Source organism: Coregonus lavaretus (assembly GCF_964263955.1).
Source record: "Coregonus lavaretus genome assembly, contig: HAP1_SCAFFOLD_445, whole genome shotgun sequence".
In the NCBI taxonomy this organism is placed as follows: Eukaryota; Metazoa; Chordata; class Actinopteri; order Salmoniformes; family Salmonidae; genus Coregonus; species Coregonus lavaretus.
This window is the reverse complement of record NW_028159343.1, coordinates 270795-342883: the sequence shown is the minus strand read 5'-3', so window position 1 is coordinate 342883 and position 72089 is coordinate 270795. Positions and strand designations below refer to the sequence as shown.

Genomic DNA, 72089 nt, shown 5'->3' with positions numbered 1-72089 from the left:
CAACAGGAGAAGGGACTTGGTGGCCTGCAAACAAGACTCAGCTGTGGGTGCTGCCAACAGAAGATCATCAACGTATTGGAGTAGTGTCACCCCCTCAGGTAATGTTAGTTCTTCCAAGTGGCTCTTCAGGATAGCGTTGAAGATTCCCGGGGAATCGCGGTAGCCTTGTGGAAGTCGGGAATACGTAAATTGCTGCCCTCTATAGGTAAATGCAAAAAGTGGCTGGGACTCTGGATGTAATGGGATGCAGAAAAATGCATTGGCGAGATCCACTACTGTAAACCAATCTTGGGTGGGTGAAATGTTCTGTAAGGCCAGATATGGGTCTGGTACAGGTCGAACATCTGGTACAGTTACTTCGTTGATTGGTCTGAAGTCCTGCACCATCCTCCATTTCCCAGTGTCACCTTTCTTTACTGGAAGGATGGGTGTATTCCACACAGAACAGGTTGGATATATAACCTGTCCTTTTTGGAGTCAATTCCCCTCGTCTTCTCTTCACTGAGAGGGTATTGAGATTTGTGAACTGGGATAGTGAGTTCACTTTCTTCTCGAATGGAGACAACCACTGGTTCTACATCAACCAGCCCCACATCTTCAGCACTTGTTGTCCACAGTTCCTCTGGTAGTTGATTGAAAATGTTATGAGTATCCGGATGATCAGTCATCTCCCTGCCATGGTAACGTGATCTCCTCACAACCTCTGGTTTTGACACATCATCCACATTGAGTTTAATTCTCCATACTTTATTTCCCTCAAGGAATGCGCTTTCCACGTTGTAACAAGAGGTTTTGTTCCACCGTAGGCAACTTGCTGCCTTTACCGCTGGTCCCAGAGATCTTGCCTCATATCCAAATCCCACGAGAAGGGTAACATGCGGCACAGAATCACTAGGAAGAGCAAACCATTTGTCTGTGAGTACCACGTCTCCATCCATGACCATGCAGCTGGTAGCCACTCCTTCTTTGAGTATGTACATATAATTGCTGGTCACAATCGGGCGCCTATCGTCCATTTCCTCCTCCCAGGCTTCATCATATGCTTCATCCAAGTCCCTGGTATAGTTCATTGTCATGTGCGGAGGGTCCTCAGGTGGATAGTATGCATTTAAGGTCTGTATCCAGGCCTTCCATAGTTGGAACTCTCTGCATACTCGGGGAGCATCAGGGTCAGTATCCATGAGCTTCAGCCAGTAAACATATGCTTCCTCCTCATCTTCCTCGTTTAGGTGTGTTCCCACATATAGCATGTGAGGGGGGTCGGAGAGTTTTTTCATGATTACTGGCATGAGATCATCTATGGGCGTGATGGATGCATGTAGACCCTCCTGGTTACAATAGATACTACATCCCAGTTTGGAAAGCAGGTCCCTCCCCATGAGCCCCATTGAGCATTCCGGGTTGTATAGAAACTGATGGGTAACCTGTTGGTCATCCCATACAACCTCCAATGGAACTGTGTATGGCTTTCTCATAATAGCCCCAGAAACCCCAGAGAAAGCTTGTGTTTTGGTAGTGAGTTGATATGTTGCTTGTACAGAAGACCATGTACATCCTGTATCAATCAGCATATTATGTTGTCTTCCTCCAATCAAACATGTCACTACCGGCTCTGAACCTGGTGGGAAAGTGTAAATGTTGGTGGTGGGATCCTTATGGGTTTCTGGGCAGCTTCATTGGTAATTGTGTTCGTCACCCAGCCATGACATGCTGGGCAGGAAGGCAGCGTTAGGCACTGCTGGGTCTTGTTTTCGGTTCTGCTGTTGTGGTGGTTGGTGCTGCTGGACTGGCATTCCTCCTCCTTGCCAGTTTCCCCATCCTTGCTGGTATCTCGGTGCTTGTCTTCTGGACTGTCCCATGTAACCCCTCCCTCTTTGTTGTCCCTGTCTTGGGAGCTGACAATATCTTGCCTGGTGGCCATGCATCCCACAGTTAAAACACCCTTGGTCAGCGTATCTAGGGGTGTATCCCTGTTGTCGTGGTGGTACATAGGGTTGCTGGTATGCGAGTGCACCATATCCAGGAGGACCAGAAGGTGCCATCATTCCCGTCATTGCCTGTATTACAGCAGTAACTGCAGCAGCAGTATCATTTCCTGGTGCAGGAGTGGTAGGATTAGATGTTGGGGTACTGGTTACCACCATTTGTTTTCCTGGCTTGTCCTCTGTCAGTTGCTTCTTCAGAACCTTTTTCTGAAGTTGTTTGAGTTCATCCTCTTCCTTTCGCTTACCCTCTCTCCATCGTTCCACATGGTGTTGTGCTATCTCGGTAAATTCCGGAATTGATTTTGTGGTGATTGCCACAACTTTTTCACATTCAGCTCGAGCCTGATCCGGGAGTCCCCCCAGGCAGTTTGTCAGGAAGAGGTGTTTCATGGTGTCTTTTCCTGGTTCTTCATTCCACGCTTGCCTCCAGAGGCACTTAGCCCTCTTCATGTATGCTGGTATTGTTTCATCGTCATTCAATGTCAGAGTTCTCATCAGTTCGGGTCTGGCCTGGGTAGGATACTTCCTCCTTATGACATCCCATACGTCACTGCGGTGGGGGTCAAATCTTGTAGCCGACCCCACTTGCCCTCTCAGTCCCCCAGAGGTCATTATCTCTCTGCATTCCTGGTCTCCCATACACCTGTTCATTACAGTAACCATATCACCTATGGTGAGTTCATCCGCTGCTGTGAGACTCTCAAAAGACTTCACCCATCTGTGTCCAGATTCTTCAGGTTGGGGGGGACTTCAGTATTTTCTCAGAACCTAGCCATATCTCTCTGGATATGTGTCAAAGAAACAATACTCAATGGTACCAAGGTTTTAACATCACCTTCACCACAGGTTTACATGTCACAATATTGTGCTTATCTACTCATAATAGTTTCATAATTTAGTTCACTTACATCAGACAGTTGTTTCACAAAATTAATTTGAATAAAGCCAATTTGCAGATCTTTAGTTATTTAACAATAGGTATCTGCTTACCTTCTTTAAGTTGTCCGGACTTTTTGTGAAACACAGTCCAATGAAAGAGATGACCAATGGGCCGGACAGTACCCAGCGAAGTCCCTTCTACCAGATCACGTCGGGGTCGCCAATTGTCAAAGTTGCGTCAATTCAAATCTGGCATTAGGAACAAAAGAGGTCAACACGACTTCTAAGATATACTAGTTATTTTAATTAATGCAAAAACCTTCAATGGTAAATATGATGTTTCGTATATACGGGCTCTTTGAAATACCTCGCAGGGCACTTCAGAGAACTAATCCATTGTTCTAGGTTCTTGCTCAAATACTCTGACAGAGAGAATTTCCCACCTCTCTGCTGACCAATTAGAGTAGAGACTTGAGCGTGGTTTAGACTTACTCAGCCTATCCGTTGGCGCACAGGCTAGTCCCCCTCCTCTTAGCGCATCCCTGTTTCCAGGCATACGTTCATCATAACAACCTGTCATAGTGAGAAGAGCCAGCTCCCTTAGACACCATTCCTACGTCCAAGGAAGGTTCACAGATCACAAAGAACCAGTATATTCCAGTATCTGGAGACACAAATCCCTATCTCATTTTACCCCCTAAAACAGCTCTTTACATCAATCACAGCTTGCCAGGTGTCACAACCTACATTAGCACAGTCCAGAATGCATTCTTTCTAAGTTAGTCATCCCATCAATTATGAAAATAATAAATCCCCAATAATAGTCTACAGCAGTCATACACAGAGACTCTCTATGGCTCAGGTCAATATTGATCATAATAAAAAAAGAACCATCATCAACAAAAATAGGAAGGATTACTTTTATGCTATTCCAGGTATTCCTTAAAGAGGTAGGGTTTCAAGTGTCTCCGGAAGGTGGTCAGTGACTCAGCTGTCCTGGCGTCGTGGGGGAGCTTGTTCCACCATTGGGGTGCCAGAGCAGCGAATAGCTTTGAATGGGCTGAGCGGGAACTGTGCTTCCGTAGAGGTAGGGGAGCTAGCAGGCCAGAGGTGGATGAACGTAGTGCCCTCGTTTGGGTGTAGGGTCTGATCAGAGCCTGAAGGTAAGGAGGTGCCGTTCCCCTCACAGCTCCGTAGGGAAGCACCATGGTCTTGTAGTAACAACATCTCACAGCTGTTATTACAACATGTAGACCTTATTAACTTCACTCTTCCCTTTTTTTAGGATGAACATTTCTACTTTTCACACATAAAAATGACTATTTCCTCTTTATTTCACGTAGCTCAAGAGTGTGATGTCCAAACCAGCACCGCCAAGTTCCTCCCATCCCAGTGCTATGGGTTCTATGGGTGGAGCTCCCTCCTGGCTCTCTCACCGTCTCTTCTCTGCTCTGTTCATCAGTGCCCACCGTGGACACATGCCCGCTGTCCGCTCCCTGCTCCAACAAGGTACCCACCACCGCAGAGGCAAAACATCTGGATATCACCGGCGCACTGGAAAAACCTTGTATCTCACTTTGGGTGATTTTGATCAATTATTCTACATCAATTGAATGTAGACATCCCCCTCAGAGGTGTCATGCCCATAGCGGGCACATGTCAGGTGCCCCCTCAGATTTGTCATGTTAAAGACATTTGCAAAAAACATGTAATAATCTCTGTAATACTATTAGCCACTTAGCAATTTTATGAAGTTGGCTTTAGCTAGCCCAGATAGGTTCCCGATCTCCCAGCTACCAAGAAGCCATTTCAGGCTATCAATCAAGTAAGAGTAATTAGCTTGTCTAACTAGCTTAGCTGGCATGCCTGCTGGCAAGGTTGGTAGACTTTAGAAAAGCAAGCAGTAACTAAATGTACTGAATATTTTACCTAGATTTGAGGAAGAGATGCAGAGAAGCATATTTAGTTCATTTAATAAAAGAACCACCAGTCAGGATGATACAGACAGCTCAAGAGTTATGCTTAGAGATGTAGAAAAATATAGTTTTGTATTCATTTTTTACATATAATTAAGTATAGTGATAATGGCTCTAGATTGCAGGAAAAAGCTGTTTCATGTGTTTGAAAAATGCTAAACTCTTTAATTTATGGACAGAGGACCTGGCAGCTCTTCCTCTTCCACTGGCAGGAGCGGGTGCAGGGCGTGCGCCTCATGCCTCACCTGGACGAGACTGAGCTGTTCGCCCACTAGAAACATGACTCCCAGCTACGCACCTGGCACCGGGGTGCCCACGCCCAGAGATACATGGCCCACCTGCGGCGCTGTAGCCGTGGGGTGGAGGGCAGTGTGGAAGTGAGGCAGCTGGGGCCACTGCAGAACACGGCCATGAGGGCCCAGGCAAGGAGGGCGTGGATGGGGGACGCGTGACCAGAGCTGCAGTTCAAGAACAGGGCGGGTGGCCATGAGCCTGGTCCTGGAGAGCCGTGCACGCAGGATTTTATTCCAGCCCAGCACTAACACACCAGTTCCTAACTACTCTAGATTGAATCGCATGAGCAGTCGGATCATTTGAATCAGATGTGTTAGTGTTGGGTTGGAACAAAAACCTGCTAACAGACAATGTTTCCCCCTTCATAATTTAGTCAGAAGTCGGAAGTTCGCCTACCTCTCCCACATCTGACGTTGAGTAAGCGCTCGCAATGGCTCTGAGCAGTAAGACTTCCTTCATGAAATGAGCAAGAGGCAGACAAGTAGATGAACTGACAATTATAATCAAGATGAACCAGTGAAAATAAAGGTGCAGCAAAAGGGTGCAATTGCATTAGTCAGATGGTGAAATAAGACGTCTGGAGAAACCTGGACAACAGAATGTGACACTGCTTATAGGTGAATAAAATAAACCAGAGAGATACATGAGAACAATATGATAAAAAATACTAATACTGTATGATAAAAGCCAATTCAAAGGGAGTTTAAGACTGGTAAAAGGGGAAGAAAGTACCTTTAAAGCTTAAATGATTGTAGTCATGTGAACTGTTCTATCAAACAAATGCATTGCCGTTGCACCATGGCAGCATATACAGGGGAGTGATAGTAGTATTTATCTTTGATGTATCATTTGCCCTGCATAGAAATGTAGATTTATAGATTTCAATGGTGTCTATTTTGATAGTCACAATACTCTTGTATACATGTCAATATATTCTACATGTCAAATATTCTATGTCAATATATTCCACATGTCAATATATTCTACTTGTCAATACATTCTACATGTCAATACATTCTACATGTCAATATATTCTACATGTCAATACATTCTACATGTCATGTCAATATATTCTACATTACAATATATTCTACGTCAATATATTCCACATGTCAATATATTCTACATGTCAATATATTATTTTGTATTTCTTTCATTCTTATGTGTACCTTTTTTTATTTCTCATGTGTATTTATTTTATATGACTTAGTACTACTGCAACGTTGAGGAAGAACTTGCATGCAATCTTTTCACTGTACTGTTTACACCTGCTGTATCCTGTGCATGTTCCGGAGCGACCCACTAGGTGTGATCCTCCGACAACCTTAGGCACCTCCTCACTCACAGTCTGGACTAATCAGTATCCTATTGGTGTCACCTGTGTCTACCCGTTCACCTGTGTATTTATGCCCTCACTTCCCTATGTTCCCTTGCTCAGTTTTCTCTGTTAGTTTCTCTATGTCCAGCAGTACTACTCAGTGTCTGATCGGAGATCTATGTACAGGTACTTGAGAAGTGTTCTCCCTGTTTCGTTATTTGTTTCAGTCGTAGGTAGTATTTCGTATTTTGTCTGTCAACCGGTTTTTGGAGACTTTTTTTGCTCCGCCTTTCTTTTATTGTGATAAGTCCCGTTATTTTTGTATTCTGGCTTCGGGACCACCAGTAAAGATCCTTGTTTCACCATCTCTGCCTACTGCCTATTGTACAGTCATGGTCAAAAGTTTTGAGAATGACACAAATATTAATTTTCAAAAGTCTGCTGCCTCAGTTTTTATGATGGCAATTTGCATATACTCCAGAATGTTATGAAGAGTGATCAGATGAATTGCAATTAATTGCAAAGTCCCTTTTGCCATGAAAATAAACTTAATCCCCCAAAAACATTTCCACTGCATTTCAGCCCTGCCACAAAAGGACCAGCTGACATCATGTCAGTGATTCTCTCGTTAACACAGGTGAGAGTGTTGACGAGGACAAGGCTGGAGATCACTCTGTCATGCTGATTGAGTTAGAATAACAAACTGGAAGCTTTAAAAGGAAGGTGGTGCTTGAAATCATTGTTCTTCCTCTGTTAACCATGGTTACCTGCAAGGAAACATGTGCCGTCATCATTGCTTTGCACAAAAAGGGCTTCACAGGCAAGGATTTTGCTGCTAGTAAGATTGCACCTAAATCAACCATTTATCGGATCATCAAGAACTTCAAGGAGAGAGTTTAAATTGTTGTGAAGAAGGCTTCAGGGCGCCCAAGAAAGTCTAGCAAGCGCCAGGACTGTCTCCTAAAGTTGATTCAGCTGCGGGATAGGGGCACCACCAGTGCAGAGCTTGCTCAGGAATGGCAGCAGGCAGGTGTGAGTGCATCTGCACGCACAGTGAGGCGAAGACTTTTGGAGGATGGCCTGGTGTCAAGAAGGGCAGCGAGGAAGCCACTTCTCTCCAGGAAAAATATCAGGGACAGACTGATATTCTGCAAAAGGTACAGGGATTGGACTGCTGAGGACTGGGGTAAAGTCATTTTCTCTGATGAATCCCCTTTCCGATTGTTTGGGGCATCCGGAAAACACCTTATCCGGAGAAGACAAGGTGAGCGCTACCATCAGTCCTGTGTCATGCCAACAGTAAAGCATCCTGAGACCATTCATGTGTGGGGTTGCTTCTCAGCCAAGGGAGTGGGCTCACTCACAATTTTGCCTAAGAACACAGCCATAAATAAAGAATGGTACCAACACATCCTCCGAGAGCAACTTCTCCCAACCATCCAAGAACAGTTTGGTGACGAACAATGCCTTTTCCAGCATGATGGAGCACCTTGCCATAAGGCAAAAGTGATAACTAAGTAGCTCGGAGAACAAAACATCGACATTTTGGGTCCATGGCCAGGAAATTCCCCAGACCTTAATCCCATTTAGAACTTGTGGTCAATCCTCAAGAGGCGGGTGGACAAACAAAACCCCATAAATTCTATATTTGACCCCTCTGCAAAACATGACTTAGTACTTGGTGGCAAAACCCTTGTTGCCAATCACAGAGGTCAGACGTTTCTTGTAGTTCGCCACCAGGTTTGCACACATCTCAGGAGGGATTTTGTTCCACTCCTCTTTGCAGATCTTCTCCAAGTCATTAAGGTTTCGAGGCTGACGTTTTGCAACTCGAACCTTCAGCTCCCTCCACAGATTTTCTATGGGATTAAGGTCTGGAGACTGGCTAGGCCACTCCAGGACCTTAATGTGCTTCTTCTTGAGCCACTCCTTTGTTGCCTTGGCCGTGTGTTTTGGGTCATTGTCATGCTGGAAATCCCATCCACGACCCATTTTCAATGCCCTGGCTGAGGGAAGGAGGTTCTCACCCAATATTTGACGGTACATGGCCCCGTCCATCGTCCCTTTGATGCGGTGAAGTTGTCCTGTCCCCTTAGCAGAAAAACACCCCCAAAGCATAATGTTTCCACCTCCATGTTTGACGGTGGGGATGGTGTTCTTGGGGGTCATAGGCAGCATTCCTCCTCCTCCAAACACGGCGAGTTGAGTTGATGCCAAAGAGCTCGATTTTGGTCTCATCTGACCACAACACTTTCACCCAGTTCTCCTCTGAATCATTCAGATGTTCATTGGCAAACTTCAGACGGCCCTGTATATGTGCTTTCTTGAGCAGGGGGACCTTGCGGGCACTGCAGGATTTCAGTCCTTCACGGCGTAGTGTGTTACCAATTGTTTTCTTGGTGACTATGGTCCCAGCTGCCTTGAGATCATTGACAAGATCCTCCTGTGTAGTTCTGGGCTGATTCCTCACCGTTCTCATGATCATTGCAACTCCACGAGGTGAGATCTTGCATGGAGCCCCAGGCCGAGGGAGATTGACAGTTATTTTGTGTTTCTTCCATTTGCGAATAATCGCACCAACTGTTGTCACCTTCTCACCAAGCTGCTTGGCGATGGTCTTGTAGCTCATTCCAGCCTTGTGTAGGTCTACAATCTTGTCCCTGACATCCTTGGAAAGCTCTTTGGTGGAGAGTTTGGAATCTGATTGATTGATTGCTTCTGTGGAAAGGTGTCTTTTATACAGGTAACAAACTGAGATTAGGAGCACTCCCTTTAAGAGTGTGCTCCTAATCTCAGCTCGTTACCTGTATAAAAGACACCTGGGAGTCAGAAATCTTTCTGATTGAGAGGGGGTCAAATACTTATTTCCCTCATTAAAATGCAAATCAATTTATAAAATTTTTGACATGCGTTTTTCTTGATTTTGTTGTTGTTATTCTGTCTCTCAATGTTCAAATAAACCTACCATTAAAATTATAGACTGATCATTTCTTTGTCAGTGGGCAAATGTAAAAAATCAGCAGGGGATCAAATACTTTTTTCCCTCACTGTACAGTGTGTGCAAATGTAGCAAGTTATGGAGGTAAGGCAATAAATAGGCCATAGTGCAAAATAATTACAATTTAGTATTAACACTGGAATGATAGATGTGCAAGAGACGATGTGCAAATAGAGATACTGGGGTGCAAATGAGCAAAATAAATAACAATATGGGGATGAGGTAGTTGGGTGGGCTAATTTCAGATGGGCTGTGTACAGGTGCAGTGATCGGTAAGCTGCTCTGACAACTGATGCTTAGTGAGGGAGATTAGAGTCTCCAGCTTCAGATATTTTTGCAGTTCATTCCAGTCATTGGCAGCAGAGAACTGGAAGGAATGGCAGCCAAATGAGGTGTTGGCTTTGGGGATGACCAGTGAGATATACCTGCTGGAGCGCATTGTCACGTTCGTTTAAGGACGGGTCAGACCAAGGCGCAGCGTGAAATGCGTACATGTTTATTTCACCGATAAACACACGAACAAAACAACAAACCAACGAAACGTGAAGTCCTATGGCTAAACACAAAACAAGCCTACTCACGGAACAAGATCCCACAACTAACGAGTGCCAATAGGCTGCCTAAGTATGATCCCCAATCAGAGACAACGAGCGACAGCTGTCTCTGATTGGGAATCACACCCGGCCAAACATAGACATACCCCAATCAGAGACAACGAGCGACAGCTGTCTCTGATTGGGAATCACACCCGGCCAAACATAGACATACAATCCTAGAATGACAACATAGAAACCACAACATAGAACACCACACCCTGACTCAACATACCAGAGTCCCATAAGTCAGGGCGTGACAGTACCCCCCCCCCCCCCCAAAGGTGCGGACTCCGAACGCACAACATAAACATAACAGGGTAGGGGCCGGGTGGGCATTCCGCCTCGGAGGCGGATCCGGCTCCGGGCGTGACGACCACATCCTCTCCGCCTCCCTGTTGCGCCCCTGGTCAGGTCTGGACCTCGGCGCGCTGCTTCCCCTCTCCTTCCTCCCATGAAGTACCAAGCCCTGTCTGGACCCTGGTGTGGGAGACCCCGAACCTGGAGAGGGGCTGACGTCTGGGTCTGGACTGGAGCCGCTGACCGGAGCTGGACCGGGCACCGGTGGAGCGGACTGCTCAGGCTCCGGACTGGAACCGCTGACCGGAGCTGGACCGGGCACCGGTGGAGCGGACTGCTCTGGCTCCGGAGTAGAGCTGCTGACCGGAGCTGGACTTCACACCGGTGGAACGGACTGCTCTGGCTCCGGAGTGGATCCGCTGACCGGAGCTGGACTAGGCACCGGTGGAACGGACTGCTCTAGCTCTGGAGTGGAGCAGCTGACCGGAGCTGGATCTGGCACCGGTGGAGCAGACTGCTCTGGCTCCGGAGTGGAGCAGCTGCCCGGTGCCGGACCAGGCACCGGTGGAACGGTCACGGGCCGTTCCGGACTGGACACACGCACCACTGGTCTGGTGCGAGGAGCAGGGACGGGCTGGACCGGACTAGGAACACGCACCACTGCCTTGGTGCGGGGAGCAGGCACGGGCCGTACCGGGCTGGCGACACGCACCACTGGCTTGGTGCGAGGAACAGGAACGGGCCGGGCCGGACTGGGAACACGCACCACTGGTCTGGTGCAAGGAGCAGGAACGGGCCGGGCCAGACTGGGGACACACACCACTGGCTTGGTGCGGGGAGCAGGCACGGGCCGGGCCGGACTGGGGACACACACCACTGGCTTGGTGCGGGGAGCAGGCACGGGCCGGGCCGGACTGGGGACACACACCACTGGCTTGGTGTGGGGAGCAGGCACGGGCCGGGCCGGACTGGGGACACACACCACTGGCTTGGTGCGGGGAGCAGGTACGGGTCATACCGGGCTGGCAACACGCACCACTGGCTTGGTGCGGGGAACAGGAACGGGCCGGGCCGGACTGGAAACACGCACCATTGGCTTGGTGCAGGGAGCAGGAACGGGCCGAGCCAGACTGGGAACACGCACCACTGGCTTGGTGCGGGGAGCAGGAACGGGCCGGGCAGGACTGGGAACACGTACCACTGGTCTGGTGCGGGGAGCAGGCACGGGCCGGGCCGGACTGGGAACAAGCACCACTGGTCTTGTGCGAGGAGCATGAACGGGCCTGGCCGGACTGGAGACACGCACCACAGGTCTGGTGCGAGGAGCAGGAACGCGCCGGGCCGGACTGGGAGCACGCACCACTACTCTGGTGCGAGGAGCAGGAACGGGCCGGGCCGGACTGTGGAGGCGGACTGGAGGTCTGGAGCGGAGAGCTGGCACAACCCGTCCTGGCTGGCTGCCCACTTTCGCACGACACGTGCGGGGCGCTGGCACAGAACGCACTGGGCTGTGCATGCGCACTGGCGATACAGTGCGTATCTCCGCATACCTGAGTTCCTCTTTTAACCCACGCTCCTTATGTTGCCTAACCAGTTCCTCTCTCTGTGTGAAATGCGTACATGTTTATTTAAATGCTAAACACACGACAAAACAACAAACCAACGACACGTGAAGTCCTAAGGCTACACACAAAACAAGCCTACTCACCGAACAAGATCCCACGACTAACGAGTGCCAATAGGCTGCCTAAGTATGATCCCCAATCAGAGACAACGAGCGACAGCTGTCTCTGATTGGGAATCACACCCGGCCAAACATAGACATACAATCCTAGAATGACAACATAGAAAACACAACATAGAACACCACACCCTGACTCAACATACCAGAGTCCCATAAGTCAGGGCGTGACACGCATACTACGGGTGGGTGTTGCTACGGTGACCAATGAGCTAACATAAGGCAGGGATTTGCCTAGCAGTGAATTATGATAGTGGTAGTCACTGTGCTGATTAACCCCATGACAGAAAAACACATTGAACAATGTAATAAAACTCAAACCATAAAGAGAGTTCTACCTATAGCGGTTCAATCTCAATACTACACATAAACACACATTTCTGGTTTAATTTAGATGCTGATGTGGTGATGACTATGTAATGACACATTTTCCTGTGAATTAAGAAAAGGTGTGTACATCTCTGTGTGACGTTTGAGACATTCTTATGACATGGGTAGGGCTCCTTTTAAAAGGCCTGGCATCCTTTCATTACTTACAGTACTACAACAAGCAACTCGATCCACTTACCAACACAACCACGTGAGAGACAGCTTCAATGGATTTTGGTAAGTCAACTGAAACTTCTCGTTGCAAGATTTTTGATCAAATTCAGATGATGAAAAATGTAGATATTGCCTTGTCAAGGTACCCTATGTCATGTTTAGTGACAGAGGGTCATATAGTACAGTGAATGGGTAATTGGGTGACTTGACTTGTAGAATGTAACATTTGCTTACAAAGAAAGATAATTATTGTTGGTGTATGTTCATCTGTTAAATTAATATTATTGATATTCTAATTCCTACGTCTGTGGTCTTTGGCCTGTTTTTCTCTGCATATTCTTTCTGCATTATGCATGGTGATAGACTACACGTGTTTTCTCTATCCAGTGGCCTCAACTAGCCCAACTGACAGACTGTTTCTGCTACGTTGCTGTCAGACAAAAGTGACAAAACATAAGGCTAGACAACAGCAAACGTAGAAACAGACTGACGCCTCACACTAATAAAATAATAATAATAATTGTATTATCAGGACAAAATAGAAAATCAGGATTTATTTCTTTATTTCTTTATTTCTTGAAGACATTGGTAAGGTAGAGCTCCACTGTGAGAAGAACAACACAGCCCACAACACCAATGACATCTCAGTGAACAGACTGATAGTCAGGAGAGGTCAGTCCTTCCTGGTCACCTTTGACTTCCATGGCCCCTTCAGGCCCACAACAGACATGCTGGAGCTGATGGTGGAGACAGGTGAGCTATCTAGAATAGAACATAGAATCACTTTATTTATCTCTGCTATTTATTAGGGCTGTTTGTACTAGAGGTTTCCCAGACTCAGATTATGCTAGTCCTGGACTAAAACCCACTAGGATTAATCTAGGCTAGGGCAGGGAAACCGGCCCTATGTGGATCCCCTTTGACAAGACAGACACGTGCAGTAATAATGACATTAAAACAAATCCTTGTATGCGTTGTAAATAGCTGAATTGGGGTCAATTCAATCTAATCTAAAGACTAAATTGCACAATTTACAGGACTTGAGATACCTCCACTTGCACCGTATATGTAATGTTGACATCAAAGTTACTCTGACAGAAAATATAAAATCTTATTGGACAAATACACTGAGTGTACAAAACATTAGGAACACCTGCTCTTTCCATGACATAGACTGACCTGACCAGGTGAATCCAGTTGAAAGCTATGATCCCTTATTGAATCCACTTCAAATAAGGGAGGAGATGTGTATGTGTGCCATTCAGAGGGTGAATGGGCAAGACAATAGATTAGTACCCAGGCGCACTGGTTTGAGTGTGTCAAGAACTGCAATGCTCCTGGGTTTTTCACGCTCAACAGTTTCCCGTGTGTATCAAGAATGGTCCACCACCCAAAGGACATTCAGCCAACTTGACAAGCATTGGGGTTAACATGGACCAGCATCTGTGAGGAACACTTTCGACACCATGTAGAGTCCATGCCCCGACGAATTGAGTCTGTTCTGAAGGCGAAAGGGGACAACTCAATATTAGGAAGGTGTTCCTAATGTTTTGTACACTGTGTATACTACCTCACTGTTTCTGAACGTTTTCTTCCATTTCGTTCCTACTGAACACAACCCAAAACTCATCCTCCCTTCTCCATCCAGGGCCCCAGCCATCTGAGGCGTTGGGGACCAGGTCAGTGTTCGGGATACCTGAGGGCCGTGGGAAGGGTTCCTCCTGGAAGGTTGAGGTTCACCCGGACTCAGTGCTCCTGGAGGGCTCAATCACTCTGGACATCACCAGCCCAGCAGATGCCCCAGTGGGAGAGTACAGCCTGTCTGTAAAGACCAGCGCCAACGCCACAGTGGGCAGAAGCCTGGGCAAGCTCCTTCTGCTGTTTAACCCCTGGTGCCAAGGTAAACACAATTCAATTCAAAACAACTTTATTACATCTTACATCTGTACACTTCCTGTGAACGAGATTTGAGAGTACGGTAAAGCAGATTTAATACATTATAATGGAGTATAAAGAATTCATAAAAATGTTAACTAGAACTGTGATAAATTAACTATTTTAATCACACGAAGGAGAACAAATGCGGTGAATGCATCAATACAGCCATGGTAACTGTTTGATACAGTATCCGGAGGGTGTGAAATGCTGCATTCCTGAATGTTCTTATCAGTTTAAAAGCTGGAAATGGCTAATTTTACAGAGATTGTTGTAACCCATGTCTCTGTATGGGTTGGGAAGACCCCTCATAATTGTTTTGGAACATAATAGCCCATATACACAGATACAAACAATGGGCCACAACACAGCTTGGTAACATCCTGGTAGCACAGCCTGGTAGCACAGCTTGGTAACATACTGGTAACAGCCTAGTAACAGCCTGGTAACACAGCCTGGTAAGATCCTGGTAACAGCCTAGTAACAGCCTGGTAACACAGCCTGGTAAGATCCTGGTACCATCCTGGTAACACAGCCGGTTAACATCCTGGTAACACAGCCTAGTACCACAGCCTGGTAAGATCCTGGTAACAGCCTAGTAACAGCCTGGTAACACAGCCTGGTAACATCCTGGTACCATTCTGGTAACACAGCCTGCTAACATCGTGGTAACATCTTGGTAACACAGCCTGGTAACATCCTGGTAACATCTTGGTAACACAGCCTAGTAACACAGCCTGGTAAGATCCTGGTAACAGCCTAGTAACATCCTGGTAACACAGCCTGGTAACATCCTGGTACCATCCTGGTAACACAGCCTGGTAACATCCTGGTAATATCCTGGTAACACAGCCTGGTAACATCCTGGTAACATCTTGGTAACACAGCCTGGTAACATCCTGGTAACATCTTGGTAACACAGCCTGGTAACATCCTGGTAACATCTTGGTAACACAGCCTAGTAACACAGCCTGGTAAGATCCTGGTAACAGCCTAGTAACATCCTGGTAACACAGCCTGGTAACATCCTGGTACCATCCTGGTAACACAGCCTGGTAACATCCTGGTAATATCCTGGTAACACAGCCTGGTAACATCCTGGTAACACAGCCCGGTAACACAGCTTGGTAACATCCTGGTAACACTACATTCTAGCATGGGAGACAGTGGTCATAACACAGTAACAGCATGATAACATGTTAAAGTTACCCCTTCATTTCATTTTGTATAATAATGTATTTTTTATTTATCAATTATTTAACCAGCCAAGTCAGTTGAACCAATTCTTATAATTCATGTTTTGAAACTGCTGTATTTTGTGGCGGGCTGTAGAGGACTGGGTGCATCTACCTGAAGAGGAGGAGAGGCAGGAGTATGTGATGAGAGAACAAGGCCTGGTGTACAAAGGTTCTGACAAATACATCACCTCCCTGGCGTGGGACTTCGGACAGGTACACAGAACAAACAATACAGTATTGTACAGTTGAAAAGTGCTGCTTATAACATATAGGGCTGGTTTCCTGGATACAGATTAAGCCTATTCCTCGACTAAAAAGCAAACTCAATGGAGAATCTCCACCAATAATTATTTTGACTCTAGATAAATCCAGGACGAATCTGTTGCCCAGGAAACCGCCCCCAAGTGTTACACAACGATATATCAGTCGAAGTGATTGGCTAGAGTCCTGTGTGGCTCCGTTGGTAAAGCATGGCGCTTGCAACGCCAGGGTTGTGGGTTTCGATTACCGCGGGAGACCAATACGAACGATTAGTTACCGGAGTGTAACTCCAGTTCTATGAGTGGAGCGGAGCCCCATAGGGGAGCTCTGCTCCTAATGGTTTACCCTCTGCCCTAAGGCAGCAGCAGCCTGAGACAAAATTATGCACACACCAACAGCCAATAGGAGTACAGGTGTCCCTATAAGAGGGGGTGCCTCCCCTCAATCAGCCTCCCGAGATATTTTTCTTCAGCGAGACTAGAGAGGGTCGGCAGGTTCTTAAGTCCTATGGGGCTCCGCTCCACTCATAGAACTGGAGTTACACTCCGGTAACTAATCGTTCTATATCGTGGAGCTCCGCCCCATAGGGGAGCTCTGCTCCTAATGGTTTAAGGCGGAGCGTAGCGCTCCAAAATGTACTCCCTGCCGAGCCTAACACTTCCCATCGAAACGAGAAAGTCAAGCCTAGCAATGGCTGCAACCGAGTCCCGCAGTACTGCAACTAAAAAACCCTACGGGCGTCACAATATACCGCGTCATCGGTTAAAAAACCCGCCCCACCTAGTCCAATGGCAATGCCAATGACTAGTGGGCAGATCACCAGAATAGAAGCCATACTAATCTGTACTAGCAGATAGATGTGCCTCAATATCCTGTGAAAACACTACCGACCACTAATGGAATGACATCAAGTGTCACTCTACATTATGAACGCGGTAGACCGCCTCACTCACTCAATGGAATCCCAGAGATTAGTGGGCAGGAACAAAAACATGAGTCATACTAACTGAACAAGCAGATAGATGACCTCATATTCTGTTAATCAACGCATGCCTCTACTGTACTGATCCTGTCAGTCAGGATTCATGTCACAAAATATGTTTTCTTATCCAAAGCGGACCTGATGGAAACCCAGTCCATAGTCCTGCTTTTCCCTCTCTTCCTAGCTCCAGATCTCCCTTCAGCTATGCTGAGTACAGACCGAGCCAAAGAGTTAGAAAACACATCTGTCAAAAACACGTCTTCCTAACCAAAGCGGACCTGATGGAAACCTGTGTCCACAGTCCTGCTTCTCCTCTCTTTCTTGCTCAAGATCTCCCTTCAGCCACGCTGAGTACAGATCGAGCCAGAGAATTAGAAGACATATCTAAGAGATAGAAACGGATAAATGGAGACAGCGTCGACCAGGATGCTGCTCTACAGATATCCTCTACTCCTGTTCCTCTAAAAAGGGCAGTAGAAGCCGCTACTCCACGAGTGGAGTGAGCTCTGATACCCTGAGGCAATTGCCGCCCTGCTACCTCATAAGCTGTCTCAATGCCTTCACAAAACCAGTGAGACAGCCTCTGTTTTGAAAGTGGTCTACCTAGTGCAGCCGCACCGTGACACACAAACAACTGAGGCGATGACCTAATCGCTGCTGTGCGCTCGACGTAACACGCCAAAGCGCGTACCGGGCACAGGCGATGGAGCTTCTCCTCACTCCTCTCTCTATGAGGAGGAGGAGAAAAAGCCCACAGCTCCACGGTCTGTGACCTATATGAACTCTTAATAACCTTCGGCACAAATGCCGGGTTAGGACGTAACACTGCTCTGCTCAGGTCACCATTGATGGCCAGGCAGTCAGGTCTCGTCGAAAGAGCACACAAATCACTGACCCGCTTAGCTGTAGTCAAAGCGAGCAACAGTGCTGTCTTGATAGACAGCATCTTGAGGGGTATTTGATTCAATGGCTCGAACGGCGACTTACATAGCGCTTCGAGTACCAAAGCCAAATCCCACTGAGGAAGCGTGACTCTAGGTGTTGGCCTAAGTCGCCGCGTTCCTAATAGGAAGCGTTTCACTAGAGGGTGACTAAAGACATTGTCTCTGCCAAAACCCTCATGACAAGCTGAAATCGCTGCTGCAAACACTCTAATCGTGGCAGGCGATTTTTGCTTATCAAACATGAGCTGCAGAAAAGAGAGAATACTCTCCACCTGACAGCTCATGGGGTCCACACCTTGTGTGACACACCATCGTGAAAACACGTTCCATCTACTGGCATACATCTTAGAAGTGGAACTGGCACGTGAACCCTGTATAGTCCTGATCACTGCATCAGATAACCCACGGCGCTCTAGCCTGTCCCTCTCAGCAGCCAGGCCTTCAGTGGTTGGCCGATTATGGGCAATTTCCCTATCGTGCCAGCCGCCTGAGACAACGCGTCCCGTCGATGTGGAATTGGCCAAGGTGGCGCAATCAACATCTGACTCATCTCCGCAAACCACAGAGCCCCCGGGCGATCGGGCGCTATCAGTATCACTGACAGCCCCCCTGACCTCACCCTGGCTAGCAGTGGGAGAATGCAGGACAGCGGAGGGAATGCATACAGGAGAACTCTCGGCCACGGTTGGTGCGCAAAGGCGTCCCTTCCCAGTGGCGGTTCGTCCTGTTCCCTCAGAGAGAACCACAGAGGACATTGCGCGTTCACGCGTGACGCGAATAGGTCCACCTCGGCTCTCCCGAATTGTTCCCAAATCTGGAGAACAATGTCTGGATGCAGACACCACTCGTCGTCTCGAGGACCCCCTCTTGACATGAGGTCTGCTCCTACGTTCAAGTAGCCCGGAATGTGTGCTGCTCTCAATGAGCGAAGGTGCTCGTGAGCCCACAGCCACAATTCCTCTGCCGCCCGATGGAGAGCAGGAGACCTGACTCCACCCTGGCGATTTATGTGGGCTACTGTGGTCCGGTTGTCTGACCAGACCAGCACATCGCGACCCCGAAGGGTAGACGCGAAGTGGGTCAGAACCAGTCGAACCGTTTCCAACTCCAGGAGGTTGATGTGACGACCTGATTGAGGCCACACACCTCCTATCGCTTGTGTCTGACATGTCCCTCCCCATCCCGTCAGGGAAGCATTCGTGAATACTGGGATGTGAGAGGACACCTTTCCTATCGGGACTCCGTGCGTGAGAACGCGCGAGTTTCTCCAATAGTTTAGGTCTGCACTGAGCGAGAGGGGAACCACCACCAACCGATGACGTTGACGCAATGGGTCTAGTCTTAGTTGGGCGAACCATCGCTGCGTCCTGCGCATGTGCAGGAGTCCCAGCGGAACCACAGAGTGGGCTGACGACATGAGACCCAAAAGTGACATGATCGACAGCGCCATCACCGTGTGATTCGGACGACACTTCCTTAGGGCTAGCAACAAGGCTACCCTTCGGGGGTCCGAAATTCGAGCCCTCATCCTCACAGTGTCTAGCTGTATCCCCAGGTAGACAATCTGATGAGTGGGCCAGGGCGCGCTCTTTTTCCAATTCACAGCGAACCCCAGACTTGTGAGATGCATCACTGTCTGTGTTGTGTGAGTGATCGCCAGCTCTGCTGACGGGGCGAGAACCAGTAGGTCGTCCAGGTAGGCTAGTAGCCATATTTCCTGACGACGCAACGGTTCCAATGCCGCCTCCACACACTTGGAAAATGTGCGAGGTGCCAGGGCGTACCCAAATGGCATCCTCGTGTATTCGTACGCCACCCCTTGAAAGGCGAACCGCAGAAACTTCCTGTGACGCGGCTGAACCGGCACATGAAAGTACGCGTCCTTTAGGTCTATGCTCGTACAAAAGTCCCCTCTCTGGACACATTCCAGCAGACGTTTTGTCGTTAGCATTCGGAAGGGCCGTTTGGTTATGCTCTCGTTGAGAATGCGTAAATCCAAAATCGGCCTCACTCCCCCCGTCTTTTTGGGCACTAGGAAATAAGGCGAATATAGCCCTTTGTTCCTTTGCTCCCGGGGAACTACTGTCACCGCCTCCTTCGCCAAAAGTTCCGTAATCTCTGTCATCAGAGCGGCCACTTTGTCTGGCGTTTTCATCCCCGTCTCCACCACTCCCATGAACGGGGGTGGGGTCCGGTGGAATTGGAGAGCATAACCCTTCTGCAACGTCTGTTCTAGCCAGCGTGAGAGGGTGCAGCTTCTTCGCCACTGCCAATAATGCAGAGAAAGTGGCTGGGCGCGAAGCTGTGGTGCATCCAGTAGGAAGGACCTGTATTCCTCTATGGCCCTTACCGCCACTGTTCCCCAACATTGAAGTGGTGGAACAGCCCAAGGTGGGCCTCCTGTGAAAGGGAGAGGAAATGCATTCTGAGAAAGAAAGAGGAGTAGGGACGTCGGTTAAACCCGTAACCGTCGTATTCCTGCCCTCCTTGAACGCATTGCGGGTCTGAATTGCGCTGACCGAGGCCACAGCCTGCGGCAGGGCACCATCCCCAGCAAGCGATTGCGTCATCTTAGGTGACTGCAATTCGCTATCAGAGCCCTTCACTACAGTACTCCTAGAAGTCTGTAGTATGAGGTCTCTATGAGGTAAAACAAGGCGGCGCCTTGATACCTTCTTAACTTTCACCTTCTGTGTGTGTTCAACTCTGCACCCCTGGTGGGTTGATTCACGCTCAGTGTGGTGAGTACTGGCTCGTTCTGTCAGGGGAGCTGATACTTTGGTTATACCCATAACGCTAGTAATCCTGCCCTCCGTGAACGTAGCATGGGTCTGAATCGCATTAACCGAGACCTTGGTCTGCGATAATGCGCCGTCCCCAGATAGCTGCTGTGTTACAATGCCTGGGGGCGCCGATACTCTGGGCACCTTGGTGACCGCGGTAATCGGGCCCTCCGTGAACGCAGCATGGGTCTGGCTCGTACTAGTGGAGACCTTAGTCTGTACTAGTGCGCCATCCCCAAATAGCGGCTGCGTCCTCATGTCAGAATCTGACCGGGACTGCTGCCTTCTATGTAAAGCACTTCTTATACGTGAAGTGTGATGTGACGACCTGATTGAGGTCTTCTGGATACCTACTCTTAGTGCCTGTTCAGCAACGCACCCTCGGTGGGCTGAACGGCTCTTAGAGTGGTAAGGAAGAGAGGGTGAGATTTGAACGCTCTCGGACGTATTATGGAAAAGAGGCTCTTTTTTGACAAAGTCAGGTGGAGCCAACTCTTTATTAAACACATCAACAAAAGCATTTACATCAGCACCCATCCCTTCAACCGAAGGGTGGGGGGGAACAGTGGGCACGTTCGACACCATCGATGTGTCCTCCATCCTCTCCCCCGCGTCCCGTCACGTACGCCTCCTCTTGCCTCCCTTGGAGGGCCAGGTCGGCGTCCTCGTCACCTCCCTCGCCAGCTGTAGTGGGGCTACCGTAGCTGCTGAGAGGGCCGAGCCCGCTCCCTTGCTGCTCGTGGCCGCCGGATGACGCCGATTACGCCGCCTCGTCGTAGACCCAGGTCTACTTAGAGGGGCGGAGGTAGATGGCCTTTGGGGAGGAGGGGGGCCGAGTCGTCCTGCCAACGGCAGGTGCTTGGCCAACTGCTTCTTCTCCTCCTCCAACTTCGAAAAACGCTCCGTCGCCTCTTTGACTGCGACCCCAAAAAGGCCGTCGTCAGAGAGGGGGGCGTTCAAGAGAGACGTCCTGTCTGCCTCTTTCATAGATGTCAATGACAACCAGAGGTGTCGTTCCCCGACCACCGAAGTGGCCATGGATCTCCCCGCGCAGACTGCGGACGCCTGTGTAAGGTGGAGTATGGCGCCAGAAATTCTGGACGCCTCCTCCACCTCCTCCGGTGCCATCTCTGTCTTACCCGTGGTTAAACGGGACAGAGAGGCCGCCAAGAGGGCAATGTTGTTAGCTGCTGCTACAGCTTGGGCTCCCAACCCAAAAGACTTCTCTAACAGCGACGCTGTGAGTCGGTCCTTCTGGGATGGCAACGTGGCCTTCTTGGAAGAGGGCCAAGGGCTCGAACCCGGTACGAGATACTCCGCCATGGCGCTCTCTAACCTGGGGATTCCCTGACCCTGAAGCCTTCCTTCCACTCTCGTGAATGGGAGATACGCTTTTACAGGCGAACGCGCCGCTAAAGGTGCCTCCCACGAGCCTCCAACGTACCTAGCCAAAGAAGGCATGGCAGGAGCCACTGGCTCTGCCGCCTTCCTTGGCCTGGAATAAGGACCGCCCTCCATCATATCAACCTCCGGTGCGGAGGGAAGAGGGGGCAGCTTTATTGCCAGCCGTTGAGCAGCTCTCTCAATGAGACCCGGAAAATCCGCTCTCAGAGAGGCTGCAGCGAAAGAGAGAGCTTCTGATCTCTCAGAGCTCGTATCCCCTTCGCTATAGGGACTACAAGCCCTCTCGCTCTCCAAAGGAAAGGGGGGCTTGAAAGTATGAGGGACGGGGTCCGACTGTTCCATTGGAATGCCAGACCCTTCCTCAAAGTCCCTATCTTCCCCCGAGTCTGCGCCGTCGGACGACGCCTCTGAAGCAGAGGCTAGTATCGACAACACATCCTCAAGGGGGATGTCCTCCCTGAAAAACGCCCAACGCTGCTTCCTCTCCTTTAAAGAAAGGAGGGCGCAGGAGGCGCAATTCGGGGGACTGCAGACGCCTTCCTTGGCATGCTGGGATCCCAAACACACGAAACACAAGTCGTGGTGGTCACCGGCCTGAGCTCTGAAAATAGCTTTTGGGGGTGGAAAATCTCCCGGTGTGCTCATTTAGACGACGTTGATGACTGGAATATCAACGGCGTTTTCGTCCTGAGTCTTCGTGCTTCGTCTCTTCTTGGCTCTTCAGTCTAGTCATCCAGTCGCTGAAGAAAAAGGGAGGCTGATTGAGGGGAGGCACCCCCTCTTATAGGGACACCTGTACTCCTATTGGCTGTAGGTGTGTGCATAATTTTGTCTCAGGCTGCTGCTGCCTTAGGACAGAGGGTAAACCATTAGGAGCAGAGCTCCCCTATGGGGCGGAGCTCCACGATATAGAACTTTTATCCATTCAATACTGTAAATCGCTCTGGATAAGAGCGTCTGCTAAATTACTAAAATGTATGTAAGTATAGACAAGACATTTTAGAAATTGTTGTAGGCTACCTAGCTAACGTGCCCAAATGTATTGTTTCTCCAGTTTGAAGACGATATAGTGGACATTTGCCTGAAGATGCTTGACGTGAACCCCAAGTGTCTGAGAGACCCCGCCAAGGACTTCTCTGCTCGTTGCAACCCCATCTATGTCAGTAGGGTGGTCAGTGCCATGGTAAGACTGGAGATCTGACCCCCACTAGTAACAGCGACAACATTATTGAACCCCACTAGTAACAGCGACAACATTATTGAACCCCACTAGTAACAGCGACAACATTATTGAACCCCACTAGTAACAGCGACAACATTATTGAACCCCACTAGTAACAGCGACAATATTATTGAACCCCACTAGTAACAGCGACAACATTATTGAACCCCACTAGTAACAGCGACAACATTATTGAACCCCACTAGTAACAGTAAACAGGGTTCCATCCAATCTTGTTATGCGAGTAAAGTACATGTCAGTTAAAACATTTCATGACAGTGCTGATGGAAAATGTGTCGGTAAACTTTCCAAATGTTGACAAAACAAAATACACTAGACAAGGTGGGATCTTTTTGTGTCGGTAAAATTAACTATGAGAGAAATGTTGGTGGAAATGCTTTTATGCGCAAATATTGATTTAATAACCATCATTTCGGAGTAAACATGGAGTCACGTAATGACATGTTGTGTGGTCCTCCCACTACGACTCATCGGGAAAGCGTGGAGTTTATTAGGCTACAGATGAAGAAATGAATGATGAACTTCACAGGGTGGTGAATGTGCAAGGTGATAAGCTTGATATTTCTTTATAATAAATATCGAGGGCCTTATTCTGGTAACATGATCCTCGATGCTTGGCTGTCCTCGTTTGACAAATAAAAAATAATCTCATCATGTAGGCTAAAGTGCATTCGGAAAGTTTTCAGACCCCTGGACTTTTTCCCACATTTTGTTACATTACAGCCTTATTCTAAAATTGATTAAATAGTTTTTCCCCTTATCAATCTACACACAATATCCCATATGACAAAGCAAAAACACGTTTTTAGAAATTTGAGCAAATGTATTTATAAAAAAAAAAAACGGAAATATCACATTTACATAAATATTCAGACCCTTTACTCAGTACTTTGTTAAAGCACCTTTGGGAGCGATTACAGCCTGGAGTCTTCTTGCGTATGATGCTACAAGCTTGGCACACCTGTATTAGGCGAGTTTCTCCCATTCTTCTCTGCAGATCCTCTCAAGCTCTGTCAGATTGGATGGGGAGTGTCGCTCCTCAGCTATTTTCAGGTCTCTCCAGAGAACCTTTGCCCCAGTCTGAGGTCCTGAGCGCTCTGGAGCAGGTTTTCATCAAGGATCTTCTATGTACTTTGCTCCTTTCATCATTCCCTCGATCCTGACTAGTCTCCCAGTCCCTGCCGCTGAAAAACATTCCCACAGCATGATGCTGCCACCACCATGCCAGGTTTCCTCCAGACGTGACGCTTGGCATTCAGGCCAAAGAGTTCAATCTTGGTTTCATCAGACCAGAGAATCTTGTTTCTCATGGTCTGAGAGTCCTTTTGGTGCCTTTTGGCAAACTCCAAGCGGGCTGTCATGTGCCTTTTACTGAGGACGGGCTTCCGTCTGGCCACTTTACCATAAAGGCCTGATTGGTGGAGTGCTGCAGACATGGTTGTCCTTCTGGAAGGTTCTCACATCTCCACAGAGGAACTCTGGAGCTCTGTCAGAGTGACCATCAGGTTCTCGGTCACCTCCCTGACCAAGGCCCTTCTCCCCCGATTGCTAAGTTTGGCCGGGCGACCAGCTCTAGGAAGAGTCTTGGTGGTTCCAAACTACTTCCATTTAAGAATGATGGAGGCCACTGTGATCTTGGGGACCTTCAATGCTGCAGACATTTTTTGTTACCTTTCCCCAAATCTGTGCCTTGACACAATCCTGTCTTGGAGCTCTATGGACAATTCCTTCAACCTCATGGCTTGGTTTTTGCTCTGACATGCACTGTCAACTGTGGGACCTTATATAGACAGGTGTGTGCCTTTCCAAATCATGTCCAATCAATCGAATTTACCACAGATGGACTCCCGTCAAGTTGTATAAACATCTCAAGGATCATCAATGGAAACAGGATGCATCTGAGCTCAATTTCAAGTCTCATAGCTAAGGGTCTGAATACTTATGTAAATAAGGTATTTCTGTTTTTTATTTGTAATACATTTGCAAAAAATTATCTAAAACCCTGTTTTCACTTCGTCATTATGGGGTATTGTGTGTAGATTGATTAAGATTTTAATTTATTTAATCCATTTTAGAATAAGGCTGTAACTTAACAAAATGTGGAAAAAGTAATTGGGTCTGAATACTTTCCGAATGCACTGTATACCCGCAATGTATCTGCGAGCTGTGCCAATACCAGAGTGGGAACATTCGCTACATAAAGAATTTAACCGCAAAAGGTATTTTTATGTCCACTATGTCATCACCCCACAGCCTTTTATCCGAAAAAAAAAAAAAAAAAAGTCAATTTAATGGAAACACATCTCTGGTGGGAAAATGCACATATTGTTTTTATGCAGATTTTTGAATATTCGCATGAAAATCTGTCACCAATTGGATGGAAATTCTAGCTAGTGACAACATTATTGAACCCCACTAGTAACAGTGACAACATTATTGAACCCCACTAGTAACACTGACAACATTATTGAACCCCACTAGTAACAGTGATAACATTATTGAACCCCACTAGTAACACTGACAACATTATTGAACCCCACTAGTAACACTGACAACATTATTGAACCCCACTAGTAACACTGACAACATTATTGAACCCCACTAGTAACACTGACAACATTATTGAACCCCACTAGTAACAGTGACAACATTATTGAACCCAACTAGTAACAGTGACAACATTATTGAACCCCACTAGTAACAGTGACAACATTATTGAACCCCACTAGTAACAGTGACATTCTTTAATCATCATAAGCTCATAGTACTGTATGAACAGCATAAGAAAATACATTGGTTCATTTCCGGAACGTCATCTAGCCCTGTTCACTATAAATGGGTCCAGTGCAACTAAGTAAGGTGTTGTTGCACATATAGGACTGGTTTCCCGGACCCAGATTAAACCTAGTCCTGGACTAAAAATAACTTTCCACACTGAGCTTTTTAGTCCAAGGCTCAATCTAGATCCACGAAACCAACTACATTTGAGATATTACAAAAACACATTCACTCAGCCAAATGACAGTTCTGAAATTTATAATTTAAACATTATTTTCCTTGCCCAGATCAACGCTAATGATGACGGAGGTGTCCTGTTGGGGCGGTGGGATGGTCAATACAATGGTGGCGTGTCCCCCTCTCACTGGAACGGCAGTGTGGAGGTACTAAGGAGGTGGCTCAACTATGGAGGCTATCCAGTCAAGTATGGCCAGTGTTGGGTGTTCGCCGCTGTAATGTGCACAGGTAGCCTATCACTGTCCAATCTCTCTTAAATTATTATTTTAGTCAATCAATCAATACAACAGTATTTAAATAGCGCTGACTGTACTGCAAGCGCTCAGACCCAGGGTTGTGATTGGTTTTGAGAGGGATGGCAAGAATACCCACCATCTGTGTCCGATTCACCTCTGACCAGAGGAGAGAGGCTGGGTGTCAATGCCTTGGATGTTTTTATTTAGTTAACCACTATGCCTTCTATGTGTTGTTTTTGTTAACCAGTATGCCTGAAATGTATTTCCATGTCAGTACTGAGGTGTTTGGGAATCCCATGTCGAGTGGTTACCAACTTCCAGTCAGCCCACGACACCGACAAAAACCTGACAATTGACGACTTCTTCTCCGACTATGGAGTCAGACCCAAACAGAGCCAAGACAGTGTATGGTAAATGCAACATCAGGTCATTGTGGCTACAGTATGAAGAGTGATGCCAATAGCATGATGTTTTAAAGACTGGTGTTTCTGCTCAGGAACTACCATGTGTGGGTGGAGGCCTGGATGAGACGGCCCGATCTCTCAGGAGACTCCTTATATGACGGCTGGCAGGCTGTGGACCCTACCCCTCAGGAGAAAAGCACTGGTATGGTCTAACTTCCATCTCATCTCTGTACTGTATGTTGTGTTATTGTGCAGATGGTGCTGAGTTTGTGTCCTGGGTCTGGGAGACATGAAGGGAACTCCCTGTTATACACTCATGTTGTTTTCCCTTCCTCTCCCCCAGGTGTTTACTGCTGCGGCCCTGCTCCAGTCAAGGCCATACTGCAGGGTCACATTGACCTCAAATACGATGTGCCCTTTGTCTTCGCCGAAGTCAACGCCGACCGTGTAACCTGGATGGTGTTCGCTGACGGCTCCAAGAAAAAGATCTTGACGGACACTGGGTCCGTAGGCCAGAACATCAGCACAAAGGCAGTGGGCAGCGACAAGAGAGTGGACATCACGGCCAACTATAAATATGCAGAGGGTTGGTATTGAATGAACTGAGAGAGTCTGACAATATCTACAAAGGTTGACTTGTCAGATGTTTTCTTTAAAAAACTTCCTGGAGGTTAAATGTCAAAAGTCAGCCACTAGCTTTTTAGGACCAGTTCTGTATGGAGTAACGCTAAGGCTGTCCAATCTCCACCCTTTTATACATTTTGGCTGTTGAACTGTTATCAATTGATTTCCGAAATAATGCAGCGTTACAAGGGTTATGCCTATCATAAGGGTAGAAGCGTATTTTATGTCTTTGAGAGCTAGGGTTGGTCTGGGAAATAGTTCTGTACTTTGTTAAGAGATGAGTTAGAAAGGGGCTGTGTCCACCTGTCGCAAGACATAATTCTCCTAGGTGAGTGAGGGCAACTGCTTGAGTCACCAGCTACTCATCCAAAATGTCACACATTTAAAACAGGCACGGAAAAGGAGAGGACTGTGTACAATAACGCAGCGAACAGAGTCAACAATCTCGAAGAGAAAGAGAATTCAAACGGAATCCTTGACCGCAAACCTTCTGATGTTTCCATGAAAATCGTGGAGCTGACCAAGCCGCTCAGCGGCAAAGACATCGACCTCAAGCTTGTACTGAACAGCGACGACCGTGAGACTCGGACACTAGTGATCCATGTCAACGTTCAGGCCATGAGATACACCGGCATTCCATCCTCCAAGATACAGACCGAACTGAAAGAACAGAAGCTCCGTCCCAACCAAGGTAGAGTGAAAATGTTTCAAACTCTTTCCATGAGTAGGCCTACAAGGCTGAACTAACAAAGGGGGGCATTTACATCACAGAACAAAGAGAACTGAAACACTTCTCAAAACCAAGAACACATTGCAGCTATTTACTTTCATCATTCTTTGTCAACATCCTTGGTTTGACGCATGCATCAATCTCAATGATTGATTATGTCACAAAGGTGGTGTATTTCAGGAGTGCATATAGATAGCATTTACAGTTGAAGTCGGAAGTTTGCATACACCTTAGCCAAATACATTTAAACTCAGTTTTTCACAATTCCTGACATTTAATCCTAGTAAAAATTCCCTGTCTTAGGTCAGTTAGGATCACCACTTTATTTCAAGAATGTGAAATGTCAGAATAATAGTAGAGAGAATGATTTATTTCAGCTTTTATTTATTTCATCACATTCCCAGTGGGTCAGAAGTTTACATACACTCAATTAGTATTTGGTAGCATTGCCTTTAAATTGCTTAACTTGGGTCAAACATTTCGGGTAGTCTTCCACAAGCTTCCCACAATAAGTTGGGTGAATGTTGTCCCATTCCTGCTGACAGAGCTGGTGTAACTGAGTCAGGTTTGTAGGCCTCCTTGCTCGCACACGCTTTTTCAGTTCTGCCCACAAATGTTCTATAGGATTGAGGTCAGGGCTTTGTGATGGCCACTCCAATACCTTGACTTTGTTGTCCTTAAGCCATTTTGCCACAACTTTGGAAGTATGCTTGGGGTCATTGTCCATTTGGAAGACCCATTTGCGACCAAGCTTTAACTTCCTGACTGATGTCTTGAGATATTGCTTCAATATATTCACATCATTTTCCTTCCTCATGATGCCATTTATTTTGTGAAGTGCACCAGGCCCTCCTGCAGCAAAGCACCCCCACAGCATGATGCTGCCACCCCCGTGCTTCACGGTTGGGATGGTGTTCTTCGGCTTGCAAGTGTCCCCCTTTTTCCTCCAAACATAACGATGGTCATTATGGCCAAACCGTTCTATTTTTGTTTAATCAGACCAGAGGACATTTCTCCAAAAAGTACGATCTTTGTCCCCATGTGCAGTTGCAAACCGTAGTCTGGCTTTTTTATGGCGGTTTTGGAGCAGTGGCTTCTTCCTTGCTGAGCGGCCTTTCAGGTTATGTCGATATAGGACTCGTTTTACTGTGGATATAGATACTTTTGCACCTGTTTCCTCCAGCATCTTCACAAGGTCCTTTGCTGTTGTTCTGGGATTGATTTGCACTTTTCGCACCAAAGTATGTTCATCTCTAGGAGACAGAACGCGTCTCCTTCCTGAGCGGTATGATGGCTGCGTGGTCCCATGGTGTTTATACTTGTGTACTATTGTTTGTAAAGATGAACGTGGTACCTTCAGGCGTTTGGAAATTGCTCCCAAGGATGAACCAGACTTTTGGAGGTCTACAATTGTTTTTCTGAGGTCTTGGCTGATTTCTTTTGATTTTCCCATGATGTCAAGCAAAGAGGCACTGAGTTTGAAGGTAGGCCTTGAAATACATCCACAGGTACACCTCCAATTGACTCAAATTATGTCAATTAGCCTATCAGAAGCTTCTAAAGCCATGACATCATTTTCTGGAATTTTCCAAGCTGTTTAAAGGCACAGTCAACTGAGTGTATGTAAACTTCTGACCCAATGGCATTGTGATACCGTGAATTATAAGTGAAATAATCTGTCTGTAAACAATTGTTGGAAAGATTACTTGTGTCATACACAAAGTAGATGTCCTAACCGACTTGCCAAAACTATAGTTTGTTAACAAGAAATTTGTGGAGTGGTTGAAAAACGAGTTTTAATGACTCCAACCTAAGTGTATGTAAACTTCCGACTTCAACTGTAACTGGTAAATTTAACAAAGCTGTAAAGTCTCATGTATAGCTGTGTAGCAAATCAACTGACACTAACTCTTATGGCTGTCAGGTTGCTAACGTTGTACTGAGGACACTACAGAATGTTAGGGTTTCTAACGTTGTACTGAGGACACTACAGAATGTTAGGGTTGCTAACGTTGTACTGAGGACACTACAGAATGTTAGGGTTGCTAACGTTGTACTGAGGACAACACAGAATGTTTGGGTTGCTAACGTTGTACTGAGGACACCACAGAATGTTAGCCTTTGTGATACATTGACAATCAAATGCATTGTCTGTGTTGGCAGATCTGATTATACCCATCCACATCCCCTTCTCTGTGTACGGTGAGAACATGCGGGAGAGCAACAGCATCAAGGTTTCGGCTGTGGTCACAGACAAGGACAACAGTGATGCAGTGTACATCACAGAGAAAGACATTGTGCCAGAGAGCCCTTCACTCACCATCAAAGTGAGTACTGTATATTCCCCAAATTGTAATTTCGCGCATCTGTCAGATCCTTAAGCCACTCCAATAACCCACTTAGAACAGCTCAACTTTCTCTGCGTGACATTCATTGGGGTCATTATGGAACAAGCCCCAAGGCTCTTTACGTGCTCTTGGGTTACCATTTCAAATGTGTAGGTGGCAAACATACTAGTAGCGAGAATAGCAATTTGCAAGGAAAATAACGGTTGGCCTGTGAATAAAGGTGATGTGAAGATGAAAATCTAAAGTGTTAGACTGTCATCTGAACAATTGATCTATTCAATACAATGCCAATATCAGTAACACCCACTCAACTGGAGATGGGGTTTATTCAGTGTGATAGTTCTAATATAATATACTATCTAGCAGATGCTTTTATTCTGATGTTTTTTCTCTTTTAGGCCATTGGATCTGAATTGCAGTATAGTGACATGATGGCAGAGGTTGTGTTTGAGAACCCTCTATCCGAGGGTCTAAGAGACTGCTCCATCACAGTGACTGGCAGTGGCTTGCTGACAGAGACAATGGAAGCCAGGTAGGCCTATGTGACATTTCTCTGCCGTCTTTACGAGCAAGGTTTCGGTTTGTCATTAAACCTGAATCCATCCCACTTGGCAAAAACAGGTTGAATCAACGTTGTTTCCATGTAACTTCAACCAAAACAATCAATGTGATGACGTTGAATCAACATGGAAAACTGATTGGATTTGCAAAAAGTAAACTTTTTAGCCTGTAATCGAACCCACAATTGCTGATGCTCCAGATAGTCAACTAGTCTCAAGAAGGCCAGTTTTATTGCTTCTTTAATCAGCACAACAGTTTTCAGCTGTGCTAACATAATTGCAAAAGGGTTTTCTAATGAACCATTAGCCTTTTAAAATGATAAACTTGGATTAGCAAACACAACGTGCCATTGGAACACAGGACTGATGGTTGCTGATAATGGGCCTCTGTACGCCTATGTAGATATTCCATAAAAAATCTGCCATTTTCAGCTACAATAGCCATTTACAACATTAACAATGTCTACACTGTATTTCTGATCAATTTGATGTTATTTTAATGGACAAAAAAAATGCTTTTCTTTCTAAAACAAGGACATTTCTAAGTGACCCCAAACTTTTCAACGGTAGTGTAAATCAGAACTAGACGTTGAACTGACGTCTGTGCCCAGTGAGATGTGTCCAGACTTGAATCCTGGATGTGGATGGGGACCTATGTGGAACCATTTTTTTCCCAGTGGGATGGATTCAGGTTTTATGACAAACCGAAACCTTGCTCGTAAAGACGGCAATTTAGCTCTTAATCTCGGAAACCCAGAACAAAAATTATTCCGGTAATTGTGTCATATGCTTGATTAGTTTCTGATGGAAGACTAGCGAAGTCACCACCCCCCTAAACAGAAACTCTCAGACCCCCTTCTGAAAACGTTCTGCTTGAAATCCCCGCCCTAAGTAATTTCTTGAAATCCCCGCCCACACTTTCAGCACCACCTTCACCTAATCCTGATATGTCCAGATATCTAGTGAGAAAACCAAAGCACCGGAACTATGGTTCCTTTTTAGTTGTGGCATCACAGTCTTTTGACAGATGATTCAATACAATTTATGTTACGTAGTCTGTCCACAAGAGATAATTTAGCTCTTGGCTAAACTACAGTGAGGGAAAAAAGTATTTGATCCCCTGCTGATTTTGGACGTTTGCCCACTGACAAAGAAATGATCAGTCTATAATTTTATTGGTAGGTTTATTTGAACAGTGAGAGACAGAATAACAACAAAAAAATCCAGAAAAACGCATGTCAGAAATGTTATAAATTGATTTGCATTTTAATGAGGGAAATAAGTATTTGACCCCCTCTCAATCCGAAAGATTTCTGGCTCCCAGATGGCTTTTATACAGGTAACGAGCTGAGATTAGGAGCACACTCTTAAAGGGAGTGCTCCTAATCTCAGTTTGTTACCTGTATAAAAGATATCTGTTCACAGAAGCAATCAATCAATCAGATTCCAAACTCTCCACCATGGCCAAGACCAAAGAGCTCTCCAAGGATGTCAGGGACAAGATTGTAGACCTACACAAGGCTGGAATGGGCTACAAGACCATCGCCAAGCAGCTTGGTGAGAAGGTGACAACAGTTGGAGCGATTATTCGCAAATGGAAGAAACATAAAAGAACTGTCAATCTCCCTCGGCCTGGGGCTCCATGCAAGATCTCACCTCGTGGAGTTGCAATGATCATGAGAACGGTGAGGAATCAGCCCAGAACTACACGGAAGGATCTTGTCAATGATCTCAAGGCAGCTGGGACCATAGTCACCAAGAAAACAATTGGTAACACACTACGCTGTGAAGGACTGAAATCCTGCAGCAACCGCAAAGGTCCTCCTGCTCAAGAAAGCACATATACAGGGCCGTCTGAAGTTTGCCAATGAACATCTGAATGATTCAGAGGAGAACTGTGTGAAAGTGTTGTGGTCAGATGAGACCAAAATTGAGCTCTTTGGCATCAACTCAACTCGCCGTGTTTGGAGGAGGAGGAATGCTGCCTTTGACCCCAAGAACACCATCCCCACCGTCAAACATGGAGGTGGAAACATTATGCTTTGGGGGTGTTTTTCTGCTAAGGGGACAGGACAACTTCACCGCATCAAAGGGACCATGGACGGGGCCATGTACCGTCAAATCTTGGGTGAGAACCTCCTTCCCTCAGCCAGGGCATTGAAAATGGGTCGTGGATGGGTATTCCAGCATGACAATGACCCAAAACACACGGCCAAGGCAACAAAGGAGTGGCTCAAGAAGAAGCACATTAAGGTCCTGGAGTGGTCTCCAGACCTTAATCCCATAGAAAATCTGTGGAGAGGGCTGAAGGTTCGAGTTGCCAAACGTCAGGCTCGAAACCTTAATGACTTGGAGAAGATCTGCAAAGAGGAGTGGGAGAAAATCCCTCCTGAGATGTGTGCAAACCTGGTGGCCAACTACAAGAAACGTCTGACCTCTGTGATTGCCAACAAGGGTTTTGCCACCAAGTACTAAGTCATGTTTTGCAGAGGGGTCAAATACTTATTTCCCTCATTAAAATGCAAATCAATTTATAACATTTTTGACATGCGTTTTTCAGGATTTTTTTGTTGTTATTCTGTCTCTCACTGTTCAAATAAACCTACCATTAAAAAGTATAGACTGATCATGTCTTTGTCAGTGGGCAAACGTACAAAATCAGCAGGGCATCAAATACTTTTTTCCCTCACTGTAGAAAGGACATGCATTTATGGGCTGTTCATGTGGTTAAAGCTGAGTTTTTCCATCTAAAATATTTTACACTACCTTGTGTGTTGAAGTTTAGAGATCTAAAGATGCTTTGAGGTATAATTTTTTTCATGTGTCTCCTCAGATTTCCTTTCCTAAAACAAGGGCAACGGCTGCGTGTGAAGATGCCCTTTACTCCATACAGACCCGGTCCTAAGAAGCTAGTGGCCAACTTCAACTGTGACCAATTCAGGAACATTAAGGCAAGCTGCAATGTGGACATCCTACCTGTCACCAGTGCTGTCCCCCCACTGCCGTAGACAGTAAAGCCCTCGTGAGAATAACTATAATAACTCAAATAAGTTCTGCAATTTATACCGTATTATCCTGTTATATCGTATATCGGCCTTTGTTGAAGTATGGGTCGCGCCCTGACCTGTTAATGGTGGGTCGCGATGTGTCAGAGTAAATGTATAATTATTTAATAAATGTCGCGCGTCACTACTTCACAGGAGAGGGATTTGAACGTAAACTTTTTTTAAAAATCAAAATGTGTTTTTTTTTGGCAGAAATGCCTTAAGGACATGCAAACTTTCATGTGCCTTTATAATAAACTTGTATGCCATCTGTATTTACAAATACAATTGTTAAATTACGAGCCTAGTTGGTTTAGCCACGGAAAAAGACAGGAACCTTCCCGCTAGCCATGATTGGCTGAGATAATAGATGGGCTGGACATGCCGAGAGATGAGTTCGGATTGGTCTGCCATGTAGCACGCTTCTGTCTATAACATGAGTTGGTCAGTATGTGTAGGTCATTATATATATATATATATATATATATATATATATATATATATATATATATATATATATATATATATTTATTTATTTATTTATTTATTTGGGGGGGGGGGGGGGTGGATCAGCTTAATATTGCAGATAGATTGTATCTTCTATCAATGTAATTGTCTGCATCACTTCCAATCCCCCATGTTTTTTATATATATACTCCCCTTTATTACATTTCAACCCCGCCATCCTTTCCCTACTTGGAGTAAATTAGTGAACAACAATGCCCAGGCCTCTACTTCCGGTCTATACTTACTATCTATACCTTATGGACACAGTTAATTTTACAATAATTCAATTATATATATATATATATATATATATATATATATATATATTATTATTATTTTTTGCTCCTGAACTTCTTCTACTCTCAACCTCTCCGATCATTTTCATGATGTCCATCCGGTTTGCTTCTATATGCCATATCTTTCTAACTGTGCTCTTTCCCAAAAGCTCCCAACATACAACCTATATACTTATTATGGACACAGTATGCTTACATTATTAGCTATCTTTGTTATTATTTGTTGTTATTTGTTATTAGTCCCATCCTTCAACTCTATTCAATACCTCCCATCTATCTCTTAACACCATCCAAATAGGATTTCTATTTGGCATATATATTTCAACCGTACTGTGATGTTTTACAAAAGTTCTGAACCTTTCTATTATCATTGCTTCTACAGATTGTGAATAAAAAATAAACATTTTTGCTAAAAGTATTATTATATTATTGATTGATTGACTATGACTTTTCAGATCACCCAGTAATGCTATCTGCAAGGTTAGTTCCAGGTAAATATTGCAATCCTTTAGCCATTCCTGTGTCCAAAAACAAGCTACAAATGGACAGAACCAAAACAAATTATCTAATGATTCTGTCTCTTCACAGCAAAATCTGCAGAGCTGGGAAGATTGTATACCCCATATAAATAACATTCTATTGGTAGCAAGAATTTTATATAATAATTTAAATTGAAAGATTCAAATTTTTAATCCGGTGTCCTTTTGCGTGTCAGTTCATAAACACTATACCATGGGATCGGTACGTCAAAGATCTCTTCCCAACTATTTTGCAATCTATATGGGACGGCTGTCAATCATTTGGTCCTTAAGTGAAACTGATATACTTTTTTATTTATCACAGTTTTCCTTAACCAATTACGTTCTTTAATGCAAGGCCGACAGACAAGTTCCTTACTTTCTTCCCCTTCCACTTTCCTCTTCCACTTTTGCGGTAAGGCTGCAATTATTTGGTTGTAATTTTGGGTAGAGCAGACATTTCCATATGTTTTTGTTAGCTGCATGTGCGACGTAACTCCACCAGTCCTACCGATGATATCATTTACGAAGATTATACCTTTTTTAAACATTCTGTCAAAAAATAAAGTTTTTTTGTCAATTAGTATATTTGAATTTAACCACAATATTTGTTGCATTATTTGTTCTGTCGTTTCTGGAGGATTAAATTGAAATTGCAACCAACTTTCTATGGCTTGTTTTAGAAATAGTGACATTTGGGAGATTATTTCCTTTTCAAATAACTGAAAGTGAGAGGTTGTAATCTGAATAAAGGGAAAAAGGCCTTTCTTGAACATTGGGTGTGTGACACTCTGGCTCTAGGACTTTTGTATGTGAGCTAGAGTGTATGTTGTTTTGTTGGGGATTTGGGTGTTTTTCTATGTTGGTAGTTCTGTTGGGTGTGTTTCTATGTTTGCAGGTCTATGGGTTATATTTCTAGGTTGTGTGTTGTAGTCAATGACTCCCAATCGGAGGTAACGAGTGTCAGCTGTCGGCTCGTTATCTCTGATTGGGAGCCATATTTAAACTGTCAGTTTTCACCTTGTGTTTGTGGGTTTTTGTTTCCGTTTCAGTCAGGTTGACTGAGGACTTCATGATCGTGGTTTATTGTTTTTATCGTGGTTTCTTTAATAATAAAGTCTACGATGTTCGCTCAACACGCTGCGCTTTGGTCTGCTCCTTTCTACGATCGTCGACAGAAAAACCCACCATCAAAGGACCAAGCAGCGTGTCCAGGAGCCGAGGGTCTGGACATGGGAAGAGCTTTTGGACGGTAAAGGGTCCTGGACGTGGGAAGAAATCCTGGATGGCATGGATCGCCGTCCATGGAGCGAGACAGAGGAGAGGCGACGGAGAGAGGAGCAACGGCGTCGGCAGAGCCAACGTCGGAAGGACGAGAGGCAACCCCAAGAAATTTTTGGGGGGGGGCACATGGCTTGGGCGACTGAGCAGCAGGAGGCTGCCACAAGGCAGAGTCAGAAGGCTGCCAGGTTAAGGGGGCTGACGGAGGCAGAGAAGGGACGGATTCAGTGGGCTACCAGGTCAAGGGGGCTACTGGGTAAAGCAGGGAAGGAAAGTGTTGAGGCACGGCGTGAGGTACTGGGGTGTGTAACCAGTTCGGTCCGGCCCGTTCCTAGTCCCGAGGTGCAGCCAGTAGTGTGTGTTCCCCGTACGGTACGGCCTGTTCCGGTCCCTCGCACTAAGTGTACGGTGCGCGTCGCCAGCCCGGTTCGACCTGATCCTGCCTCCCGCACCAAGTGTACGGTGCGCGTCGCCAGCCCAGCCCGGCCTGTTCCGGCCCCTCGCACTAAGCCTACGGTGTGCGTCGCCAGCCCAGCCCGGCCTGTCCCTGCGCCACGTAGGATGCCTACGGTGTGCGTCGCCAGCCCAGCCCGGCCTGTTCCTGTGCCACGTAGGAAGCCTACGGTGTGCGTCGTCAGCCCAGCCCGGCCTGTCCCTGCGCCACGTACTAAGCCTCCTGTGTGTCCCCAGAGTCCTGTGCGTCCTGTTGCTTCTCCCCGCACTAGCCCTGAGATGCGTGTCCTCAGCCCGGGACCTCCAGTTCCGGTACCACGCATCAGGCCTATGGTGCGCCTCAGATGGCCAGAGTCTGCCATCTGCCCAACGGCGCCTGTACTGCCCGTCTGCCCAACGGCACCTGAACTGCCCGTCTACCCAACGGCGCCTGAACTGCCCGTCTGCCCAACGCCGTCTGAACTGCCCGTCTGCCCAACGCCGTCTGAACTGTCCGTCTGCCCAACGCCGTCTGAACTGCCCGTCTGTACTGAGCCTGCAAAGCCGCCCGTCTGCCATGAGCCTTCAGAGCCGTCCGCCAGACCGGAGCCGCTAGAGCTCTCCGCCAGACAGGATCAGCCAGAGCCTTCCGCCAGACAGGATCAGCCAGAGCCTTCCGCCAGACAGGATCAGCCAGAGCCTTCCGCCAGACAGGATCAGCCAGAGCCTTCCGCCAGACAGGATCAGCCAGAGCCTTCCGCCAGACAGGATCAGCCAGTGCCTTCCGCCAGACAGGAGCAGCCAGAGCCTTCCGTCAGACCGGATCAGCCAGAGCCTTCCGCCAGACAGGAGCAGCCAGAGCCTTCCGCCAGACGGGATCAGCCAGAGCCTTCCGCCAGCCATGAGTGGCCAGATCCGTCAGCCAGCCATGAGCAGCCAGATCCGTCAGCCAGCCATGAGCAGCCAGATCCGTCAGCCAGCCATGAGCAGCCAGATCCGTCAGCCAGCCATGAGCCGTCCAGCCAGGATCCGCCAGAGCCGTCCAGCCAGGATCCGCCAGAGCCGTCCAGCCAGGATCCGCCAGAGCCAGCCAGCCAGGATCCGCCATTTAGTCAGGTGCTGCCCCTTAGTCCAGTGCTGCCCCTTAGTCCAGTGCTGCCCCTTAGTCCAGTGCTGCCCCTTAGTCCGGTGCTGTCCCTTATCCTGGTGCTGCTCCTTAGCCTGGTACTGCCCCTTAGCCTGGTACTGCCCCTTAGGCCGGGACTGCCCCTTAGTCCGGTACTGCCCCTTAGTCCGGTGCTGCCCCTTAGTCCGGTGCCGCCCCTTAACCCAGTGGGGTTTAGTGGGGGGGTGGTAATGTGGAGGAGGCTAGGGAGGCTGGTGACTAAGGTGGGGTGGGGACCACGACCAGGGGCAGAACCGCCACCGTGGACAGACGCCCACCCAGACCCTCCCCTAGACTGTGGGTTGGTGCGCCCGGAGTTCGCACCTTTAGGGGGGGGTACTGTGACACTCTGGCTCTAGGACTTTTGTATGTGAGCTAGAGTGTATGTTGTTTTGTTGGGGATTTGGGTGTTTTTCTATGTTGGTAGTTCTGTTGGGTGTGTTTCTATGTTTGCAGGTCTATGGGTTATATTTCTAGGTTGTGTGTTGTAGTCAATGACTCCCAATCGGAGGTAACGAGTGTCAGCTGTCGGCTCGTTATCTCTGATTGGGAGCCATATTTAAACTGTCAGTTTTCACCTTGTGTTTGTGGGTTTTTGTTTCCGTTTCAGTCAGGTTGACTGAGGACTTCATGATCGTGGTTTATTGTTTTTATCGTGGTTTCTTTAATAATAAAGTCTACGATGTTCGCTCAACACGCTGCGCTTTGGTCTGCTCCTTTCTACGATCGTGACAGGGTGAGACAATCTTGTCACGCCCTGGCTCTGGGGACTCTAGTATGTTGAGCCAGGGTGTGAGTTTTCATGTGTGTTGGTTCTAGATGTTGTATATCTATGTTGGCCAGGGTGGCTCCCAATCGGAGACGGCTGTAGCTCGTTGTCTCTGATTGGGAGTCATACTTAGGTAGCCGTTAGGCATTCATTCATTGTGGTTTCTTGTTCCGTGTTGGTTCGTGTATGTAACCAGGGACGTCACGTTTTCGTTTTGTTGGTGTGATCATTATATAAATAAATATGTTCGCATTCAACGCTGAGCCTTGGTCCTCCTCTCTCACCGACGATCGTGACAGAAGAAACCACCAAGACTGGACCAAGCAGCGTGTCCAGGAGCCATCGCCAGGGAGATCTCTAGCAGATCTCCTTCGCCTCCTCGACTGGGTCAAGCCGGGTGAGGAAGAGAAGGGCTTGACATGGAAGCAGAAGGGCGAAAGGCTGGCGAGGGACATGGAGACCTGGTCCACGGGTAGGAGAGACGGCCAGAAAATGTTTAGGGGGGGGGCTAACGCCGTGGACGACGGGCCAGCAGGAGACCGCGGCAGAGCGGCCCAGCGGGTTGGCAGAGGAGGCCGCCAGGTTACGGGGGCCACTGGTCGAAGAGGGGATGGAAGGTGTAGAGGCACGGCGAGAGGTACTGGGGTGTGTTACCAGTCCGGTCCGGCCCATTCCAGATCCCTGCGTAGGACCAGTGGTGTGTGTCCCCAGTACGGTCCGGCCTGTTCCTGCTCCCCGTACCAGGCCAATGGTGCGCGTCGTCAGCCCGGCTCGGCCCGTTCCTGCTCCCCGCACCAAGTCAGTGGTGCGCTTCGTCAGCCCGGCTCGGCCCGTTCCTGCTCCCCGCACCAAGTCAGTGGTGCGCTCCGTCAGCCCGGCTCGGCCCGTTCCTGCTCCCCGCACCAAGTCAGTGGTGCGCTTCGTCAGCCCGGCTCGGCCCGTTCCTGCTCCCCGCACCAAGTCAGTGGTGCGCTTTGTCAGCCCGGTTCGGCCCGCTCCTGCTCCCCGCACCAAGTCAGGGGTGCGTTTCGTCAGCCCGGCTCGGGCCGTTCATGCTCCCCACACCAAGCCAGTGGTGTGCGTCATCAGTCCGGCACAGCCCGTGCCTGTTCCACTGGTGCCTGGTTCAGCACGGGTCAGCTGCTTCACGCCGGAGCTAGAGCAATCCGCTCCACCAGTGTGCAGTCCAGCTCCGGTCAGCAGGGCCAGACCAGACCAGGGGTACTTTGAGGGGTTAGAGAGCGAGTGGGGATCATGCCCGGAGCCGGATCCGCCGCCAAGGCGGAGTGCCCACCCGGTCCCTCCCCTGTGGTATTTGGTTGGCGCGGTCGGAGTCCGCGCCTTTAGGGGGGGGTACTGTCACGCCCTGGCTCTGGGGACTCTAGTATGTTGAGCCAGGGTGTGTGTTTTCATGTGTGTTGGTTCTAGATGTTGTATATCTATGTTGGCCAGGGTGGTTCCCAATCGGAGACGGCTGTAGCTCATTGTCTCTGATTGGGAGTCATACTTAGGTAGCCGTTAGGCATTCATTCATTGTGGTTTCTTGTTCCGTGTTGGTTCGTGTATGTAACCAGGGACGTCACGTTTTCGTTTTGTTGGTGTGATCATTATATAAATAAATATGTTCGCATTCAACACTGCGCCTTGGTCCTCCTCTCTCACCGACGATCGTGACAAATCTTACTAATTTGCTTGAGAACCAGTTCGGATTTAAGTATAACTTTTGTATGACTGAAGCTTTTAGTGATAGGTCTAATGCTTTAATATTTAATCATTTCTGTCCTCCGAATTCATATTCATTATATAAATATGCTCTTTTAATTTTGTCTGGCTTGCCGTTCCAAATAAAATTGAATATTTTTTTCTCATATAATTTAAAAAACTGTTCACTAGGCGTAGGCAAGACCATAAGCAAATAGGTCAACTGGGATAATACTAAAGAGTTAATCAGGGTGATTTTTCCACAAATTGACAGGTATTTTCCTTTCCATGGTAGTAAGATCTTATCTATTTTTGCTAACTTTCTATTAAAATGTATTGAAGTGAGATCATTTATTTCCTTTGGGATATGTATTCCGAGTATATCCACATCACCATCAGACCATTTTATTGGTAAACTACATGGTAATATAAAAATTGTATTTTTTAGTGATCCAATACGTAATATAGTGCATTTGTCATAATTTGGTTGTAATCCAGAGAGGTTAGAAAATGTATCTAGATCCTCTATGAGGCTGTGGAGGGATTCTAGTTGTGGATTTAAAAGAAAACATGAATCATCTGCGTACAATGACACCTTTGTTTTTAAGCCCTGTATTTCTAATCCTCTGATATTATTATTGGATCTGATTTTAATAGCTAACATCTCGATGGCCACAATAAATAGATATGCCGATAGTGGACAACCTTGTTTCACTCCTCTTGACAGTTAAAAACTTTCTGAGAAATAGCCATTATTTACAATTTTACACCTAGGGTTACTATACATGATTTTGACCCATTTTATAAGAGATTCTCCAAAATTGAAATGCTCCAGGCATTTATATATAAACCCCAGTCGAACTTTATCAAATGCCTTTTCGAAGTCTGCTATGAATAGCAGGCCTGGTTTCCCATATTTTCCATAGTGTTCTATTGTTTCCAATACTTGCCTTATATTATCTCCAATGTATCTTCCATGTAAAAAACCTGTCTGATTAGAATGAATAATATCCGACAATACCTTTTTAATTCTATGCGCTATACATTTTGCTAGGATTTTTGCATCACAACACTGAAGTGTAAGGGGCCTCCAATTTTGTAAATGGACTGGATCTTTATATTTTCCACTTGTATCCTGTTTCAGTAATAATGAGATCAGACCTTCTTCTTGAGTGTCAGATAATCTATCATTTACATAGGAGTGGTTAAAACATGCTAATAACGGTCCTCTTAGTATATCAAAAAAGGTTTGGTATACCTCGACTGGTATGCCATCCAACCCTGGAGTTTTCCCGGACTTAAAGTCTTTAATTGCATCCAGAAGTTCCTCCTCTGTAATTTCACCTTCACATGAGTCTTTCTGTGTGGCTGTTAATTTGACATTATCAATAGAAAAAAAATCTCTACAATTAACTTAAGTTAGAGGAGATGGAGGCGACTGAAAAGAAAACATATGGTTAAAGTACTTTGTTTCTTCCTTCAAAATATCATTTGGTGAATTATGGGTGACTCCGTCAATTGTAACCAGTTTCATTAAGTTATTTTTGGTAGCATTCCTACGTTGAAGATTAAAAAAGAATTTTGTGCATTTTTCCCCATATTCCATCCAGTTTGCTTTATTTTTATAATATATTACACTTGATCTTTCTTGAATAAGTTTCTCCATTTCTTTTTGTTTTTCCTCTAATTTATTCTGAGCCTCTATGTTACAGTTTTTATTGCCATCTATCTGTTCTGTTAGACTTTCTATTTCCTTTCTTAGTATAAACTCTTTTGACCTAAATTGCTTTTGTTTTCGAGATGAGTACTGAATTGCATGGCCTCTAAAGGCACATTTAAAGGTGTCCCATACAATAAGGGGATTCGCTGTACCTATGTTATGTTGGAAAAAGTCAGTTATAAATTCCTTTGTTCTAATTATAAATAAATTATCATCCAATAGGCTTTGATTACATTTCCAATATCCTCGCCTACGTGGAAATTCAGTAGGAGTAATGTATATGCCTATTATATGATGGTCCGACCGCATTCTGTCCCCTATCAACACTTTTTTAACTTTTGGTGCCAACGAGAATGAGATAAGAAAGAAGTCAAGACGACTAGCTTGATTCAGTCTCCGCCATGTATATCTCACTAGATCAGTATATTTAAGCCTCCATATACAGTGGGGAGAACAAGTATTTGATACACTGCCGATTTTGCAGGTTTTCCTACTTACAAAGCATGTAGAGGTCTGTAGTTTTTATCATAGGTACACTTCAACTGTGAGAGACGGAATCTAAAACAAAAATCCAGAAAATCACATTGTATGATTTTTAAGTAATTAATTTGCATTTTATTGCATGACATAAGTATTTGATCACCTACCAACCAGTAAGAATTCCGGCTCTCACAGACCTGTTCGTTTTTCTTTAAGAAGCCCTCCTGTTCTCCATTCATTATCTGTATTAACTGTACCTGTTTGAACTTGTTACCTGTATAAAAGACACCTGTCCACACACTCAATCAAACAGACTCCAACCTCTCCACAATGGCCAAGACCAGAGAGCTGTGTAAGGACATCAGGGATAAAATTGTAGACCTGCACAAGGCTGGGATGGGCTACAGGACAATAGGCAAGCAGCTTGGTGAGAAGGCAACAACTGTTGGCGCAATTATTAGAAAATGGAAGAAGTTCAAGATGACGGTCAATCACCCTCGGTCTGGGGCTCCATGCAAGATCTCACCTCGTGGGGCATCAATGATCATGAGGAAGGTGAGGGATCAGCCCAGAACTACACGGCAGGACCTGGTCAATGACCTGAAGTGAGCTGGGACCACAGTCTCAAAGAAAACCATTAGTAACACACTACGCCGTCATGGATTAAAATCCTGCAGCGCACGCAAGGTCCCCCTGCTCAAGCCAGCGCATGTCCAGGCCCGTCTGAAGTTTGCCAATGACAATCTGGATGATCCAGAGGAGGAATGGGAGAAGGTCATGTGGTCTGATGAGACAAAAATAGAGCTTTTTGGTCTAAACTCCACTCGCCGTGTTTGGAGGAAGAAGAAGGATGAGTACAACCCCAAGAACACCATCCCAACCGTGAAGCATGGAGGTGGAAACATCATTCTTTGGGCATGCTTTTCTGCAAAGGGGACAGGACGACTGCACCGTATTGAGGGGAGGATGGATGGGGCCATGTATCGCGAGATCTTGGCCAACAACCTCCTTCCCTCAGTAAGAGCATTGAAGATGGGTCGTGGCTGGTTCTTCCAGCATGACAACGATCCGAAACACACAGCCAGGGCAACTAAGGAGTGGCTCCGTAAGAAGCATCTCAAGGTCCTGGAGTGGCCTAGCCAGTCTCCAGACCTGAACCTAATAGAAAATCTTTGGAGGGAGCTGTAAGTCCGTATTGCCCAGCGACAGCCCCGAAACCTGAAGGATCTGGAGAAGGTCTGTATGGAGGAGTGGGCCAAAATCCCTGCTGCAGTGTGTGCAAACCTGGTCAAGACCTACAGGAAACGTATGATCTCTGTAATTGCAAACAAAGGTTTCTGTACCAAATATTAAGTTCTGCTTTTCTGATGTATCAAATACTTATGTCATGCAATAAAATGCAAATTAATTACTTAAAAATCATACAATGTGATTTTCTGGATTTTTGTTTTAGATTCCGTCTCTCACAGTTGATGAGTACCTATGATAAAAATTACAGACCTCTACATGCTTTGTAAGTAGGAAAACCTGCAAAATCGGCAGTGTATCAAATACTTGTTCTCCCCACTGTATCTACTAATTCTAATGTATCCATGACATTCACAATTTCCTTAAGAGCATGTGGGTGATTGTTTGTGGTGTGATTTCCTTTACGGTCCATTGAGCTATTTAAAACAGTATTATAATCCCCCACCATAATAATATTGTCTTGAATTGCTTGCAGGCTTGATAATGTATTATATATATTGTCAAAGAATTGTGGATCATCCTTATTTGGTCCGTAAAGGTTAATGAGCCATATCTGTTTATGGTCCAATAACATATTTAAAATAATCTACCTTGCGTATCTATTTTGACAATTTGCACATTCGGATCGAAATTACTATTAATTAATATCATCACCCCTTTTGAATTTCTTTGCCCATGGGATAAGTATATTCCCCCCCCCATTATTTTTTCCACGCTACTTCATCTCGAATTGTTGAATGAGTTTCCCTGCTGATTTTGTATGTTTGCCCACTGACAAAGACATGATCAGTCTATAATTTTAATGGCAGGTTTATTTGATACAGTGAGAGATAGAATAACAACAAAAAAATCCAGAAAAACGCATGTCAAAAATGTTATAAATTGATTTGCATTTTAATGAGGGAAATAAGTATTTGACCCCTCTGCAAAACATGACTTAGTACTTGGTGGCAAAACCCTTGTTGGCAATCACAGAGGTCAGACGTTTCTTGTAGTTGGCTACCAGGTTTGCACACATCTCAGGAGGGATTTTGTCCCACTCCTCTTTGCAGATCTTCTCCAAGTCATTAAGGTTTTGAGGCTGATGTTTAGCAACTCGAACCTTCAGCTCCCTCCACAGATTTACTATGGGATTAAGGTCTGGAGACTGGCTAGGCCATTCCAGGACCTTCATGTGCTTCATCTTGAGCCACTCCTTTGTTGCCTTGGCCGTGTGTTTTGGGTCATTGTCATGCTGGAATACCCATCCACGACCCATTTTCAATGCCCTGGCTGAGGGAAGGAGGTTCTCACCCAAGATTTGACGGTACATTGCCCCATCCATCGTCCCTTTGATGCGGTGAAGTTGTCCTGTCCCCTTAGCAGAAAAACACCCCCAAAGCATAATGTTTCCACCTCCATGTTTGACGGTGGGGATGGTGTTCTTGGGGTCATAGGCAGCATTCCTCCTTCTCCAAACACGGCGAGTTGAGTTGATGCCAAAGAGCTCGATTTTGGTCTCATCTGACCACAACACTTTCACCCAGTTCTCCTCTGAATCATTCAGATGTTCATTGGCAAACTTCAGACGGGCCTGTATATGTGCTTTCTTGAGCAGGGGGACCTTGCGGGCGCTGCAGGATTTCAGTACTTCACGGCATAGTGTGTTACCAATTGTTTTCTTGGTGACTATGGTCCCAGCTGCCTTGAGATCATTGACAAGATCCTCCCGTGTAGTTCTGGGCTGATTCCTCACCGTTCTCATGATCATTGCAACTCCACGAGGTGAGATCTTGCATGGAGCCCCAGGCCGAGGGAGATTCACAGTTCTTTTGTGTTTCTTCCATTTGCGAATAATCGCACCAACTTTTGTCACCTTCTCACCAAGCTGCTTGGCGATGGTCTTGTAGCCCATTCCAGCCTTGTGTAGGTCTACAATCTTGTCCCTGACATCCTTGGAGAGCTCTTTGGTCTTGGCCATGGTGGAGAGTTTGGAATCTGATTGATTGATTGCTTCTGTGGACAGGTGTCTTTTATACAGGTAACAAGCTGAGATTAGGAGCACTCCCTTTAAGAGTTTGCTCCTAATCTCAGCTCGTTACCTGTATAAAAGACACCTGGGAGCCAGAAATCTTTCTCATTGAGAGGGGGTCAAATACTTATTTCCCTAATTAAAATGCAAATCAATTTATAACATTTTTGACATGCGTTTCTCTGGATTTTGTTGTTGTTATTCTGTCTCTCACTGTTCAAATAAACCTACCATTAAAATTATAGACTGATAATTTCTTTGTCAGTGGGCAAACGTACAAAATCAGCAGGGGATCAAATACTTTTTTCCCTCACTGTAAATATTGTTCTTCTTTTGTTATTATCAGCTAAGCCATTACAATTATAACTGGCTATACTTATTTCACCATACACCATAATGAGATACAAGTTTCAAGTCTATTTATCATTATATATGTTTGTAAATGTACCAATAAAAAATACCGTAATGATTGAGTGTCCATGTAGCTGTACCGTGATATTTGCATTGCTACGGAGTAACCCTTCAATTGTTCTCCACTAATTCCCCCGCTAAAGCCCCTCCCCATCCCAAGTTGAGCCGTCATCCCATTGATCAGCATCCCACCCACGTCCCTACGGATCCCTAAGGCCCCGAGAGGCCAGGACCCATCCATCAAAAACAGCACACAGTGCCACCCACAAAACAGAAGCAGATTAACCGCCAAAAGCATTTCCAATGCTTTCACCTCTATATATATATATCTATATAACTATTTTTTTTTTAAATTATGCATATCCTATTTTCCATCATTATCAATTAATATGCGTAATAATGTCGGCAGTTCACGCGTAGGATTCTAACATATAACCCGGATTGCCATTGTATTACATTTAATTCATTGACAAGCAATTATTATCCTAGCAAATAATTCCCGTGGTCCATCCCATACCCCCCCCCCCCCCCCCCCCCTCCCCCACAACATCCCCACCCCCCACAACAGATGCCAGACAAGCACACACGCACATACTCACATACTCCTAACTCAGCTGCCGGAGAGGAAGGAAACTGCTCAGGGATTTTAAAACAGTTATAGAGTTTAATGGCTGTTATAGGAGAAATCTGAGGATGGATCAACTAAGCACTAAAGTAATACTGCAAAAATGTGGCAAAGCCATTCACAATCCAATACAACCCATTACTGAGTACCACTCTCCATATTATCAAGCATAGTGGTGGCTGCATCATGTTATGGGTAATTGTTAAGAGAATATAGTTATATGAGAATACAGAGAAGGGATACATCCCAATAATCTATCTGTCCTCCTAAAGTGTACACTTGTTCACTTCCCTTACCCGATTTGAAAATAAATTACTGGCATAAGAAATATGGTATAAACTCCATCTAGCCCATGTCTCCACCAATACAATGCTTCAAGATATGTGGTTAGTAGTGAACGAGTGCACACAAAAGGACATATGGAGACATGAGACGACAGGAGGAGCTCAGTGAAAATACTAATGTAGAAATGGCGAAAGTGTACAGCCATTCTTAGTTCCTAGAACTACAACTAGAAAAGGGTACTTTTCCTGAAGGAAATTTGGTGAGAAGTTAAATGAAGATGTCATTGGTAAGAGACTGAGGGAGGGTACCTGTTCCAGCCCCTCTATGGTATCCTTCACCACCCCGATATGGGAGGCCAAGAGCCACAGCACTGCTGCCTGGTTATCTGGACGGACAAACACTACAAGCACAGACATGCAGAGGTTATCTGGATGGACGAACACTACAAGCACAGACATGCAGAGGTTATCTGGATGGACGAACACTACAAGCACAGACATGCAGAGGTTATCTGGATGGACGAACACTACAAGCACAGACATGCAGAGGTTATCTGGATGGACGAACACTACAAGCACAGACATGCAGAGGTTATCTGGATGGACGAACACGACAAGCACAGACATGCAGAGGTTATCTGGATGGACGAACACTACAAGCACATACATGCAGAGGTTATCTGGATGGACGAACACTACAAGCACAGACATGCAGAGGTTATCTGGATAGACGAACACTACAAGCACAGACATGCAGCGGTTATCTGGATGGACGAACACTACAAGCACAGACATGCAGAGGTTATCTGGATGGACGAACACTACAAGCACAGACATGCAGAGGTTATCTGGATGGACGAACACTATAAGCACAGACATGCAGAGGTTATCTGGATGGACGAACACTACAAGCACAGACATGCAGAGGTTATCTGGATGGACGAACACTACAAGCACAGACATGCAGAGGTTATCTGGATGGACGAACACTACAAGCACAGACATGCAGAGGTTATCTGGATGGACGAACACTACAAGCACAGACATGCAGAGGTTATCTGGATGGACGAACACTACAAGCACAGACATGCAGAGGTTATCTGGATGGACGAACACTACAAGCACAGACATGCAGAGGTTATCTGGATGGACGAACACTACAAACACAGACATGCAGAGGTTATCTGGATGGACGAACACTACAAGCACAGACATGCAGAGGTTATCTGGATGGACGAACACTACAAGCACAGACATGCAGAGGTTATCTGGATGGACGAACACTATAAGCACAGACATGCAGAGGTTATCTGGATGGACGAACACTACAAGCACAGACATGCAGAGGTTATCTGGATGGACGAACCCGACAAGCACAGACATGCAGAGGTTATCTGGATGGACGAACACGACAAGCACAGACATGCAGAGGTTATCTGGATGGACGAACACGACAAGCACAGACATGCAGAGGTTATCTGGATGGACGAACACTACAAGCACAGACATGCAGAGGTTATCTGGATAGACGAACACTACAAGCATAGACATGCAGCGGTTATCTGGATGGACGAACACTACAAGCACAGACATGCAGAGGTTATCTGGATGGACGAACACTACAAGCACAGACATGCAGAGGTTATCTGGATGGACGAACACTAAGCACAGACATGCAGAGGTTATCTGGATGGACGAACACTACAAGCACAGACATGCAGAGGTTATCTGGATGGACGAACACTACAAGCACAGACATGCAGAGGTTATCTGGATGGATGAACACTACAAGCACAGACATGCAGAGGTTATCTGGATGGACGAACACTACAAGCACAGACATGCAGAGGTTATCTGGATGGACGAACACTACAAGCACAGACATGCAGAGGTTATCTGGATGGACGAACACTACAAGCACAGACATGCAGAGGTTATCTGGATGGACGAACACTACAAGCACAGACATGCAGAGGTTATCTGGATGGACGAACACTACAAGCACAGACATGCAGAGGTTATCTGGATGGACGAACACTACAAGCACAGACATGCAGAGGTTATCTGGATGGACGAACACTACAAGCACAGACATGCAGAGGTTATCTGGATGGACGAACACTACAAGCACAGACATGCAGAGGTTATCTGGATGGACGAACACTACAAGCACAGACATGCAGAGGTTATCTGGATGGACGAACACTACAAGCACAGACATGCAGAGGTTATCTGGATGGACGAACACGACAAGCACAGACATGCAGAGGTTATCTGGATGGACGAACACGACAAGCACAGACATGCAGAGGTTATCTGGATGGACGAACACGACAAGCACAGACATGCAGAGGTTATCTGGATGGACGAACACTACAAGCACAGACATGCAGAGGTTATCTGGATGGACGAACACGACAAGCACAGACATGCAGAGGTTATCTGGATGGACGAACACTACAAGCACAGACATGCAGAGGTTATCTGGATGGACGAACACTACAAGCACAGACATGCAGAGGTTATCTGGATAGACAAACACTACAAGCACAGACATGCAGCGGTTATCTGGATGGACGAACACTACAAGCACAGACATGCAGAGGTTATCTGGATGGACGAACACTACAAGCACAGACATGCAGAGGTTATCTGGATGGACGAACACTATAAGCACAGACATGCAGAGGTTATCTGGATGGACGAACACTACAAGCACAGACATGCAGAGGTTATCTGGATGGACGAACACTACAAGCACAGACATGCAGAGGTTATCTGGATGGACGAACACTACAAGCACAGACATGCAGATGTTATCTGGATGGACGAACACGACAAGCACAGACATGCAGAGGTTATCTGGATGGACGAACACTACAAGCACAGACATGCAGAGGTTATCTGGATGGACGAACACTACAAGCACAGACATGCAGAGGTTATCTGGATGGACGAACACTACAAACACAGACATGCAGAGGTTATCTGGATGGACGAACACTACAAGCACAGACATGCAGAGGTTATCTGGATGGACGAACACTACAAGCACAGACATGCAGAGGTTATCTGGATGGACGAACACTATAAGCACAGACATGCAGAGGTTATCTGGATGGACGAACACTACAAGCACAGACATGCAGAGGTTATCTGGATGGACGAACCCGACAAGCACAGACATGCAGAGGTTATCTGGATGGACGAACACGACAAGCACAGACATGCAGAGGTTATCTGGATGGACGAACACGACAAGCACAGACATGCAGAGGTTATCTGGATGGACGAACACTACAAGCACAGACATGCAGAGGTTATCTGGATAGACGAACACTACAAGCATAGACATGCAGCGGTTATCTGGATGGACGAACACTACAAGCACAGACATGCAGAGGTTATCTGGATGGACGAACACTACAAGCACAGACATGCAGAGGTTATCTGGATGGACGAACACTAAGCACAGACATGCAGAGGTTATCTGGATGGACGAACACTACAAGCACAGACATGCAGAGGTTATCTGGATGGACGAACACTACAAGCACAGACATGCAGAGGTTATCTGGATGGACGAACACGACAAGCACAGACATGCAGAGGTTATCTGGATGGACGAACACGACAAGCACAGACATGCAGAGGTTATCTGGATGGACGAACACTACAAGCACAGACATGCAGAGGTTATCTGGATAGACGAACACTACAAGCATAGACATGCAGCGGTTATCTGGATGGACGAACACTACAAGCACAGACATGCAGAGGTTATCTGGATGGACGAACACTACAAGCACAGACATGCAGAGGTTATCTGGATGGACGAACACTACAAGCACAGACATGCAGAGGTTATCTGGATGGACGAACACTACAAGCACAGACATGCAGAGGTTATCTGGATGGACGAACACTATAAGCACAGACATGCAGAGGTTATCTGGATGGACGAACACTACAAGCACAGACATGCAGAGGTTATCTGGATGGACGAACACTACAAGCACAGACATGCAGAGGTTATCTGGATGGACGAACACGACAAGCACAGACATGCAGAGGTTATCTGGATGGACGAACACGACAAGCACAGACATGCAGAGGTTATCTGGATGGACGAACACGACAAGCACAGACATGCAGAGGTTATCTGGATGGACGAACCCGACAAGCACAGACATGCAGAGGTTATCTGGATGGACGAACACGACAAGCACAGACATGCAGAGGTTATCTGGATGGACGAACACTACAAGCACAGACATGCAGAGGTTATCTGGATGGACGAACCCGACAAGCACAGACATGCAGAGGTTATCTGGATGGACGAACACGACAAGCACAGACATGCAGAGGTTATCTGGATGGACGAACCCGACAAGCAGAGGTTATCTGGATGGACGAGCACGACAAGCAGAGGTTATCTGGATGGACGAGCACGACAAGCAGAGGTTATCTGGATGGATGAGCACGACAAGCAGAGGTTATCTGGATGGACGAACACGACAAGCAGAGGTTATCTGGATGGACGAACACAGACAAGCACAGACATGCAGAGGTTATCTGGATGGACGAACCCGACAAGCAGAGGTTATCTGGATGGACGAGCACGACAAGCAGAGGTTATCTGGATGGACGAGCACGACAAGCAGAGGTTATCTGGATGGACGAACACGACAAGCAGAGGTTATCTGGCTGGACGAACACGACTGTCACAGCCATGATCCTTATGGCCCTAGGGCAGTCATTAAATGTTGTGAGCCAGTCTCACGGTAATTGACCGTTAACTAACATAAACATGTTTAGCATCTCCAGGATTCCACGCATAGCCTACAAGCCACTGATGCAGACCTTTGGAACATCTACATTTTAACAAGTCTAATCAAGCCATTTAATATAGCCTACACCATTAAACTAAATCCATTACTTATTTTAGGCATGTCTAAAGAGATGATATGAAGAAGAACAGAATAGCATATTCTGAGTTGTCCTTATGTTAGGTCCTGATCTGGCTATGTCATATGGCTGTGGGCTACACTAGTTCATTTAGCAGACAAGATTTGCCTATAATTCCCGTGGCATTATTTTATAGTAAGAATAATACAACTGAACATAGCTGAATGAAATAGAAAGGATATGTTGAGCGGTTAACAAAGTGATCATTAGAAACGTCCTATATGCTTAGAGTTATTTGCGCAACTTTAGTTGTTATACAAACCTTAGAATGTTTTAGAAATGTAAACATATTAGCCTAAGACTGCATGATGCGACTCTAATGATGATTTGAAAAAAGTCCCATGAAAGGCATGCGCTCCGCTCTCACAATTTGACAAGCACTTGATAATATTCTCACCCATCAGTCTATTCTCAATTTAATCTGGTCTTTCCATATAGCCTACAGTACTAATATGTGTGGAATTATGTTTTATTTAGAATGGCCCACAAAAAAAAAAATCTGTAGCACTGGAACAGAGAATGGAGTAAGCGGTTGTAAAGCGGATTAATGTGCTTAACTTCATTTAAAGAATTGAGCAGTAAATACAGCAGCAAAGAAAGCTGGGATCCTCTTTTAAATACTGTCCAGTCAAAACTGTTTTCACACGCGATTGCGCAATGACGGGGCTTCACAAAGCACTGTAGGCTATGGGCTCTCCAACACCGTTCCAGGGGTCTTGGGTGTATAAGCTACCCTTAAGAGTTATTTGGACACTTTATTTGTGATAATAACCTTAACAAAACATATAGGCCTATGGGCTAGGCTAAATGATGCATGCGACTATGATTTGAAAAAATTGCTAAAAAATGTGGGGTTTTTTTGCCTTAAACTGCAGACGCTAGGCATCATTCACAAGTGATAATATTCTCACCCATCAGACTATTGTCAGTTTAATCTTGTCGTTACGTATACTGCATAATAGATGTGTGAAATTAGTTTGGGTTTAGAATGAGCCATCATGAACCTGTCAGAACAGGTACAGGGGAGGGAGGGGAAAGACACGTCATTCGTATATGCACTTAAATAGCGAATGGAGGACGCTTTTTCCACGGTTCATTTTCATGCCAGCCAGGCATGTGGCAACCCGTCATTCATGGCAGGTGAGGCGTCTGTTTTGAGCCCCACCTATTTAGCGACAAAAACAACATGTATATACAGTGAGGGAATGAAGTATTTGATCCCCTGCTGATTTTGTACGTTTGTCCACTGACAAAGACATGATCAGTCTATAATTTTAATGGTAGGTTTATTTGAACAGTGAGAGACAGAATAACAACAAAAAAATCCAGAAAAACGCATGTCCAAAATGTTATAAATTGATTTGCATTTTAATGAGGGAAATAAGTATTTGACCCCTCTGCAAAACATGACTTAGTACTTGGTGGCAAAACCCTTGTTGGCAATCACAGAGGTCAGACGTTTCTTGTAGTTGGCCACCAGGTTTGCACACATCTCAGGAGGGATTTTGTCCCACTTCTCTTTGCAGATCTTCTCCAAGTCATTAAGGTTTCAAGGCTGATGTTTGGCAACTCAAATCTTCAGCTCCCTCCACAGATTTTCTATGGGATTAAGGTCTGGAGACTGGCTAGGCCACTCCAGGACCTTAATGTGCTTCTTCTTCAGCCACTCCTTTGTTGCCTTGGCCGTGTGTTTTGGGTCATTGTCATGCTGGAATACCCATCCACGACCCATTTTCAATGCCCTGGCTGAGGGAAGGAGGTTCTCACCCAAGATTCGACGGTAAATGGCCCCGTCCATCGTCCCTTTGATGCAGTGTCAAAGGGACGTCCCTTTGTCCTGTCCCCTTACCAGAAAAACACGCCCAAAGCATAATGTTTCCACCTCCATATTTCACGGTGGGGATGGTGTTCTTGGGGTCATAGGCAGCATTCCTCCTCCTCCAAACACGGCGAGTTGAGTTGATGCCAAAGAGCTCGATTTTGGTCTCATCTGACCACAACACTTTCACCCAGTTCTCCTCTGAATCATTCAGATGTTAATTGGCAAACTTCAGGCGGGCCTGTATATGTGCTTTCTTGAGCAGGGGGACCATGCGGGCGCTGCAGGATTTCAGTCCTTCACGGCGTAGTGTGTTACCAATTGTTTTCTTGGTGACTATGGTCCCAGCTGCCTTGAGATCATTGACAAGATCCTCCCGTGTAGTTCTGGGATGATTCCTCACCGTTCTCATGATCATTGCAACTCCATGAGGTGAGATCTTGCATGGAGCCCCAGGCCGAGGGAGATTGACAGTTCTTTTGTGTTTCTTCCATTTGCGAATAATCGCACCAACTGTTGTCACCTTCTCACCAAGCTGCTTGGCGATGGTCTTGTAGCCCATTCCAGCCTTATGTAGGTCTACAATCTTGTCCCTGACATCCTTGGAGAGCTCTTTGATCTTGGCCATGGTGGAGAGTTTGGAATCTGATTGATTGATTGCTTCTGTGGACAGGTGTCTTTTATACAGGTAACAAACTGAGATTAGGAGCACTCCCTTTAAGAGTGTGCTCCTAATCTCAGCTCGTTACCTGTATAAAAGACACCTGGGAGCCAGAAATCTTTCTGATTGAGAGGGGGTCAAATACTTATTTCCCTCATTAAAATGCAAATCAATTTATAACATTTTTGACATGCGTTTTTCTGGATTCTTCTGTTGTTATTCTGTCTCTCACTGTTCAAATAAACCTACCATTAAAATTATAGACTGATCATTTCTTTGTCAGTGGGCAAACGTACAAAACCAGCAGGGGATCAAATCCTTTTTTTCCCACACTGTATACACATACTGACAGTACCAGTCAAAAGTTTGGACAACTACTCATTCCAGGGTTTTTCTTTATTTTTTAAAACTATTTTCTACATTGTAGAATAATCGTGAATACATCAAAACTATGAAATAACACATATGGATTCATGTAGTACCAAAAAATATATTTGATATTTGAGATTCTTCAAAGTAGCCACCCTTTGCCTTGATGACAGCTTTGCACACTCTTGGCATTCTCTCTACCAGCTTCACGTGGTAGTCACCTGGAATGCATTTAAATGAACAGCTGTGCCTTGATAAAAGTTAATTTGTGGAATTTATTTTCTTCTTAATGCGTTTGAGCCAATCAGTTGTGTTGTGACAAGGTAGGGGGGGTACACAGAAGATAGCCCTATTTGGTAAAAGACCAAGTCCATATTATGGCAAGAACAGCTCAAATAAGCAAAGAGAAATGACAGTCCATCATTACATTAAGACATGTCAATACGGACATTTTCAAAAACTTTGAAAGTTTCTTCAAGTGCAGTGCAAAAATCATCAAGCACTATGATGAAACTGGCTCTCATGAGGACCGCCACAGGAAAGGAAGACCCAGAGTTACCTCTGCTGCAGTTCATTAGAGTTAACTGCACATCAGATTGCAGCCCAAATAAACGCTTCACAGAGTTCAAGTAACACACACATCTCAACATCAACTGTTCAGAGGAGACTGCGTGAATCAGGGCTTCATGGTCGAATTAATGCAAAGAAACCACTACTAAAGGACACCAATAAACATTGCAACATTGCTGACGTCATCTGAGCACGACGTATGTTGTTTGTTGTTTAACACTGAAAACTGAACAAAAGCTGAACGAGGGACCTCGGTTTATTGTTTTTGTAAAGCTGACAGCGTTTCCTTGTACATTTTGTTTTTATATACTGTCTGTCCTGGATCCTGCCAGATTCCGCATTGGGGGAGAGACGGAAGCTGTGAGCGCTGCTGTCTGTCCTGGATGCTTTAGTCCAGGTCTGGGAGGAGATCCCTCAGGAGACCATCCGCCACCTCATCAGGAGCATGCCCAGGCATTGTAGGGAGGTCATACAGGCACGTGGAGGCCACACACACTACTGAGCCTCATTTTGACTTGTTTTAGGGACATTACATCAAAGTTGGATCAGCCTGTAGTTTGGTTTTCCACTTTAATTTTGAGGGTGACTCCAAATCCAGACCTCCATGGGTTGATAAATTTGATTTCCATTGATAATTTTTGTGTGATTTTGTTGTCAGCACATTCAACTATGTAAAGAAAAAAGTATTTAATAAGATTATTTCATTCATTCAGATCTAGGATGTGTTGTTTAAGTGTTGCCTTTATTTTTTTGAGCAGTGTATATTTACCTAGCTACTAGATAATGTATTGTGGCTAGAATATAGCTAACATGAGCTAGCTAGGAAGACTTGAAAAGCTCAAACACCCTCACCGTTATCAAGTTGCTCAGAACGCACGCCGTGCTAATCTGCATCAAAACAGAGTTGGTGAAGCAGACAACAGCTATTACATGGCTCTGGATTGAAGAAGGCTAGCTATCGAAATGGTACATTTATCAATACAAGAAGCAGGTAACGACATTCCCATATATTTCACTCGGTCTCGAACACAAAGGACCGACACGTCCGCACAATAATGATCTGCGCTCATGGCACCATGTACATACGCTGAACGCACAACTTCGTGCTATTGTGGAATTAATATTAGTTGGACCATTTTTGTCATGGCAGTAGGAAGAAAATACAAGTGACACACCATTATAGCTCGGTTTCTGACGCCACATTGGGGCAGTCTCATGTTACTGCAATCAGATTCGTTTCTTCAGAGGCGAAGCGAGAGGATTTCTATCGCACTCCACACTGCCCTTTCCCACCTGGACAAGAGGAACACCTACGTGAGAATGCTATTCATTGACTACAGCTCAGCATTCAACACCATAGTGCCCTCTAAGCTCATCACTAAGCTAAGGATCCTGGGACTAAACACCTCCCTCTGCAACTGGATCCTGGACTTCCTGACGGGCCGCCCCCAGGTGGTAAGGGTAGGTAACAACACATCTGCCACACTGATCCTCAACACGGGGGCCCCTCAGGGGTGCGTGCTCAGTCCCCTCCTGTACTCTCTGTTCACCCATGACTGCATGGCCAGGCACGACTCCAACACCATCATTAAGTTTGCCGACGACACAACAGTGGTAGGCCTGATCACCGACAACGATGAGACAGCCTATAGGGAGGAGGTCAGAGATCTGGCCGTGTGGTGCCAGGACAACAACCTCTCCCTCAACGTGACCAAGACAAAGGAGATGATTGTGGACTACAGGAAAAAAAAGAGGACTGAGCACGCCCCCATTCTCATCGACGGGGCTGTAGTGGAACAGGTTGAGAGCTTCAAGTTCCTTGGTGTCCACATCACCAACGAACTATCATGGTCCAAACACACCAAGACAGTCGTGAAGAGGGCACGACAAAGCCTATTCCCCCTCAGGAGACTAAAAAGATTTGGCATGGGTCCTCAGATCCTCAAAAAATTCTACAGCTGCACCATCGAGAGCATCCTGACTGGTTGCATCACCGCCTGGTATGGCAACTGCTTGGCCTCTGACCGCAAGGCACTACAGAGGGTAGTGCGTACGGCCCAGTACATCACTGGGGCAAAGCTCCCTGCCATCCAGGACCTCTATACCAGGCGGTGTCAGAGGAAGGCCCTCAAAATTGTCAAAGACTCCAGCCACCCTAGTCATAGACTGTTCTCTCTGCTACCGCACGGCAAGCGGTACCGGAGTGCCAAGTCTAGGTCCAAAAGACTTCTCAACAGCTTCTACCCCCAAGCCATAAGACTCCTGAACAGCTAATCATGGCTACCCGGACTATTTGCACTGCCCCCCCCACCCCATCCTTTTTACGCTGCTGCTACTCTGTTAAGTATTTATGCATAGTCACTTTAACTCTACCCACATGTACATATTACCTCAACTACCTCAACTAGCCGGTGCCCCCGCACATTGACTATGCAACGGTACCCCCCTGTATATATAGCCTCCCTACTGTCACTTTATTTTACTGTATATATAGCCTCCCTACTGTCACTTTATTTTACTTCTGCTCTTTTTTTCTCAACACTTTTTTGTTGTTGTTTTATTCTTACTTTTTTGTTTAAAATAAATGCACTGTTGGTTAAGGGCTGTAAGTAAGCATTTCACTGTAATGTCTGCACCTGTTGTATTCGGCGCATGTGACCAATAAAATTTGATTTGATTTGATTTGCTCCACCCAAAATCTTTCTGTCCGCGTGAGATAAACCCTTTTTTGTATGGAGGCCTATGAGAAAGTGTCGAATTACGTGAATCTTAGTCTCCTGAGTGGCGCAGTGGTCTAAGGCACTGCATCGCAGTGCTAACTGTGCCACTAGAGATCCTGGTTCAAATCCAGGCTCTGTCGCAGCCGGCCGCGACCGGGAGACTCATGGGTGGCGCACAATTGGCCCAGCGTCGTCCAGGGTAGGGGAGGGAATGGCCGGCAGGGATGTAGCTCAGTTGATAGAGCATGGCGATTGCAACGCCAGGGTTGTGGGTTCGATTCCCACGGGGGGGCAGTATAAAAAAAAAAAAATATGTATACACTAACTGTAAGTCGCTCTGGATAAGAGCGTCTGCTAAATGACTAAAAATGTAAATGTAAATGATGGAATATAATTTCCTTCGTCTTCTTCTATGATATCATGGTCGGTCCGCAAACAATTGTTGAAGTGCATGCCGCCACCTACTGTGCTGGAGTGCGCAACTTTAGTTGTTATACAAACCTTAGAATGTTTTAGAAATGTAAACATATTAGCCTAAGACTGCATGATGCGACTCTAATGATGATTTGAAAAAAGTCCCATGAAAGGCATGCGCTCCGCTCTCACAATTTGACAAGCACTTGATAATATTCTCACCCATCAGTCTATTCTCAATTTAATCTGGTCTTTACATATAGCCTACAGTACTAATATGTGTGGAATTATGTTTTATTTAGAATGGCCCACAAAAAAAATAATCTGTAGCACTGGAACAGAGAATGGAGTAAGCGGTTGTAAAGCGGATTAATGTGCTTAACTTCATTTTAAGAATTGAGCAATAAATACAGCAGCAAGAGAAAGCTGGGATCCTCTTTTAAATACTGGCCAGTCAAAACTGTTTTCACACGCGATTGCGCAATGACGGGGCTTCGCAAAGCACTGTAGGCTATGGGCTCTCCAACGCCGTTCCAGGGGTCTTGGGTGTATAAGCTACCCTTAAGAGTTATTTGGACACTTTATTTGTGATACAAACTTTAACAAAACATATAGGCCTATGGGCTAGGCTAAATCATGCATGCGACTATGATTTGAAAAAATTGCTAAAAGATGTGCTGTTTTTTTGCCTTAGACGCTAGGCATCATTCACAAGTGATAATATTCTCACCCATCAGACTATTGTCAGTTTAATCTTGTCGTTACGTATACTGCATAATAGATGTGTGAAATTAGTTTGGGTTTAGAATGAGCCATCATGAACCTGTCAGAACAGGTACAGGGGAGGGAGGGGAAAGACACGTCATTCGTATATGCACTTAAATAGCGAATGGAGGACGCTTTTTCCACGGTTCATTTTCATGCCAGCCAGGCATGTGGCAACCCGTCATTCATGGCAGGTGAGGCGTCTGTTTTGAGCCCCACCTATTTAGCGACAAAAACAACATGTATATACAGTGAGGGAATGAAGTATTTGATCCCCTGCTGATTTTGTACGTTTGTCCACTGACAAAGACATGATCAGTCTATAATTTTAATGGTAGGTTTATTTGAACAGTGAGAGACAGAATAACAACAAAAAAATCCAGAAAAACGCATGTCCAAAATGTTATAAATTGATTTGCATTTTAATGAGGGAAATAAGTATTTGACCCCTCTGCAAAACATGACTTAGTACTTGGTGGCAAAACCCTTGTTGGCAATCACAGAGGTCAGACGTTTCTTGTAGTTGGCCACCAGGTTTGCACACATCTCAGGAGGGATTTTGTCCCACTTCTCTTTGCAGATCTTCTCCAAGTCATTAAGGTTTCAAGGCTGATGTTTGGCAACTCAAATCTTCAGCTCCCTCCACAGATTTTCTATGGGATTAAGGTCTGGAGACTGGCTAGGCCACTCCAGGACCTTAATGTGCTTCTTCTTCAGCCACTCCTTTGTTGCCTTGGCCGTGTGTTTTGGGTCATTGTCATGCTGGAATACCCATCCACGACCCATTTTCAATGCCCTGGCTGAGGGAAGGAGGTTCTCACCCAAGATTCGACGGTAAATGGCCCCGTCCATCGTCCCTTTGATGCAGTGTCAAAGGGACGTCCCTTTGTCCTGTCCCCTTACCAGAAAAACACGCCCAAAGCATAATGTTTCCACCTCCATATTTCACGGTGGGGATGGTGTTCTTGGGGTCATAGGCAGCATTCCTCCTCCTCCAAACACGGCGAGTTGAGTTGATGCCAAAGAGCTCGATTTTGGTCTCATCTGACCACAACACTTTCACCCAGTTCTCCTCTGAATCATTCAGATGTTAATTGGCAAACTTCAGGCGGGCCTGTATATGTGCTTTCTTGAGCAGGGGGACCATGCGGGCGCTGCAGGATTTCAGTCCTTCACGGCGTAGTGTGTTACCAATTGTTTTCTTGGTGACTATGGTCCCAGCTGCCTTGAGATCATTGACAAGATCCTCCCGTGTAGTTCTGGGATGATTCCTCACCGTTCTCATGATCATTGCAACTCCATGAGGTGAGATCTTGCATGGAGCCCCAGGCCGAGGGAGATTGACAGTTCTTTTGTGTTTCTTCCATTTGCGAATAATCGCACCAACTGTTGTCACCTTCTCACCAAGCTGCTTGGCGATGGTCTTGTAGCCCATTCCAGCCTTATGTAGGTCTACAATCTTGTCCCTGACATCCTTGGAGAGCTCTTTGATCTTGGCCATGGTGGAGAGTTTGGAATCTGATTGATTGATTGCTTCTGTGGACAGGTGTCTTTTATACAGGTAACAAACTGAGATTAGGAGCACTCCCTTTAAGAGTGTGCTCCTAATCTCAGCTCGTTACCTGTATAAAAGACACCTGGGAGCCAGAAATCTTTCTGATTGAGAGGGGGTCAAATACTTATTTCCCTCATTAAAATGCAAATCAATTTATAACATTTTTGACATGCGTTTTTCTGGATTCTTCTGTTGTTATTCTGTCTCTCACTGTTCAAATAAACCTACCATTAAAATTATAGACTGATCATTTCTTTGTCAGTGGGCAAACGTACAAAACCAGCAGGGGATCAAATCCTTTTTTTCCCACACTGTATACACATACTGACAGTACCAGTCAAAAGTTTGGACAACTACTCATTCCAGGGTTTTTCTTTATTTTTTAAAACTATTTTCTACATTGTAGAATAATCGTGAATACATCAAAACTATGAAATAACACATATGGATTCATGTAGTACCAAAAAATATATTTGATATTTGAGATTCTTCAAAGTAGCCACCCTTTGCCTTGATGACAGCTTTGCACACTCTTGGCATTCTCTCTACCAGCTTCACGTGGTAGTCACCTGGAATGCATTTAAATGAACAGCTGTGCCTTGATAAAAGTTAATTTGTGGAATTTATTTTCTTCTTAATGCGTTTGAGCCAATCAGTTGTGTTGTGACAAGGTAGGGGGGGTACACAGAAGATAGCCCTATTTGGTAAAAGACCAAGTCCATATTATGGCAAGAACAGCTCAAATAAGCAAAGAGAAATGACAGTCCATCATTACATTAAGACATGTCAATACGGACATTTTCAAAAACTTTGAAAGTTTCTTCAAGTGCAGTGCAAAAATCATCAAGCACTATGATGAAACTGGCTCTCATGAGGACCGCCACAGGAAAGGAAGACCCAGAGTTACCTCTGCTGCAGTTCATTAGAGTTAACTGCACATCAGATTGCAGCCCAAATAAACGCTTCACAGAGTTCAAGTAACACACACATCTCAACATCAACTGTTCAGAGGAGACTGCGTGAATCAGGGCTTCATGGTCGAATTAATGCAAAGAAACCACTACTAAAGGACACCAATAAACATTGCAACATTGCTGACGTCATCTGAGCACGACGTATGTTGTTTGTTGTTTAACACTGAAAACTGAACAAAAGCTGAACGAGGGACCTCGGTTTATTGTTTTTGTAAAGCTGACAGCGTTTCCTTGTACATTTTGTTTTTATATACTGTCTGTCCTGGATCCTGCCAGATTCCGCATTGGGGGAGAGACGGAAGCTGTGAGCGCTGCTGTCTGTCCTGGATGCTTTAGTCCAGGTCTGGGAGGAGATCCCTCAGGAGACCATCCGCCACCTCATCAGGAGCATGCCCAGGCATTGTAGGGAGGTCATACAGGCACGTGGAGGCCACACACACTACTGAGCCTAATTTTGACTTGTTTTAGGGACATTACATCAAAGTTGGATCAGCCTGTAGTTTGGTTTTCCACTTTAATTTTGAGGGTGACTCCAAATCCAGACCTCCATGGGTTGATAAATTTGATTTCCATTGATCATTTTTGTGTGATTTTGTTGTCAGCACATTCAACTATGTAAAGAAAAAAAGTATTTAATAAGATTATTTCATTCATTCAGATCTAGGATGTGTTGTTTAAGTGTTGCCTTTATTTTTTTGAGCAGTGTATATTTACCTAGCTACTAGATAATGTATTGTGGCTAGAATATAGCTAACATGAGCTAGCTAGGAAGACTTGAAAAGCTCAAACACCCTCACCGTTATCAAGTTGCTCAGAACGCACGCCGTGCTAATCTGCATCAAAACAGAGTTGCTGAAGCAGACAACAGCTATTACATGGCTCTGGATTGAAGAAGGCTAGCTATCGAAATGGTACATTTATCAATACAAGAAGCAGGTAACGACATTCCCATATATTTCACTCGGTCTCGAACACAAAGGACCGACACGTCTGCACAATAATTATCTGCGCTCATGGCACCATGGACATACGCTGAACGCACAACTTCGTGCTATTGTGGAATTAATATTAGTTGGACCATTTTTGTCATGGCAGTAGGAAGAAAATACAAGTGACACACCATTATAGCTCGGTTTCTGACGCCACATTGGGGCAGTCTCATGTTACTGCAATCAGATTCGTTTCTTCAGAGGCGAAGCGAGAGGATTTGCTCCACCCAAAATCTTTCTGTCCGCGTGAGATAAACCCTTTTTTTATGGAGGCCTATGAGAAAGTGTCGAATTACGTGAATCTTATTTGATGGAATATAATTTCCTTCTTCTTCGTCTTCTTCTATGATATCATGGTCGGTCCGCAAACAATTGTTGAAGTGCATGCCGCCACCTACTGTGCTGGAGTGTACGATCAATCATTGATCTGCCCAATTCTGTACTACCATGAAAATAAAAAAATAAAAAAATAAAAATCCCTAACTTCTACCACACCCTCACCCCTCACCCTAAATCCCCTCCCCAACCCCATTAAACTGTATCTATATCATGCTGAAACACTCCACCCTTAGGATTGTTCAGCATGTCAACAACCATTTCAACAGTAACATCTGTTACCCCCAATATCTCTTTTGCCGTCTCCACAGTAACCTTCAACCTGACATTTCTGCTTTCCACAACCCAAGTCGTATTGATAACATAACCAATAAAATATATTAAGTCAACTTTATTCATTATCAAAGTGTCCTTTGACACCGCACATTCATGAGCACAACATTTCTGAACAGGCCTCAAAACCATGCCAGGACCATCAGAAGCACCAGCCCCGACAGCAGGTCCACTTACTACAGGTACATCCATGTAAGCTCCATCAGTCCGCACTGTAGTTCCACCAATCTGTTTTACGGCCTCTGCATACGATACATCATGACTGATCCTATATCTCCGAGCCTCTCTAGCCTCTCTCTGTACCTGGCATCCACCAAACGCTGCACTGTGTTCTCCCCCACAATTACAGCACTTAACTTTCACATTGCTTCCGCATTCACCGTAATCATGTTCCCCTCCACACTTGGCACATCTTTTCTTTCCTTTACACTGAACAGCTGCATGACCCATTCTTTGGCATTTAAAACACCGCAGTGCATATGGGACAAATTCTCTAACGTTGAAACTAAGGAATCCTATCTGTACTTTTCCCGGCATGCCTTTCTCAAACCTCAGAATCACTGATAAGCTTTCACTTCTTTGACCCTCTTTCCTACTGATCAACCTTTTGGCCTCAATCACTCTGCCTCCCTTCACATTGTCTTTAATATCATCTGTGGACATAGATATTGGGACCCCAGGGATGACTCCCCTCAATCTAGCATAAGCACCAGGGACATGGCTTTTAATCTTCTTCCCAATAAGCTTTTCCATTTTCTAAATCTTCTCTTGCTGAGCCTGGCTAACAATCTACCATTTCCAACGAACCGAGCTAATTTCACTTCACCTACCTACTTTCTCTACGGCATTAGTTAGTCGGCTAGGGTGTAAGTGAGGCCCTGTGGTCTCATCAAACACTATCACCACTTTCCACTCCAACACATCACTACTCTTTCTTCCTACCTTGGCCCTCTTTATCCTTTCTTTACTAGACGCTCCACTGATTTCTGTATCATGATCTCTCTTCTTCCTATGTCTTCCCACTACCGACCATTCCGGTCCTTGACCCTCATCCTCCTGCTCCATACCATCAGAACTGACACCCATTTTGTTCGTATTCCAGCACAGCTGTTGCTTCACCAACTTTTTCTCAATTTCCTCCATTTGGTCCGCACTACTCGCCGCCATTTCTCATTCCCTGAACTATGGATCAACTCTACACGCTTCAACAATCAAGGAACCTCATGCGAACGACGTACACCACTCAACCTCAAATATAATTTTCGTAATGTTTAGGCTGTTACAAATGTACGTGGATGCACGTGGCATTCCGGACTTTGAGAAGTTCACACTGAATATGCCCTCTCATTGAATAGAATGGTCCCACCTGATCTCGCCTGCCTTCAATCATTGAGGACATGTATTTCCATTGTTAGAGCGTTCACTGTTAATACAATAGATCATCTTTGGTTTTCTTCTTCTTCTTCTTCTTCTTTGAGGTTTATTGCCGCCAACGACTGTGCGGGATGAAAACAATAGGATATCTAAAATGTGATGGAACTCCTACGGCCTGGAATTTCCACCATGTTGTGGAGTTGGAGCCTAAAGGTGTCCGCAGCCGAAACAGTTAGGTAGAGTTCGTGCATATATTAAAAACAACATTTTGTGACGTCTAGTTTGTTTTGGACCTCCGTTAGGTTTTTCTCAGCTGTTCGGGCACAATACATATACTCTGGAGGCAAGCCATAGTTCGGAGCCGAAGTCTACGCCCCGTCGTCAGTGATTGGTCAACAGTAGGGATTCTTCAATTAAGTCTTTGCTGTCATTCAACGAGAGACGACTCATTTTCATGCATATTTTTTTCATAGAAAAATACTGCACCAAACATCTTAGTTTGATGTAAAATTTCGCAACTAAGATCTCTTCGGCAAAAACGTATAAGCTAAGGTCTTTCAAGCGAAGGTCTTTTAAGGAAGAAGGAGAGCACACTCGTTCGGTTCGGCTAGCCGAGTTCAGCTAGGCCCTAGCCGAACTGAAGCATGCTGACGCCTTTAGGTGTGTATCACAGGAGGCTGGTGAGGGGAGGACGGCTCATAATAATGGCTGGAATGTGGTAAATGGAATGGTATCAAGCACTTGGAAACGATGTGTTTGATGTGTTTGATACCATTCCATTAACTTTGTTCCAGCCATTACTATGAGCCGACCTCCCTAATTAAGGTGCCACCAGCCGCCTGTGGTGTGTACTGTACTCGGACTGTGTCCCAGTACGCTGTGTGCAAAACCACATCCCACTGTCCTCGTCTGTGTGTCCGTCCTACCTGTCGTCCTGCCTGTGCTGACAATGTCCCTCAATGCCCCTCTATCTATCTGTCTGTTCCAGGCTGTCCCTGTTGGAGGAGCGGTGTGGGGTGCGGGACGATGCCCTGTCGGAGCTCAGTGGGATCCCCAACTGTATCTTTGTCCATGCCGGTGGCTCTATAGGGGGGAACAGACCAAGGAGGGAGGGAGCCCTGGAGATGGCCTGGAGGACTCTGCAGGTTGCAGCCCAGTCCCCACCCAAACAAGCCAACAGCAGCTGAACCAGTACTATCTGACAGCGCTAACAGATACCCAGATGGTGACACCCTTTCCACACTATCGTGCCAAACCAAACTGAGCTGGGTCTGCTATCATCTTCTTTTCACATCCTTTACAGCCAAACTCTTGAAGCCAGGTGGATGTGTAAGCAGGCCAGCTCATTACAGCTTGGTTTGGCTCGGCTCAGTAGTGTGAAAACATAGTTAAACCCCACACACTCACAATCATGTTGTTGTTCTGTTACTAGACTTGTACTGTATGTAGTGATAACCAAATTTTTTTTTTTTGTAAAGACAAAAAGGGCAAATTAAGTAATACGATCAAAATCCTGAAACACAGGTCCATGTATGCACGCATGCAAATGAACACGTTGTGTGTTGCACTTCTTGTTTTGTAAGAAAATACAATTAGACTTTGAATGAGTTGGTGTTTGATGAGTTGGGATTAGGAGTTATGTTTTGTATGTCATGAACATACTACCACATTGATCTCCTGTAGCGAAACATATGTATGTAAGCTTGCGATGTCATGGTGGTAGTACAAGGCTAACCAAGAGGGTGCTAGCAGAAGAATACCAAGTGCAATTAGTGAGATAAAACAGGGTGTTCCAAACTGCCCATAAAACAATGTCATTTTCTGGAGTGGAGTCATCATGACACGAGGGAAGTCTATTGATCCTGTCGTTTCACCCTCCCTCCTTCCTGCTGGCATTAACACTGAGACCATGGAGAGTCACTCTCCCTCACTGCTGGCATTAACACTGAGACCATAGAGAGTCACTCTTCCACCTTACTGCTGGCATTAACACTGAGACCATGGAGAGTCACTCTCCCTCACTGCTGGCATTAACACTGAGACCATAGAGAGTCACTCTCCCTCACTGCTGGCATTAACACTGAGACCATGGAGAGTCACTCTCCCTTACTGCTGGCATTAACACTGAGACCATGGAGAGTCACTCTCCCTCACTGCTGGCATTAACACTGAGACCATGGAGAGTCACTCTCCCTCACTGCTGGCATTAACACTGAGACCATAGAGAGTCACTCTCCCTCACTGCTGGCATTAACACTGAGACCATGGAGAGTCACTCTCCCTCACTGCTGGCATTAACACTGTGACCATAGAGAGTCACTCTTCCACCTTACTGCTGGCATTAACACTGAGACCATAGATAGTCACTCTCCCTCACTGCTGGCATTAACACTGAGACCATAGAGAGTCACTCTCCCTCACTGCTGGCATTAACACTGAGACCATAGAGAGTCACTCTTCCACCTTACTGCTGGCATTAACACTGAGACCATAGAGAGTCACTCTCCCTCACTGCTGGCATTAACACTGAGACCATAGAGAGTCACTCTTCCACCTTACTGCTGGCATTAACACTGAGACCATAGAGAGTCACTCTCCCTCACTGCTGGCATTAACACTGAGACCATAGAGAGTCACTCTTCCACCTTACTGCTGGCATTAACACTGAGACCATAGATAGTCACTCTCCCTCACTGCTGGCATTAACACTGAGACCATAGAGAGTCACTCTTCCACCTTACTGCTGGCATTAACACTGAGACCATAGATAGTCACTCTCCCTCACTGCTGGCATTAACACTGAGACCATGGAGAGTCACTCTCCCTCACTGCTGGCATTAACACTGAGACCATGGAGAGTCACTCTCCCTCACTGCTGGCATTAACACTGAGACCATGGAGAGTCACTCTCCCTCACTGCTGGCATTAACACTGAGACCATGGAGAGTCACTCTCCCTTACTGCTGGCATTAACACTGAGACCATGGAGAGTCACTCTCCCTCACTGCTGGCATTAACACTGAGACCATAGAGAGTCACTCTCCCTCACTGCTGGCATTAACACTGAGACCATAGATAGTCACTCTCCCTCACTGCTGGCATTAACACTGAGACCATGGAGAGTCACTCTCCCTCACTGCTGGCATTAACACTGAGACCATGGAGAGTCACTCTCCCTTACTGCTGGCATTAACACTGAGACCATGGAGAGTCACTCTCCCTCACTGCTGGCATTAACACTGAGACCATGGAGAGTCACTCTCCCTCACTGCTGGCATTAACACTGAGACCATGGAGAGTCACTCTCCCTCACTGCTGGCATTAACACTGTGACCATACATTTACATTTACATTTTAGTAATTTAGCAGACGCTCTTATCCAGAGCGACTTACAGTTAGTGAGTGCATACATTATTTTTTATATTTTTCATACTGGCCCCCTGTGGGAATCGAACCCACAACCCTGGTGTTGCAAACGCCATGCTCTACCAACTGAGCTACATCCCTGCCGGCCGTTCCCTCCCCTACCCTGGACGACGCTGGGCCAATTGCCGGCTACGACAGAGCCTAGAGAGTCACTCTCCCTCCTTTGGCCCAGCGTTGTCCGGGTTAGGGGAGGGTTTGTCCCATTGCGCTGTGGCGGGCCGGGCCTCGTCTTTCAGACTATACAGGTCGAGGCCAGACCCTCTCTCCTCTTCTCAAGCCTCGTCCCTCTCCGACATCAAAGCATCCATAATCATTGGGAAATTAATTCTCATAAATGAATTTCCTAATGACAAGAACGGATCTCCTCATGACACAGTGTCGTGACAACGAGAACAGCCGTACAACTGGTTCTGCAGTCAATTTACTACTAATCAAGTATGGGAGGACGTGTCATGGATTTCCTGTTAATATAATGGTCTCTATCTCTCTTTCCCCCTGCCAATCCTCTGCTGTTTTATTCTCCTGCCTTCACTGCGGTAACAAATTAGCTAATTTATTTTTAATTATGTCTGTCAATGTTCCTCAGTGTGATGTAGTTAGTTCATTTAATTGTCCTTCAAACTGTTCATACATTCATTCATTCATTCATGTACGTGATGCTTCGCTTCTTATTCTGTCCTGAGACATTGTTTTGCTCTCTCTCTCTCTCTCTCTCTCTCTCTCTCTCTCTCTCTCTCTCTCCCTCTCTCTGTCTGTCTCTCTCTCTCTCTCTCTCTCTCTCTCTCTCTCTCTCTCTCTCTCTCTCTCTCTCTCTCTCTCTCGCTCTCTCTCTCTCTCTCTCTCTCTCTCTCTCAATTCAATTCAATTCAATTTAAGGGCTTTATTGGCATGGGAAACGTATGTTAACATTGCCAAAGCAAGTGAAGTAGATAGTAAACAAAAGTGAAATGAACAATAAATATTAACAGTAAACATTACACTCAGAAGTTCCAAAAGAATAAAGACATTTCAAATGTCATATTATGTATATATACAGTGTTGTAACAATGTGCAAATAGTTAAAGTACAAATGGGAAAATATGGGTTGTATTTACAATGGTGTTTGTTCTTCACTGGTTGCCCTTTTTTGTGGCAACAGGTCACAAATCTTACAGCTGTGATGGCACACTGTTTATCAAAATTGGGTTTGTTTTTGAATTCTTTGTGGATCGCTGTAATCTGAGGGAAATATGTGTCTCTAATATGGTCATACATTTGGCAGGAGGTTAGGAAGTGCAGCTCAGTTTCCACCTCATTTTGTGGGCAGTGTGCAAATAGCCTGTCTTCTCTTGAGAGCCAGGTCTGCCTATGGCGGCCTTTCTCAATAGCAAGGCTATGCTCACTGAGTCTGTACATAGTCAAAGCTTTCCTTAAGTTTGGGTCAGTCACAGTGGTCAGGTATTCTGTCACTGTGTACTCTCTGTTTAGGGCCAAATAGCATTCTAGTTTGCTCTGTTTTTTTGTTTGTTCTTTCCAATGTGTCAAGTAATTCTGTTTTTGTTTTCTCATGATTTGGTTGGGTCTAATTGTGTTGTTGTTGTTGTCCTGTGGCTCTGTAGGGTCTGTTTGTGTTTGTGAACAGAGCTCCAGGACCAGCTTACTTAGGGGACTCTTCTCCAAGTTAATCTCTCTGTAGGTGATGGCTTTGTTATGGAAGATTTGGGAATCGCTTCCTATTAAGTGGTTATAGAATTGAATGGCTCTTTTCTGGATTTTGATAATTAGCGGGTATCGGCCTAATTCTGCTCTGCATGCATTATTGGTGTTTTTTGTTGTACACAGAGGATATTTTTTGCAGAATTCTGCATGCAGAGTCTCAATTTGGTGTTTGTCCCATTTTGTGAATTCTTGTGGTCCTGGCAACTGGACCTTTTTTGGAACACCATTATTTTTGTCTTACTGAGATTTACTGTCAGGGCCCAGGTCTAACAGAATCTGTGCAGAAGATCTAGGTGCTGCTGTAGGCCCTCCTTGGTTGGTGACAGAAGTACCAGATCATCAGCAAACAGTAGACATTTGACTTCAGATTCTAGTAGGGTGAAGCCGGGTGTTGCAGACTGTTCTAGTGCCCTCGCTAATTCGTTGATATATATGTTGAAGAGGATGGGGCTTAAACTGCATCCCTGTCTCACCACACGGCCTTGTGGAAAGAAATGTGTGTGTTTTTTGCCAATTTTAACCGCACACTTGTTGTTTGTGTACATTCATTTTATAATGTCGTATGTTTTTCCCCCAACCCCACTTTCCATCAATTTGTATAGCAGACCCTCATGCCAAATTGAGTCAAAAGCTTTTTTTTAAATAAACAAAACATGAGAAGACGTTGCCTTTGTTTTGGTTTGTTTGTTTGTCAATTAGGGTGTGCAGGGTGAATACCTGGTCTGTCGTACGGTAATTTGGTAAAAAGCCAATTTGACATTTGCTCAGTACATTGTTTTCACTGAGGAAATGTACTAGTCTGCTGTTAATGATAATGCAGAGGATTTTCCCAAGGTTGCTGTTGACGCATATCCCACGGTAGTTATTGGGGTCAAATTTGTCTCCACTTTTGTGGATTGGGGTGATCAGTCCTTGGTTCCAAGTTTTGTGGAAGATGCCAGAGCTTAGGATGATGTTAAAGTATAGCCAATTAGAATTTGTGGTCTGTATATTTTATAATTTCATTGAGGATACCATCAACAACACAGGCATTTTTGGGTTGGAGGGTTTGTATTTTGTCCTGTAGTTCATTCAATGTAATTGGAGAATCCAGTGGGTTCTGGTAGTCTTTAATAGTTGATTCTAAGATTTGCATTTGATCATGTATATTTTTTAGCTGTTTGTTCTTTGTTATAGGACCAAAAAGATTGGAGAAGTGGTTTACCCATACATCTCCGTTTTGGATAGATAGCTCTTTGTGTTTTTTTTTTTTTAGTGTTTTCCAATTTTCCCAGAAGTGGTTAGAGTCTATA

At 45.7% G+C, this 72089-nt stretch overlaps 2 protein-coding genes across 6 annotated transcripts in view; both read left to right on the top strand.

Moving 5' to 3' along the window:
* Nucleotides 1–5292, top strand: part of LOC311122982 (ankyrin repeat domain-containing protein 60-like) — a gene marked incomplete at both ends in the record, with an annotated part of 13564 nt that extends 8272 nt beyond the window's left edge. Inside the window, 3 exon segments of the mRNA XM_084197274.1 lie at nt 4208–4373; nt 4658–4689; nt 5116–5292. Of these exon segments, the coding sequence (XP_084053400.1) occupies nt 4208–4373; nt 4658–4689; nt 5116–5292 (375 nt within the window).
* A 7327-nt stretch (nt 5293–12619) lies between these two features.
* Nucleotides 12620–39269, top strand: LOC311122983 (protein-glutamine gamma-glutamyltransferase 2-like). 5 transcript variants are annotated; one of them, XM_084197278.1, is made up of 15 exons: nt 12620–12690; nt 13210–13380; nt 14276–14527; nt 15895–16013; nt 23229–23357; nt 26483–26660; nt 26943–27078; nt 27165–27274; nt 27416–27658; nt 28088–28387; nt 30590–30753; nt 31173–31306; nt 34168–34285; nt 35637–35672; nt 36752–39269. In XM_084197278.1, exons 1-14 carry the CDS (start codon nt 12681–12683, stop codon nt 35646–35648), a joined length of 2076 nt encoding a protein of 691 aa, XP_084053404.1. In that variant the 5' UTR covers nt 12620–12680; the 3' UTR covers nt 35649–35672; nt 36752–39269. The 5 variants fall into 5 exon arrangements, with proteins under 5 accessions (XP_084053404.1, XP_084053403.1, XP_084053401.1 ...); XM_084197277.1 differs by having other exon boundaries at nt 35770–36833; XM_084197275.1 differs by lacking the exon at nt 35637–35672 and having other exon boundaries at nt 36878–39269.
* The last annotated feature ends 32820 nt before the right edge of the window (nt 39270–72089 follow it).

Coding starts and splice junctions, on each gene's coding strand:
- LOC311122983 (XM_084197275.1), top strand. Junction 27,275..27,415: donor CCCTCAGGAGAAAAGCACTG/GTATGGTCTAAC, acceptor CCTCTCCCCCAG/GTGTTTACTGCTGCGGCCCT. Junction 34,286..36,877: donor ACCAATTCAGGAACATTAAG/GCAAGCTGCAAT, acceptor GATCGTCGACAG/AAAAACCCACCATCAAAGGA.